General features: G+C 36.3%; 2 protein-coding genes across 4 annotated transcripts in view; both read left to right on the top strand.

The window, feature by feature from the left end:
• The window catches only part of LOC111540083 (caspase-5), a 30,117-nt gene extending 29,002 nt beyond the window's left edge, over positions 1–1,115 (top strand). Inside the window, exon 10 of the mRNA XM_031933833.1 lies at positions 1–1,115. This exon is cut by the window's left edge and continues 2,686 nt beyond it. The gene's annotated coding sequence lies outside the window, so the exon portion shown is untranslated.
• A 36,445-nt stretch (positions 1,116–37,560) lies between these two features.
• Positions 37,561–54,555, top strand: LOC111540081 (caspase-4). 3 transcript variants are annotated; one of them, XM_023208139.2, is made up of 9 exons: positions 37,561–37,709; positions 42,246–42,500; positions 45,249–45,358; positions 46,117–46,290; positions 47,439–47,673; positions 48,533–48,676; positions 50,219–50,328; positions 52,591–52,694; positions 54,452–54,555. In XM_023208139.2, the coding sequence occupies exons 1-8, from the start codon at positions 37,703–37,705 to the stop codon at positions 52,687–52,689; spliced, it is 1,134 nt and encodes a 377-aa protein (XP_023063907.2). In that variant the 5' UTR covers positions 37,561–37,702; the 3' UTR covers positions 52,690–52,694; positions 54,452–54,555. The 3 variants fall into 3 exon arrangements, with proteins under 3 accessions (XP_023063907.2, XP_023063910.2, XP_023063909.2); XM_023208141.2 differs by lacking the exon at positions 37,561–37,709 and adding an exon at positions 41,931–42,083; XM_023208142.2 differs by lacking the exons at positions 50,219–50,328; positions 52,591–52,694; positions 54,452–54,555 and adding an exon at positions 49,042–50,212.
• Positions 54,556–72,089: the final 17,534 nt, after the last annotated feature.

Below are 72,089 nucleotides of genomic sequence, written 5' to 3'. Positions count from 1 at the left end.
TAAAAATTGACAGGAAAACAGAACACAGAGACTTCTGTTTGTGTGTAAGTGTGCATGCTTTCATTGTGATCGATTTGTTATATCCAAAAGAAAATTTTATAAGGGGGAGGAAAAATCATTGAGATTTTTCTCAATTGAGAGTGCGAAATGATAAGACAAATTTGGGAAAGAAAATTGTATGGTTGCAGTGTAAAGTTAAATTATGGTTTGAAAAGATTAGATGAACTGATGAAACATATAGGAGTGATTATTTGTCCTGGGGACAGTGTAAATTATTTTATAATATTATTAAACAGGGGCATTATATATAGTCAGATTTATAATTAAGAAAGATGGCTTGCAGAATGGACAGCAGGTTGAATGGCATACAAGAAGTCAAAATTGCCTGTGTTACAATTCTTTGCCAAGATTCCTAAAACTAAGGTTGGATAGAATTAGAATTCATAACTAGGAATCAAAGTAAAAATGAATTGGGTTCAAATAATATTCGTACTTTTTTCTGTTAGTCTTTCATTTCCAAACGACTTCTCTTTCCCTCCATTCATTTATGTGGCTATCTTCCATTGGAGATAATAATAATCAGTAATGTCACCCAAAGAGAAAAGAATAATTTGACTCAAAAGGGGAACATTAGACTTAAAAATATATAATATATAAAAACTCTCTTATCTGCCTTGAAGGGCAGGCATTTTCTGAAATAAAGACAAGAATTTAGTGAAACTATTTTCCTTTACTCAGAAGAAGGATCCACCACATTCCTTGTTTCCCTAACTTCCAGTGAAAGAGAAATAAATAGTGTTGACATATACTCACATTAGCAAGTATTTACACATATTTTGAAAGTTTTAAAGACATGGTCCCTGTAATCTTTTGCCTTGTAATCTTTTGATCCGTAATCCCACCCCACCATCATTTTTAGTTGGAGAATATGTATAACAACAGAGAAAAGTATGAGATGCTTTTTAACTTTTAATTTTTGTGTTATTACAAATAATGAATGCATTTATGAGATACATGAGATATATTGATACAGGCATGCAGTGCACAATAATCACATCATGAAAAAGTAGGATATTTACACCCTCAAGCATTTATTCTTTGTGTTACAATCAAATTATCCCCTTTTAGTTATTTTTTAATGTGCAATTAAATTATTTTGACTATAGTCACTTGCTGTACTCTCAATTACTAGGTCTTATTCATTCATTCATTCTAACTTTTTGTACCTATTAACCATTCCTACCTCCTACAGCCCTCCACTACCTTTCCAGCTTCTGGAAATCAACTTTATACTCTCTACACTCATAAGTTAAATTGTTTTTATTTTTAGATTCCCCAAATACATGAAAACATGCGAGGTTTGTCTTTCTGTGGCTGGCTTATTTTACTTAATGTAATAACTTCCCATTCCACCCGTGTTGTTGCAAATGACCGAATCTCAGTCTTTCTTATGGCCGAATAGTACTGCATTGTGTATATGTACCACATTTTATTTATCCATGCATGTGTTGATGGACACTTACATTGCTTCCAAATCTTAGCTGATGTAAACAGTGCTGCAAAAAATATGGGAGTGTGGATGTCTGTTCAATATGCTGATTTTCTTTTTTTTGGCTACATACCCCAAAGTGGAATTGCTGGATTATATGGTAGCTTTATCTTTAATTTTTTTGAGGAGTCTCCAAACTGTTCTTCACAGTGGTTGCACTAATTTATATTCTCAACAGTGTATGAAAGTTTCCTTTTCTCCACGTCTTCACCAGCACTGGTTATTGCCTATCATTCGATAAAAGTCATTTTAACTGGGGTGAGATGATGTCTCATTGGAGTTTTGATTTGCATTTCTCTAATGATCAATGGTGCTGAACATCTTTTCATAAGCCAGTTTGTTATTTTTATGTTTTCTTTTGAGAAATATCTATCCAAATATTTTACACATTTTTAAATTAGATCAACAGATTTTTTTCCTATAGAGTTGTTTCAGCTCCTTATAAATTTTGGTTATGAATCCCTTTTAATTTGGAGAGTTTGCAAATATTTTCTCCCATTCTGTTGGTTGTCTTTCCCTTTGATTATTTTCTTTATTCCACATATGCTTTTTAACATGATGTGATTCTGTTTGTCTATTTTTGGTTTTGTTGCTTGTGCTTGTGGGGTATTACTCAAAAAATTTTTGCCCACACCAATGTCCTAATAGTTTCCCTAATGTTTTATTTTAGTAGTTTCATAATTTGAGGTCTTAGATTTAAATCTTTCATCTGTTTTGATTTTGTTTTTGGATGTGGCAAGAGATAAGGGTGTACTTTCATTCTTCTGCAAATGGATATCCTGTTTTCCCAGTGCCATTTATTGAAAAGGTTATATTTTCCCCAGGGTCTTGGGACCTTTGTCAAAAATGATTCACTATAGGTGTGTAAATTTGCTTCTGTGTTCTCTATTTTGTTCCATTGGTCTATGCATCTGTTTTTATGCCAGGACCATGCTGTTTTAATTACTATAGTTCTGTAGTATAATTTGAAATTATGTAATGTGATTCCTCTAGTTTTGTTCCATTTGCTCAGGATATCTCTGGCTATTCTGGGTCTTTTGCAGTTCAATATAAATCTTAGAGTTACTTTTTCTATTTCTGTAAAGAATGTTGTTGGGCATTCTTTTTATTGGACAGAGATGGCATTTGGACAAAGATGGCATTCAGTCTGTAGGTTGCTTTGGGTAGTATGGATATTTTAACAATATTAGCTCTTTCCATTCATGAGCATGGAATATCATTTTATTCTTTGTGTCCTCTTCAATGTCTTTCATCAGTGTATTATAGTTTTCATTGTACAGATCTTTCCCTTGTTTGGTGAGGGTAAATCCTAGGCATTTATTTATGGCTGCTATAAATGGGATTACTGTTTAAATTTCTTTTCCAAATTGTTTAGTGTTTGCATGTAGAAATGTTACACATTTTGTATATTGACTTTATATACTGAAACTTTACCAAATTTGTTTATCTGTTCCAATAGTTTTCTGGTTGAGTCTTTAGGATTTCCAAATAAGAAGAAAATATAATCTGCAAACAAAGATAATTTGACTTCTTTCTTTTTAATTTAAATGCCTTTTATTTTATTATCTGGTCTCATTGCTCTAGTTGGGACTTTAAGTGCTATGTTGAATAACAGCGGTGAAAGTGAGCATCTTGTCATGTTCCAGATCTGAGAGGAGAAGCTATAAGTTTTTCTCCACTCAGTAGGATATTAACTGTGGGTCTGTGATATATGGATTTTATTATGTTGTAGTATGTTCCTTCTATACCCAGTTTCTTTAGCATTTTTATCATGAAAGTAAAATAAATTGTATCAAATGCTTTTTCAGCATCAATGGTAATAATCTGATGGATCTTGTCCTTCATCTTATTGATACAATGCATCACATTTATTGATTTGACTATGTTGAGTCACCTTTGCATTCCTGGGATAAATCTGCCTTGGTCAAAATGAATGATTCTTTAACATATTGTTGAATTTAGTGTGCTAGTATTTTTTTGAGTATTTTTGCATCAATATTCATCAGATATATTGGCTTTTTGTTTTCTTTTTCTTTTTAGATATGTCTTTGTCTGGTTTTGGTATCAGGGTAATACTGCTTCATATAATGAGTGTAGAAATATTCCCTCCTCCTCTATGTTTCTGAACAGTTGGGTAGGATTGACATAATGTCTTCCTTAAATGTTTGGTAACATTCTGCAGTGAAACCAATAACTCACCAGATTTCCTTTGCTGGGATACTTTTTATTACAGCTTCAATCTTATTACTTGTCATTATCTTGTTCAGGTTTCGAATCTCTTTATGGTTCAATCTCAATTGACAGGTTGTATGTGTCTAGAAATTTATCCATTTCCTCTAGATTTTCTATTTACTGGTGTATAGTTACTCGTAGTAACCACCAAAGATCCTTTGAATTTCTGCATCATCAGTTGTAATTTATCTTCTGACCCTTGTATTTATTGGGGTCATCTCTCTTTTACTGTTAATCCAGCTAAAGGTTTGACATTGTTGTTTGTCTTTCCAAAACATCAACTTTTTATTTCATTGATTTTATTTTTTTCTTCTTCATTGATTTTATTTTTTTCTTCATTCCAAATTTATTTACGTCTGCTCTGATATTTAGTATTTCTTTTCTGTGAATTTTGAGTTTGGCTTACTCTTGCTGTTCTAGTTATTTACTATGCATTGTTAGGTTTTCAGTTCAAGTTTTTCTTCTTTTTTTGATGTAAGCACTTACAGAAATTCAAAGCACTTATAGCTCAGAATTTCCCTCTTAGTAATTCTTTTCCTTTAGCACATAGGTTTTAGTATGTTGTGTTTCTATTATCATTTGTTTCAAAAAAAATTTCCATTTCCTTTCTAATTTCTTTGTTGACCCACTGGTCCTTCAGAAACATATTGTTTGATTTCCATGTGTTTGTATAGTTTCCAAAATTCCTCTTGTTGTTGATTTCTAGTTTTATTTTACTGTGCTCAGAGGAGATGCTTGATAATATTTCAATTTTTTTGAAAACTTAAAATGTGTTTGGTTACCTAACATATGGCCTATTCTTGAAAATGATCCTTGTGCTTAGGAGAACAATATGTGTTCTGTAGCCATCGAATGAAGTGTCCTGTAGGTATACCAGTTGCTCTATAGTGCAGATGAAGTCTAATTTTTTGTTGTTGTTGAGTTTCTGTCTGAGAAATCTGTCAAATGCTGAAAATAGGATGTTGAAGTCACCAGCTATTTTCGCATTGAAGTCTATCTCTGTATTTAGCTCCAATATGACTTGCTTTATATATCCAGGTGCTACAGTGTTGTGTACATATATATTTACAATCATTATACTCCATTGCTAGGTTGACCTCTTTATTATTATATAATGACCTTCTTTGTGATTCCTTACAGTTTTTGTCTTGAAATCTATTTTGTCTGACATAAGTGTAGTTACTCCTCTTCCTTTTGATTTCCACTGGTATGAAATATATTTTTTCATCTTTTTATTTTCAGTCTATGTGAAGTACATTTCTTGTAGGCAATAGATAATTGAGTCTTATATCTTCATACATTCAGCCACTTTATGTCTTTATGGTAAGGAATGTAGTCCAGTCACACTCAGTGTTATTCTTGATAAGTAAAGAATTACTCCTGCCATTTTTTAAATTTCTTATCTGCTTGTTTCATGGTCTTATCTTCCTTTTTTCCTTTCTTCTTGTACTGCTTTTAGCAAAGTTGACCTTCTCTTGTAGTATGATTTAATTTTTTGCTTTTTATTTTTTGTGTATCCATTGTATGGATGTCATGAGGCCTGCAAATACTATCTTATAACTCATTATTTTAAATGGATAGCAGCTTAATACTAATTGCATAAACAAACAACCATGGAAAAAGAAAACTAATAAAAAGTGTATACTTCAGTCGCATCACCCCAATTTTTAACTTTTTGTTGTTTCTCTTGATGTCTTAGTGCACTGTCTAAATCTTGAAAAGTAGTTGTAGTTATTATTTTTGACTGATTTAGTCTTTCTAATTAACAGATGTTTACACATCACTTATTAATTTGGAAAAGCATTATTTTACTCCAATTTTTGACACATATTTCATCCACTGACATTGCAAGTCCCTGGAATTAATTCTGGAGCAATATTTAAACTTGGTTCTGTATCATCATCATTGTTATTCTTGTCATATATGAGATTTTCTTGATAAATCTGAAAACAGTGGAGAATACTCTTCTGAAATTTAAATATGAAATCAGCAATAAATATGATAGTGCAAAGCTGTGAAATGTGTTATTAATAAACAAGTCTGAAGCCTAAGAGACTTGGCAAACTGAAGGAACATAAGTACACATTCGAGGAAAGGCTATGTCTACACAGACATTGAAGTAAGAAAAAAGAGTCACAGAGGCAGGGGTGACAGTACCCATTCCTCTTCACCTTGTGGGAGACAGCCTTAGACAAATGATAACAAAGCATTTAGTGATGGTGAAAGTATGCAAAGGGTTGTGTAATCAATGGACTTTGAATACTTTCATCCATAAGCAGAAGTATTTCCTTTAAGTTGGAGTTATTAGCTTGATGATATTACAAGCTGATTTATCTAATTTCCCCTCATTTGACTCCATATCCACTTAGCATTCTTCTGATTATACTTTTGGCCAGGTTGCTGAAAGAAAATACCTCACTATATTAATGCAAATATTCTATTTCTTACAAAAGTTATATTTCTCAAAAATAAATTAACATTTTGGACTTATATAATGGTTTCCTAAGCATGTTAAAATCTCCACTGATAATGGACATACCTTATATTACAGACTATAGTATATTCATTATTAACCAGCAATAGCTCCAAAAGGACAGTCTACCAACCTTCTTTTAGGTAGAGATGAACACACATTGGACTAAGAAGATCAAATTTTCTCTATCTTTTGTGTTTTGTTTTTTATAGTTATTTAATTCGTACATTCTTAATTATCATTATCATCAGTAGAAAATACAAGGGATAAGGTTAACAAGAGTTAGTATTTGTTAGTACCTACTATTTTATTCCATTTGGACAGCTAGAACAAAATGCCATAAACTGAGTAGCTTATAAATGACTGAATTTTATTTCTCACAGTTCTAGAGGCTGGGAAGTCCAGGATCAAGGCATTGGAAGATCTAGATCTGGTGAGGGCCCACTTTCTAACTTCTGTCTGGCATCTTATAACTCTGTCCTCACGTGGTAGTAGTAAAGAGCTACCTCTCTGGGGTCTCTTTTATAAAAGCACTTATTCCCCATCCTGTGTCCGAGTGTTCTCATTGTTCAATTCCCACCTATGAGTGAGAACATGCGGTGTTTGGCTTTATGTCCTTGAGATAGTTTGCATCAGAACATCACACACCAGGGCCTGTGCTGGGGTGGGGGGGAGGGAGGAGGGACAGCAATAGGAGATATACCTAATGTCACTGACGAGTTAATGGGTGCAGCACATCAACATGGCACATGTATACATATGTAACAAACCTGCACGTTGTGCACGTGTACCCTAGAACTTAAAGTATACTAAATAAATAAATAAGTAAATAAATAAGTAAGTAAGTAAATAAATAAATAAAAGCACTTATTCTAGTTATGAAGGCTCTGTTCTCATAACCTAATCGCCTCCCAAAGGTCCCACCTCCAAATGCCATAACCTTGGGGGTTAGGATTTTAATATATGAATTTTAGGGGGAAAATAAAGATTCAGACAATAGCACATAACCTCTACTGGAAAGCCTGCTTCACACAAAAAGGTAAAGAAATGCTGTGCCAAGAAGCATAGGTTTTCATTCTTAGATACATTGATGTACACTCCAACTTGGGTACTTTCCAATTGTGTGATTTCACAGGTTATTCTACAGCCTGAAGTCTTATTTTCTTCTGTAAAACAGGAGAAATAAAGGTACTCATCTCATGGGTCTGCCTCTTAGAATGTGGTAGGATTGCACCCATCTCCTTTCAAGGTTTCTATAGCTACATAGCTTACTTTCACTAACGCCACATAAGCAGAGGTAATATGTGAGCCTCCATTTGAGAGAATGGGTTGACAACCAGAACACCATTTGTTAGTTACCGTTTCTCTGCCATGGTAAAGTCATGTGTCAAAATGGATCTTCCATCATTCCAGTTCCCAAAAAAACTGCAATGATCAGGGCTCCCTTTTGACTACATTAGGCAGAAAGTTAATAGTAAACCTGGTGATATTTGCAGCCTATGTATTTTGATTGATATCCTACTGATAAATAGAACTCCAACTAAAATTGTCTGATTCTTTTTTTTTAAAAAAAATGCTTTTTTAGTGTCTATATTTTGTCCATTATTAAAAACAATAACTTTTTAAATTATATAATCTGTTTGTTTAACATTTTTCAGATTCATAGCTCAGAAGTTCAATTCTTTCTCTTTTAAAAAGGCATTCAATTATAGCTCTCTCCTTCATCTTTTGTTGGCTCTTGTAACTTTTATTAATTATCTAAATTAAGTGAGATAATTCTTTTAAAAGACAGGCAAGTAAAATATCTTTCGGATCTGCCTTTTTATTCTGCATGCTTGTTATATCTCTATCTTTATATGTGTCATGTGGAAGAAATATTTCACTACTAACCACGTAAAAGAGCTCTAATAAAGTAACTTAAAGAATGTAAGTGTTTATCAGATTGGTAGAAGCTAGCTCAGATGCTTTTTAATTCACATGACCTTGGTAATCTTTGGTAAAATAAATTTGGTAAATTTAATCTCAAAACTCTCACCAGTAATTTAAAATCTCAATGTCACGTTAAAACCTCAGATTCTTTATTTCCCTGGAAATTCGAGTTACTAAAAGTTAAAGTAGTAAGAACCTGAAATATGCTTCTGGTAAAATTTTATAAAATATAAGGATGTCAATTTTCACAAAAAAAAAAGTAAGCTAATTTTTGGTTAAAAAACTAACAGTTGCTTTATAATAAAGGAAATTATACAGATAAAATAAAACGGGTTAAAAAAAAAAAAAGCTAGGGCAACAAAAGTTGATTCTGAGCCCTGTGGTTACTGCGAAAATAGTTGATGTGGGGAAGGGTAAAATGAAGTAACCATTAAAAGCCAGATGTGTAATATAAAAGAATTGTTCCTTTCTGTAGATTGGTATCATTCAGCTTTTTTAAAAAAATATTTACTATAGTGGATTATAAAACTAACCATTTTAAGGACAAAGTTCTTAATTCTAAATGATACAGAATTTAAGAGCTTGTTTGGATTAATGTAGAACTTACAGCTCATTACCGAACAATCACTAAGTATATGCATTGCAAATGCACAGGGTGTTATTCTTGAGAAAGCAACCAGTCTAGTGGGCTGCATAATGCCATCGTAAGGTCTGTTTGCCCCAAGAAGGGAATTACCCAACTCTCCCTATAAAATACCAGATGAAGTCGTTAATACATTTCATATGCAAGTCATGCTGGACTGAGTTTATGATGACTGGAATATCCTCTCATCAAATACACCTGTTACCCAGGTCACAGTAAATTTGGGGGTTAAGGGAGCCCCTTTTACAAGGATGCCCCTCTCACAGAACCATAAGACTGTTTAAGAAGCCTTATCAAAATTGCGGTCCCTCATAGGTCTTACAGATTCTACTCCCTGTGGGAATCCAAACCCTCTTCACCAGAAAAGGTAAAATGGTCTGGGGGTAAAAAGGAGTTCCTGAGATCAGAACATGAAAACATACAGGTTAACAGAATTATAAAGTTTAAAATGTTTAAAGACAGTTTATGTAAGGTAGTTATAACCCCTTTTACTTAAATGTGCTATGAAAATGGGTACAAATGTAGCAGGATGAGCCGTGGACAAAACCCCACAGACACCGAGATAGTGAAGGAAGTAGCTTTTAATCAGCTGGAAGCATCGGCAGACTGGCATCTCAAAATCCGAGCTTGTTGGATGCACAATTTCTGTCCCTTTTAAGGGCTCACAACACTAAAGATTTTACATGACAGGGCTGTGATTGATGGAGCATTCTAGGGGTTACGTGACAGGGGCTGTATGCAGCAGTAATCAGAGTGAGATAGAACAGGACTAGAAGTTTCACAATGTCCTTCCATACAATGTCAGAAATCTATGGATAACATTGGTTGCTAAGTCATGGGTTGAATTTTAACTATCAGGCTAAGGTCAGGAAGGCCGAGGCCTGGTTTGGGGTCTGGTTTTGGGTCTGGTGCCTGGCGTCAGACTGCCTGCCTTTGGTTTCACTTCCTTGTCTTTTCTTAAATCAGGTACTGAGCATAAAACAATATAGAACAATATGGGGGGGGGTCTCCTTCTCTCTTCTCTCACTATATCTACATGGGGGATGTTTTCCCCTCTCTGATACTGTAAAAATGAAGACATGTATATCTGCTTGCTGTCTTAGAAAATTGTATTTGAATACACTAAATGGGAACTGGTAAAATTGTCTAAGCCCACAAAGTGTAGGGTAGAACCCGGAGTGCTAATTTGGACAAATCCCGCACTGCCTAGCCTTTCGTGTGGAGCATTTGTTGTGGCTGAGGGCAAAAAACTGTGAGTACTTTTCAATGACAATGACTGAACTAGAGAATTTCTACTTGATGGGGCATTTACTGCCTTGCTATGACATATTAAGTGAAGCTACTCCTATGCTAATGGAAATAATGTTTCCCAAAAGACTTCCATGATAAAATAAGAACGGTTTACATAAAATCTCGATACCTAATAAGCAGAGAGCCTCTTTCCTAGTACTAATTGTGAGGAGCTGCTAAATTCAACAGTGCCTAATAGCTCTCATAAGCAGATCTGGTTTGAAAAGGGCATTTCCAAGGTAAACAAACACCTTGTTTTAAAAGCCGCTGCTCTCATTTAAGAAGGGTCAAGATAAACTATTTTAAGTTATTTGGGTAAAGTATGTTTTTGTAAGCAAATTTACTTTTCTCAGTTCTCCAACATTCAGATTGTGATTTTATCACAATATAGTTATCTGCATAAGTTCAATAAGAGTTAAAAAAAAATTGGAGAAATAGGCTATTTTACCAAGATTTAAATTAAATAACTTATTTTTAGGTAACGTTTCTGCAAAGCCGATTTAAAATAAGCCTCATATAGACTTCTCATATAACCAATAAATTATTGCTGCATTTTATACCAATAATCAGGAAAGCATAACAGGCTTAAAACTTACCTTACACACTAATTGGCCTTGCTCTAATTTTCTCTTTAATAATAATTTTTAAAAGCTGCTAGAGAAATTGTTTCAAAGAAAAAGTGTAACACTTAATACTAGATTTCAGTCCTAACTTTTTTGAGTGCAGATTAAGTCATTATTTATTGGCTACAATAATCCTCTAGAAAGTACCAGATTGTAATTTTTCCTCATATTTTCAGTTGGTGCCCTAATGGAATAGTTTCATTTTTCTGTTCTGACACATGAATTATTCTTATAATTGTGAAACTGTCAATGTTATTTATCTCTTCAGGTTTTACTTCAAAGGAAATCAAAATGATGGTATTCTGAAGGCTAGAGATAAGAACTAGTAAACTATAGTTTTCATCTGTATGCATCCAGGATTTTTCAGTCTCTTTATGTCTGTCTTTTATTGTCAAATAACATATACTGTCAGTACTCAAGATTGCGGCTTCTGTGAATTAAATGGCTGATTGGTAGATATTTGTTCTGAGGGCAAAGCTCTGATTTTTCTTTTTATCTTGCCCAAATTCCTATCTAAAGGGTCTGGGAAGTCATGCCCTACCAATCACAAATTCTCATCAAATAAGTTTTCTTTAACCCTATATATTGTGACTTATTTTTGAATCTGACTCTGGCATAACATTATGTGTCAAAGAGGAAAGTCAAAATATTTTACCCCAAAACATGTTTCTTTGCCATATGCTGAAGTGGCCCCACAAAGTTGTCCTTTGTGGGGAAAAATTTGCATCCATAAAGAATCTCTGTTAACATAGATCGTTTTCTTTCAGGCCCTCCCAATTGTAGGAGATTGACTAGGAATCTAGCACCTTTTAAAGGTCTGAATAGGGAACATTTGTCATGTATTGTCTCTTAGGCCAGCCACTATAAGACTTCCAAAGAACCTTGTTCTTCTCAATCTTTTATCTTAATCTGAACATTTCTCTTCTATCAATCCCAGGGCTTTAGACAAACTCAACCAATTGTCAAACAGAAAATTTTAAAATTTACCTATAGCCTGGAAGCTACCCACTTTGACTTGTCCCAAAGAGCTCAAACAACTCAAACAAATTTACAAGAAAAAAACAAACAACCCCATCAAAAAGTGGGCAAAGGATATGAACAGACACTTCTCAAAAGAAGACATTTGTGCAGCCAACAGACACATGAAAAAATGCTCATCATCACTAGCCATCAGAGAAATGCAGATCAAAACCACAATGAGATACCACCTCACACCAGTTAGAATGGTGATCATTAAAAAGTCAGGAAACAACAGGTGCTGGAGAGGACGTGGAGAAATAGAAACACTTTTTTACTGTTGGTGGGACTGTAAACTAGTTCAACCATTGTGGAAGACAGTGTGGCGATTCCTGAAGGATCTAGAACTAGAAATACCATTTGACCCAGACATCCCATTACTGGCTATATACCCAAAGGATTATAAAGCATGTTGCTATAAAGACACATGCACATGTATGTTTATTGCGGCACTATTCACGATAGCAAAGACTTGTAACCAACCCAAATGTCCATCAATGACAGACTAGATTAAGAAAATGTGGCACATATACACCACGGAATACTATGCAGCCTTAAAAAAGGATGAGCTCGTGTCCTTTGTAGGGACATGGATGCAGCTGGAAACCATCATTCTCAGCAAACTATCGCAAGAACAGAAAACCAAACACCGCATGTTCTCACTCATAGGTGGGAATTGAACAATGAGATCACTTGGACACAGGAAGGGGAACATCACACTCTGTGGCCTGTTGTGGGGTACGGGGAGGGGAGAGGGATACCATTAGGAGATATACCTAATGTAAATAACGAGTTAATGGGTGCAGCACACCAACACGGCACATGTATACATATGTAACAAACCTGCACATTGTGCACATGTACCCTAGAACATAAAGCATTAAAAAAAAGGTTTGTTTTTTTTTTTTTAAGGAGATCAATGGTTAAAAGTCAGTCTTATTAAAATGCTAAAATGCAATATGTGTGTGCATTTGTGTGCATGTGTGCATGTTTGTATTTAAAAGACCTTCGTGTTTCTGTTTCTGGTTGTGTTTTTATTTTTTGTTGTTTATTTTCTCTCCTAAGACCTTGTCATCTTTTTTATGCAAAAGTGTTTTTTCTTTCTTCTCAATTTACTGAATTCTGTTTTCACCTGAGTTTTTGAGTATAATAGTTATCGCAACAGAGGCTACTCTTGGGTTTTTAAAGAAGAGTGTAGTTTAGACACTCCGAAATGTCTTTTTTAGAAAAAAAAAAAAAAAAAAAAAAACAAGGGAAATATAAAAGCATCTCCCTGTAGTTCCACCAGACTTTTAATTTTCCTATATAACTTTCAACTGAGTTGTTTCCTTTAATATGCAAATTTAAGGCTATTTAGCTAATAACTGCCTAGGTTTATAAAACAGGTAATGAAGAACCTAAAATTCTAAGATAGGAAAAAAAAAGAGGTCTTTATGAATCTATAAAATGTATTTCCATCAGCATCCATAATACATCTATATATTTATGTGTTCTGTACACAATGTTTCACTTCTGAAAATATATAATTAATTGGCTTAAAGAAAAATAAAAGCATTTAAATTAAATATTTTATCAGGAAAAAAGGAAAGACTATTCAAATGCTTTTCCAAGTTTATGTAACTTAAGTAAAATCTTTAAGAAATAAGCTAGCTTTAAAATTATTGGTAAAGTAAATTAGATTTGACTTAAGAATTGCTAGCATACATTTTTCATTTGCATTTATTAATCAGGAAATTTCACATTTATCCCTACGAAATACTGGAAGGTATAAAAATTTGGCATAGGGGTTATAAAAGTCTAAACCAATCCCAAAGCAGAATAATCTTTGCTTCCATAATTTTTAATAAATAAGACTTTTATATTGGTTTAATGCAAATAACTGCATCTTAAATTTAGTAATATTGCCATAACTTCTAATCTTGTGGCTTTAGACAATCTAGTCCACAAGCAGTAGAGAGGTTTGTTTTGGGAAAGTGCTATTATCACCTTTGCTTCAAAACTAAACTATAAACTAAGTTCCTCCCAAAGTTCAGGAATGATCAAGGAAAGCTTGGAGGTTAGAAGCAAGATGGAGTTGGTTAGGTCATATCTTTTTCACTGCCTCAGTTATATTTTTGAAAATGGTGATTTTATAACTTTAAATTATGATTATTACAGTTTTCAAAAATCATCTTGGTAAACAATAATAATAAAATAATTCGGTAAATGTAATGGGATAAATACTTGTAAGCAAACTTGTCATAATTTAGAATATAAAGTTAAATTAAATAATAGATACTTCATTATTTGGGTATTTTCCAATAAATATATATTGTAAGGAAACCAAATGTGTTCCTTGAAAAAAAAAAGTTGAAAGATGGCCGAATAGGAACAGCTACAGTCTCCATCTCCCAGCGCGAGCGACACAGAAGACCGGTGATTTCTGCATTTTCAACTGAGGTACTGGGGTCATCTCACTCGGGAGTGCCGGACAATCCATGCTGGTCAGCTGCTGCAGCCTGACCAGCGACATCTGAAGCAGGGCGAGGCATCGCCTCACCTGGGAAGCGCAAGGGGGAAGGGAGTCCCTTTTCCTAGCCAGGGGAACTGAGACACACAACACCTGGAAAATCGGGTAACTCCCACCCCAATACTGCGCGGTAAGCACACCGGCACACCAGGAGAATATACCCCACACCTGGCCAGGAGGGTCCCACGCCCACGGAGCCTCCCTCCTTGCTAACACAGCAGTCTGCGGCAATCTAACCGCAAGGCAGCAGCGAGGCTGGGGGAGGGGCGCCTGCCATCGCTGAGGCTTAAGTAGGTGAACAAAGCTGCTGGGAAGCTCGAACTGGGTGGAGCTCACAGCAGCTCAAGGAAACCTGCCTGTCTCTGTAGACTCCGCCTCTGGGGACAGGACACAACAAAAATAACAGGGGAAGCAGCAGAGGCCTGTGCAGACTCGAACGACTCTGTCTGACAGCTTTGAAGAGAGCAGTGGATCTCCCAACACAGAGGTTGAGATCTGAGAAGGGGCAGGCTGCCTGCTCAAGTGGGTCCCTGACCCCTGAGTAGCCTAACTGGGAGACATCCCCCACTAGAGGCAGTCTGACACCCCACACCTCACAGGGTGGAGTACACCCCTTAGAGGAAGCTTCCAAAGCAAGAATCAGACAGGTGCACTCACTGTTCAGCAATATTCTATCTTCTGCAACCTCTGCTGCTGATACTCAGACAAACAGGGTCTGGAGTGGACCTCAAGCAATCTCCAACAGACCTATAGCTGAGGGTCCTGACTGTCAGAAGGAAAACTATCAAACAGGAAGGACATCTATACCAAAACCCCAGCAGTATGTCACCATCATCAAAGACCAGAGACAGATAAAACCACAAAGATGGGGAAAAAGCAGGGCAGAAAAGCTGGAAATTCAAAAAAATAAGAGCGCATCTCCCCCTGCAAAGGAGCACAGCCCATCGCCAGCAACGGATCAAAGCTGGTCAGAGAATGACTTTGACGAGATGAGAGAAGAAGGCTTCAATCCATCAAACCTCTCAGAGCTAAAGGAGGAATTACGTACCCAGCGCAAAGAAACTAAAAATCTTGAAAAAAGAGTGGAAGAATTGACAGCTAGACTAATTAATGCAGAGAAGGTCATAAACGAAATGACAGAGATGAAAACCATGACACGAGAAATACGTGACAAATGCACAAGCTTCAGCAACCGACTCGATCAACCGGAAGAAAGAGTATCAGCGATTGAGGATCAAATGAATGAAATGAAGCGAGAAGAGAAACCAAAAGAAAAAAGAAGAAAAAGAAATGAACAAGAAGTATGGGATTATGTAAAAAGACCAAATCTACGTGTGATTGGGGTGCCTGAAAGTGAGGGGGAAAATGGAACCAAATTGGAAAACACTCTTCAGGATATCATCCAGGAGAACTTCCCCAACCTAGCAGGGCAGGCCAACATTCAAATTCAGGAAATACAGAGAACGCCACAAAGATACTCCTCCAGAAGAGCAACTCCAAGACACATAATTGCCAGATTCACCAAAGTTGAAATGAAGGAAAAAATCTTAAGGGCAGCCACAGAGAAAGGTCGGGTTACCCACAAAGGGAAGCCCATCAGACTGACAGCAGATCTCACGGCAGAAACTCTACAAGCCAGAAGAGAGTGGGGGCCAATATTCAACGTTCTTAAAGAAAAGAATTTTAAACCCAGAATTTCATATCCAGCCAAATTAAGTTTCATAAGTGAAGGAGAAATAAAATTCTTTACAGATAAGCAAATGCTTAGAGATTTTGTCACCACCAGGCCTGTCTTACAAGAGACCCTGAAGGAAGTCCTAAACATGGAAAGGAACAACCGGTACCAGCCATTGCAAAAACATGCCAAAATGTAAAGACCATCGAGGCTAGGAAGAAACTGCATCAACTAACGAGCAAAATAACCAGTTAATATCATAATGGCAGGATCAAGTTCACACATAACAATATTAACCTTAAATGTAGATTGACTAAATGCTCCAATTAAAAGACACAGACTGGCAAACTGGATAAAGAGTCAAGACCCATCAGTCTGCTGTCTTCAGGAGACCCATCTCACATGCAGAGACATACATAGGCTCAAAATAAAGGGATGAAGGAAGATCTACCAAGCAAATGGAGAACAAAAAAAAGCAGAGGTTGCAATCCTAGTCTCTGATAAAACAGACTTTAAACCATCAAAGATCAAAAGAGACAAAGAAGGCCATTACATAATGGTAAAGGGATCAATTCAACAGGAAGAGCTAACTATCCTAAATATATATGCACCCAATACAGGAGCACCCAGATTCATAAAGCAAGTCCTCAGAGACCTACAAAGAGATGTAGACTCCCACACAATGATAATGGGAGACTTCAACACTCCACTGTCAACATTAGACAGATCATCGAGACAGAAAGTTAACAAGGATATCCAGGAATTGAACTCATCTCTGCACCAAGCGGACCTAATAGATATCTATAGAACTCTCCACCCCAAGTCAACAGAATATACATTCTTCTCAGCACCACATCACACTTATTCCAAAATTGACCACATAATTGGAAGTAAAGCACTCCTCAGCAAATGTAAAAGAACAGAAATTATATCAAACTGTCTCTCAGACCACAGTGCAATCAAACTAGAACTCAGGACTAAGAAACTCAATCAAAACCGCTCAACTACATGGAAACTGAACAACCTGCTCCTGAATGACTACTGGGTACATAACGAAATGAAAGCAGAAATAAAGATGTTCTTTGAAACCAATGAGAACAAAGACACAACATACCAGAATCTCTGGGACACATTTAAAGCAGTGTGTAGACGGAAATTTATAGCACTAAATGCCCACAAGAGAAAGCAGGAAAGATCTAAAATTGACACTCTAACATCACAATTAAAAGAACTAGAGAGGCAAGAGCAAACACATTCAAAAGCTAGCAGAAGGCAAGAAATAAGTAAGATCAGAGCAGAACTGAAGGAGATAGAGACACAAAAAACCCACCAAAAAATCAATGAATCCAGGAGTTGGTTTTTTGAAAAGATCAACAAAATTGACAGACCGCTAGCAAGACTAATAAAGAAGAAAAGAGAGAGGAATCAAATAGACGCATTAAAAAATGATAAAGGGGATATCACCACTGACCCCACAGAAATACAAACTACCATCAGAGAATACTATAAACACGTCTACGCAAATCAACTAGAAAATCTAGAAGAAATGGATAATTTCCTGGACACTTACACTCTCCCAAGACTAAACCAGGAAGAAGTTGAATCCCTGAATAGACCAATAGCAGGCTCTGAAATTGAGGCAACAATTAATAGCCTACCAACCAAAAAAAGCCCAGGACCAGATGGATTCACAGCTGAATTCTACCAGAGGTATAAGGAGGAGCTGGTACCATTCCTTCTGAAACTATTCCAATCAATAGAAAAAGAGGGAATCCTCCCTAACTCATTTTATGAGGCCAACATCATCCTGATACCAAAGCCTGGCAGAGACACAACAAAAAAAGAGAATTTTAGACCAATCTCCCTGATGAACATCGATGCAAAAATCCTCAATAAAATACTGGCAAACCGGATTCAGCAGCACATCAAAAAGCTTATCCACCCTGATCAAGTGGGCTTCATCCCTGGGATGCAAGGCTGGTTCAACATTCGCAAATCAATAAACGTAATCCAGCATATCAACAGAACCAAAGACAAGAACCACATGATTATCTCAATAGATGCAGAAAAGGCTTTTGACAAAATTCAACAGCCCTTCATGCTAAAAACGCTCAATAAATTCGGTATTGATGGAACGTACCTCAAAATAATAAGAGCTATTTATGACAAACCCACAGCTAATATCATACTGAATGGGCAAAAACTGGAAAAATTCCCTTTGAAAACTGGCACAAGACAGGGATGCCCTCTCTCACCACTCCTATTCAACATAGTGTTGGAAGTTCTGGCTAGGGCAATCAGGCAAGTGAAAGAAATCAAGGGTATTCAGTTAGGAAAAGAAGAAATCAAATTGTCCCTGTTTGCAGATGACATGATTGTATACTTAGAAAACCCCATCGTCTCAGCCCAAAACCTTTTTAAGCTGATAAGCAACTTCAGCAAAGTCTCAGGATACAAAATTAATGTGCAAAAATCACAAGCATTCTTATACACCAGTAACAGACAAGCAGAGAGCCAAATCAGGAATGAACTTCCATTCACAATTGCTTCAAAGAGAATAAAATACCTAGGAATCCAACTTACAAGGGATGTAAAGGACCTCTTCAAGGAGAACTACAAACCACTGCTCAGTGAAATCAAAGAGGACACAAACAAATGGAAGAACATACCATGCTCATGGATAGGAAGAATCAATATCGTGAAAATGGCCATACTGCCCAAGGTTATTTATAGATTCAATGCCATCCCCATCAAGCTACCAATGAGTTTCTTCACAGAATTGGAAAAAACTGCTTTAAAGTTCATATGGAACCAAAAAAGAGCCCGCATTGCCAAGACAATCCTAAGTCAAAAGGACAAAGCTGGAGGCGTCACGCTACCTGACTTCAAACTATACTACAAGGCTACAGTAACCAAAACAGCATGGTACTGGTACCAAAACAGAGATATAGACCAATGGAACAGAACAGAGTCCTCAGAAATAATACCACACATCTACAGCCATCTGATCTTTGACAAACCTGAGAGAAACAAAAATTGGGGAAAGGATTCCCTATTTAATAAATGGAGCTGGGAAAATTGGCTAGCCATAAGTAGAAAGCTGAAACTGGATCCTTTCCTTACTCCTTACACGAAGATTAATTCAAGATGGATTAGAGACTTAAATGTTAGACCTATTACCATAAAAACCCTAGAAGAAAATCTAGGTATTACCATTCCGGACATAGGCATGGGCAAGGACTTCATGTCTAAAACACCAAAAGCAATGGCAGGAAAAGCCAAAATTGACAAATGGGATCTAATTAAACTAAACAGCTTCTGCACAGCAAAAGAAACTACCATCAGAGTGAACAGGCAACCTACAGAATGGGAGAAAAATTTTGCAATCTACTCATCTGACAAAGGGCTAATTTCCAGAATCTACAAAGAACTCAAACAAATATACAAGAAAAAAACAAACAACCCTATCAAAAAGTGGGGAAAGGATATGAACAGACATTTCTCAAAAGAAGACATTCATACAGCCAACAGACACATGAAAAAATGCTCATCATCACTGGCCATCAGAGAAATGCAAATCAAAACCACAATGAGATACCATCTCACACCAGTTAGAATGGCAATCATTAAAAAATCAGGAAACAACAGGTGTTGGAGAGGATGTGGAGAAATAGGAACACTTTTACACTGTTGGTGGGATTGTAAACTAGTTCAACCATTATGGAAAACAGTATGGCAATTCCTCAAGGATCTAGAACTAGATGTACCATATGACCCAGCCATCCCACTACTGGGTATATACCCAACGGATTATAAATTATTCTACTACAAAGACACATGCACACGTATGTTTATTGCGGCACTATTCACAATAGCAAAGACTTGGAATCAACCCAAATGTCCATCAGTGACAGACTGGATTAAGAAAATGTGGCACATATACACCATGGAATACTATGGAGCCATAAAAAAGGATGAGTTTGCGTCCTTTGTAGGGACATGGACGCAGCTGGAAACCATCATTCTTAGCAAACTATCACAAGAACAGGAAACCAAACACCGCATGTTCTCACTCATAGGTGGGAACTGAACAATGAGATCACTTGGACTCTGGAAGGGGAACATCACACACTGGGTCCTATCATGGGGAGGGGGGAGGGGGGAGGGATTGCATTGGGGAGTTATACATGAGATAAATGATGAATTGATGGGTGCTGATGAGTTTATGGGTGCAGCACACCAACATGGCACAGATATACATATGTAACAAACCTGCATGTTATGCACATGTACCCTAGAACTTAAAGTATAATTAAAAAAAAAAAAACAAAAAACAAAAAACAAAAAAAAAAAGAAAAAGAAAAAAAAAAAGTTGAATAAGTTTTGTCTAATTCAAAACTTATATAAAGGTTATTTACAAAACAAGGTAAAAGGAACCAGGAAATAAAAAGGGATGTAAAGAAAGTTATGAAAATAAAGAGAGTTTTTTTTTTTTTTTTTGGTAAGAAAGCTTACTGAAGAATAATTTTATATGTGAATCTTGTATGATAAATTCAGTCCTAAAATAAAATGACTGGTTGTTTAAGAAGGAGGAGTATTGAAGACAAAATAAAAAGTACAAGTATGTCGTGAACGGCAGTGTAAGTCACAATTAAAGGCTTTACAAGAAGAAAACAAAAATGTTAATATGATCAAATTGTCATATTATTATCGTTTTGAATTTTTTTGAAAAAATCCGAGATAAATTTTTTTTAGTTAAGGTTACTTTGTTCCACTTACCCTTCTGTATGTGCTTTTTAATGTCCTTGTGACATTGAGTTACTGGGCTTTGACTCTTGGGTCCAAAAAGGACACCACATTCTGCTAAATCTTAAACACTGACAGCAATTATAGCCTCATCTGCAGGCCCTGTAAAAGATGCCAATAAATATTAACTGCATTCCTAAGTCACAGAGCCGTAAATTAAAGCCATTCAACTCCTCAAGGCCCAAGAACTCACAGAATAGGTGGATGCATAAGATTGTAAGGGATGATTTTGAAATATAAAATAAACTCAGTTTCTCTATAAGTTAATCATGAATGTCAAGGGCACACTGACACAACATCAGTATCATCAGTATATGAACCCCTGTGTAAGATGAACAAGGTTTTTTTGAAGCATTAACCAACTCCTTAATAAAGGTCATAAAGGTTATAAAAGAGTTATGAAAGTTATATTTTATGGTGGAGATTAAATTTTATAGATTGTTTACAAAATTTTGAAGAACAAACGTAATTGGCTTCATTCTGTTTTTATTAGGGCTTCTTGTTTGGAAAATTAAGTCTCCTGTCTCAAAGAATGATGGCTTTTTCTTTTTAAAAAAATCATTCAGTTATCACTTTGGTTAAATGAATGACTTTACAATGATTTGTAATCCTATTTTGTGATATTGAGTGTTTTAAGCCTTTTATATTTGCCAAACTTTTCAAAATCAAATTACAAATTATGTTTCTTTCTGACCTAATTAATCTTTTTCAGATATTAGTCACCTTAAATTCCAAAAATGACATAATTAGGCTTATTTGCTATAAAAAGTATACAGGAAGCATTGTCAAATATGAAATGCTGTTTGGTTTTCTTTGAGCAGCATTTGTATAAATATGGTATGTGTTCCAAAACTGTGGGAAACTCCTATAATTCTAATATAGCTTAGTGTATATTATCAGTAATAATCATAATTGTCATGGTAAAATTATTGTGTGCCTCAGTGGTAACAAATTTCCTTGTCATTTGTGTCTTTTGACTATGGCTGCCTTAAAATTTCTTCTCATCCATGGACCATTGTTGTCTTGTTGTGGTCCTCTTGAGAAGGCAGTTTTATAATCAGTTATAAAACTCTAACCATTGCTCTTAAATACAGTTTTCTGGTATCTTTGGAGATTATGACATGAGAATAAAGGAAAAACTTTCAGGACTCGTGGAGAGCTAAAATATTAATGAGTATCATGCAGAACAGGAATTAACTGCATGGACTTAACTAATCTTTTTAACTTTTTGCTTAAAATGTTTGCTGATTGTTTTGTTTTTCAGAGTCTTAAAATCTTTTTTTTGAGATATTGACATCTTTTAACAATTTAGTATACTCCGATGAAGAAATTTGGAGCATATTTGTTTCTCTCTGCCTGATTTCTCCAGGAATTGGAATCTATTTGTGAGTATTCTTAACTTATGGCAATACATTTATTCTCATAAGTACCATAACAATCTGTTTTTATTTGTAACAAGACACAACTGGAGGAATTGGTTAGTTTACCAAGGATTTCATTGGGAAGGTGTATTTTCCTTTAAGGAATCAAACTTGACTTCAGCAGCCAATATGCTCTTTGTTCACACTGACCCAGTATGGGGTTCCTAACCTGTGGTAAGTAAAAAATGTCACTTTCAGACAGGTCCAGGAGCCCTAAGTTTATCTTTGAATCTCAATAAAAGATGATCACCCAACTCCTAGATATATGATGGCACATATCTGTGGTTAGGATCAGCTTTAAAAATGTCTTATCTGATATTCTTTCTATGAAACAAAGTTCCATCAAAGCCAATTTGAAAACCTATGTAAAAAATAATTATTCTTGCTGCATTATATGCAAATAATTAAGCCAAATGTAATAAAGCAAATCAGTCCTACTAAGATTTGTCTTTAAGGATAATGGGAAACTGGAGAGAGAAAAATTATATTTCAAAAACTAAAGTATAACTGTTGTTAGATTCTAATCTTGCCTAATGTTTTTCAATTTTTATTATTTCTAAAGTTTGGATTGAATTCTAATTTTTTCTTGGCTACAAGTCTTCAAAATAACGTTTTCTATTTTTTTCTTTTTTTCCTTTTTTTTTTTTTTTCATTTTTGCTAATTGGAAGTCACTGGAAACTAAGGTGTGCTTTCTTAAAGCCCTGTGAACTGACACTAGACAACTTAAATTTCAGAAGAAAATAACAGTCACCTATTTACATACACAATCCACTTTCATAACTCCCTACTGATGAACAGACTTCAGAGTAATGTGAACTATATCAATTTTCCTGGAGTGTTCTTTTGTTTTTGTTGTTTTTCTCCCTTCTTACTCCTGTTTTCTGTTCACAGGACAAGAGACTTCACAACCTGCTCAAAATGAGCTTTCAGGACCTACTGTCCCGGAATGAACTATCCTAACCATAGGAGATCAGATGAATTCTAACCCAGAGACACATTTTCTTCCAAAATGCTTTATCCAAATTATTACAAAAGAGGGGTGGGGCATGTGAAAGGAACATAAATCTTTGGGCCCCCAAATCACTCAGCTAAAAGAAAAAGTCAAGCTGGGAACTGCTTAGGGCCAACTTGCCTCCCATTTTATTCGAAGTCACCCCTCTTCTCACTGAGATAGATGTATATCATCTGAGTACCTCCTTAGGAAAGGACAATCAGAAACTCAAAAGAAAGCAAATTCATCTCTCACCTATCTGTTACCAGGAAGACTCCTCCTCGCTTTAAGTCTTCCCGCATTTGCTTCACATTGTCCCACATTTCCAGACCAAATGAATGTAGTTATTACATATACTGATTGATGTCTCATGTCTCCCTAAAATGTATAAAACTAAACTGTTCCTCGACCACATTGAGCACATATCATCAGGACTTCCTGAGGCTCTGTCATGGGTATAAGCATCCTCAACCTTGGCAAAATAAACTTTCTAAATTAATTGAGACCTGTCTCAAATTTGGGGATTTCACAAAGCCAAATCTTTTCTTTCCAGATAACCATGGGGTGGTATGGTTACAAGATTCATTAGAAGCCTCTGGAAATACATGCTGACCAAATCCAAAAGACTTTCAAGATGATGCTATTAAGAAAGCCTAGATGGAGAAGCATTTTATTGATTTCTGCTCTTTCATATCAGAATATATGATTCCACACAGGATATCTTTGTTTGGGCTATCGATGCAGAACCTCACATCGACCCACTAGAGCATGGATACCTGTGTTGAACTTCAGATATGATTTTTGAAGAATGACTAAAGCTTTCCTCCAACTTATACACTCAATTCCCTTTATTAATGGAGACCACATTTACATACATATTCACTGAAGTAGTAATGATTTACCTCTTCTATGGTGCAAAATACTTTCCAGGAACTGTGAGCCATGACAGAGAATTCAGTGGAAAATGATCTATGCTGGAGTACATTAGAATCTGACTCCACACAGAAAAGGTCTGCAATGGTGGGATCATTGAGCAGTCCAATTTGCCCAGACATCAAATATTTATAGAACAGTAGGAGCAGAGGACAGAGAAGTGGAAAAGCAAGCAAGGCACATTTGGGTCCTATCTTAAAGTGGGTTTTTCCTAGAAGTGTGAAGTATATAAAACAATATGTCTGAATAATTCTAAATGTAAGGTTTGGTGTAAGAACCTTGCTTTTATAGACTACACAGCCATTTAGTATTTGGTAAATTCATTTCGCTTATTTAACTTCTCTGGGTTTTCTTTGAGTTCCTTACTAATATATGTGAATATAAATATCATTGTTCTAAGGATTGAATGAGTTAATATATGCAAAATATTTAGCATGACCCAAAGTAAAGAAGGCACTAAATAACTGCTATCATTAAAGATGTTTCTACTTTGTAACTTAACTCAGTTGCTTTCCTTATCAATATTTAAATGAAAGCCATTGGAATCTTTTCATCTACCATGTTTGGCAGTTTCCTAAGGACTTGCACTCTTATGGTCACCTTGGTCTGAAGGTCTTGGCTCTGCTTAGATAGTTAAATTACAAATTGTCTATAACGAGATGCCCTCCCTCAGGAGACAGACTGGTTCCACATTGTGCCGACCATATCCTAAGGTAGAATTAATTTTTTCCATGATAAAAAAACAATAATACCACACAAAAAACCCATACATTTCCAGCTTGAGTGAATTAGTAGGCTGTAATATTACATGGAACTGCTATTAAAATCCTTTGAGCCCGGCCTTCTATATGACATTTGTCTATGTCACTATAGCCCATTGTAGGTCACTGATTTCTCAACATCAATCTTGGTGATTTCTGTCTCTTTCACTTTCTTTCACTTTCTTTCACTTTCCTTATCCCATGTTTCCACATGACTATCAGAAACACCAATTTAGTTATCAATAACTCCCATATTACACTTAACTCCATGTTCCACTGTGTAAATTCCAAGCATATCATCATGCTCTCCTCAAGAAAAATAACCATCTATTCCCTCAGTCTCACAAAACATTTGCAGAGACACCTGTCTCTATACTATCTCTTACCTACTTCCTTTAATTGGAACAAGACTTAGTTAAAGACTTTCTTTAACTGAGATAGCTAAGGTTCTAAATATAATTTTAATTTATTATTCAATATATTTTATTACTGTCACCTTTGACTAAAAGATTGGATTAAACAAAGTGTTCATGATTATATACAGAGCTATTGCTACTGCTTTTCTCTTACACCTTCCTTTGTATAATATTTTATGTCGTCATTAAAACTGTGTTAACTATGTAATAATTAATCCTTCTTCTTTAATATTTCTCTTCTCCATAAGAACTCCTTTCTCCTAATAATATGTAATTTTTTTCCTCATCAATCTATTCTAGATTTGTACTTTCGTTCTGTTGTACCCTTTTTGTATTTAGTTAACATTTTGTGTAAATATTTTGGGTGAATATTGTTTAATTCTAAATAAAATTATTTTTGAAGTATATAAATTGAGAAGCTATTAATAGAATTACTGTATAGAGATTGAATCTTACATGTACTCTATTATTCCATGCACTTTTGGTGCTTCAGATATATTTTGTGTATAAATTGTTATCCTCCCCTGTATAGATAAGGCCATTGCATTTCAGAGACCATAATTAACTTAAATCACAGTCCTTAAATACCACTCTTGAGATGCACATTTAAGTATTTCTTTTCCAATGCCCAGTCACTCCCCCTAACCCATTTTTACCTTTCTCTTACTCTCTACTAAATTGATAACTTCTTGAACTCAAGGACTATGCCACTCTAATATCTGCACCATATATTTGCTGTGTTTGTTGCAGTTTTACTGGTTGAAGATTCTACATCAATAAAAGGTCCACAGAGTTTCCCTTTTTAGGTCTGATTTTCATTTGAGCTTCCAGATGGTAGGGCACAGAAGCTCATCATTTAGTGACATTGACAAGATGTTTCTATCTTTTCCTAGGACATTAAAAGAAGTAGGTTGTGTGAATGTCTGTGGACAAATGTGTGTATGTGTGTGTTGGGAGTTTGAAGAGGGAGAGAAGTGCTGAAGCTTCATTCTGGTCAAGGTGTCTAGTTCTAAATGTGTTATTCCTCATCCAAAATTTCAAAATCTGAAATGCTCTGAAATCTAAAATTTTCCTATTACCTCCCACTTTTTTGAATCAAAAAGAGACATTGAATAGTCCTCAATAATTGCTAGGTTCAATGCCTTCATTCCATGAAAGCAGTAAATGTATCCCTTATGGATATTGAGTTTATTTAAAAAATAATTCCAACTTTTATTTTCCATCAAGGGGTACATGTGCAGGTTTGTGACCTGGGTATATTGCATGATGCTGTGGTTTCAGTGTCAATCATTCCTGTCATTCAAGTTGTGAGCATAGTACACAATAGTCAGTTGTGCAACCCTTGACCCTCTACCTCCATCCTCCCTCTTATTCACTCCAGTGTCCATTGTTCCCATCTTTATGTCCATGTGTACCCAATGTGATTATTCTTTCCTTTTTTGTACCCATTAACCCTTCCCAAATTCCCCCAACCCCACGCTATGCTTCCAAGCGTCTGGTAACCATTCTTCAACTCTCTGTTTCATTGAGTTCAATTATTTTAATTTTTAGCTCCCACGATTAAGTGAGAACATGTGAACCTTGTTTCTGTGCCTCACTTATTTTATTTTATTTAACCTAATGACCTCCATATCTATCCATGTTGTTGCCATTGACAGAATCTCATTCTTTTCTATGGATGAATAGTACATATTCTACTATGAATAAGTACCACATTTTCTTCATTCATTTATCTGTTAAAGAACACTTGTTTTGCTTCCAAATCTTGTCTATTGTGAATAGTGCTGCAATAAACATAGGAGTGCATATATCTCTTTGATATACAGATTTCCTTTCTTTTGAGTATATACACAGCAGTGGAATTGCTAGATCATATGGTAGCTCTATTCTTAGTTTTCTGAAGAACCTCTAAAGTGTTCTTCATGGTGGTTGTACTAACTTACATTTCCACCAAGAGTATATGAGGGTTCCCTTTTACCACATCCTTGCTAGTTGTTGTTATTCCTTCGTTAATAGATAAAAGCCACTTTAGCCAGCAAGAGATGATATCTTATTGTAGTTTTGATTTGCATTTCTCTAATGATAATGTTGTGCACATTTTCACATACTTGTTTGCCATTTGCATTTCCTTTTTGTGAGAAATGTCTGTTCAGATCTTTTGCCCACATTTTAATCAGATTATTAAACTTTTTCCTATACAGTGACTTGAGCTCCTTATATATATATATATGGTTTGTAATCCCATGTCAGATGGATAGTTTGCAAATTTTTCTCCAATCTGTGAGTTGTCTCTTTGTTGATTGTTTCTTTTGCTGTGCAGAAGGCTTATAACGTGCTGTAATCTTGTTTGTACATTTTTGCTTTGGTTGCCCATGCTTCCGAAGTGTTACTCAAAAATCTTTCCTTAGTCCAAAGGACTGGAGAGTTTCTCTATATTTTGTAAGAGTTCCATAGTTTGAGGTTGTTGATTTAAGTCTTGGATTCATTTTGATTTGATTTTTGTATATGGCAGGAGGTAGAGGTCTACATTCATTATTTTGCATATGGATATCCATTTTATTTTCAGTACCATTTATTGAAGAGACTGTTCTCTCACCAATGTATGTATGTTCTTAGCACAACCATCAAAAATGAGTTCACTGTAGATGTATGGATTTATCTCTGGGTTTTGTAATCTGTTCCATTGATTTATGTGTCTCTTTTTATGCCAGTATTATGCCATTTTGATAACTACAGCTCCATAGTGTAATTTAAAGTCAGGTAATGTGATTCTTACAGTTTTGTTGTTTTGCTCAGGATAGCTTTGGCTATTTTAGATCTTTTGTGGTTCTATATACATTTTAGAATTTCTTTTTATTTTATTGTCTCTGTGAAGAATGTCAATGGTATCTTGATAAGGACTGCAATGAATGCATAGATTGCTTTAGGTAGTATAGATAGGTTAACAATGTATAAACTTTTTAAATTTTCTACTTCCAATGTATAAACTTTTTAAATTTTTTTTTGCATCCTGTTTAATATCTTACATTGATGTTTTATAGTTTTCGTTTTAAGGGTCTTCTATTTCTTTGGTTAATGTAATTCCTAGGTATTTAATTTTACTTGCAGGTATTGTATATGGAATTATTTTCTTGATTTCTTTTTTAGGTTGCTTACCATTGGCATGTAGAAATGCTACTGCATTTTATACATTAATTTTTGTTTCTTGCAATGTCACTGAATTTGTTTATCAGGTCTAAGAGTTTTTTTGGTGGAGTCTTCAGGTTTTTCCAGATATAAGATCACAAAATCTTCAAACAAGGATAATTTGACTTCTTCCTTTCCAATCCGGATGCCTTTATTTCTCCAACTTGTCTAATTGTTCTGCCTAGGGCTTCCAACACTATTTTGGAAAGCACTGTTGAAAGTGGACATCCTGATCTTAGAGGAGAGGCTTTTAGTATTTCCCCACTCGGTATAATGCTAGCACTCAGTATAGTGGATCTGTTTTATATGGCTTTTATTATGTTGAAGTATGTTCTTTCTGTACCTGGTTTTTTGAGAATTTTCATGATGAAGGTATTTTGAATTTTATTAAATGCTTTTTCAGCATCAATTGAAATGATAATAGGTTTTTTGTCCTTTCTTTTGTTGGTACAATGTATCACATTAATTAATTTGCATATGTTGAACAATTCTTGCATACTTTGGATAAATCTTACTTGGTCATAATGAATGATCTTTTTAATGGGTTGTTGAATTTGGCTTGCTAGTGTTTTGTTATGGATATTTGCAGCAATATTCATCAATCATATTGACCAATATATATACATATTTTTTGATGTGCCATTGTCTGGTTTTGGTATCAGAGTAATGTTGTCCTTGTAGAAGGAGTTTGGAGGTATTTCTTCCTCCTCTGTTAGTGCTAAGCTTTTTTTCTTCAACTTATTTTAAGTTCTAGTGTACATGTGCAGGATGTGCAGTTTATTACATAGGTAAATGTTTACCATGGTGGTTTGCTGCATGGATTAACCAATCATCTAGGTATTAAGCACAGCATGCATTAGCTATTCTTCCCGGTGCCTCTCTTCCCTGACACCCTCACAGGCCCCAGTGTGTGCTTTTCCCCTCACTATGCCAATGTGTTCTCATTGTTCAGCTCCCACTTTAAGTGAGAACATGAAGTGTTTGGTTTTTTGTTCCTGCATTAGTTTGCTGAAGATAATGGCTCCCAGCGCCATTCATGTTCCTACGAAGACATGATCTCATTTCTTTTTACAGCTGCATAGTATTCCAGCATCATATTCCATGCTGTAGCTGCACGGTATCACATGTTGTATATGTACCACATTTTCTTTATTCTTACACTGATGGACGTTTACGTTAATTCAATGTCTTTGCTATTGTGAATAGAGCTGCAATGAAGATACACTTGCGTGTTTCTTTGTAATAGAATTATTTATATTCCTTTGGGTATAAAAATCTCCAAACTACTTCCCAAAGAGGCTGAACTAATTCATGTTTCCACCAAAATTGTATAGGTGTTGCATTTTCTTCACAGTGTTGCCAGCATCTGTTATTTTTTTATTTTTATTTTCACAAAAAATAAAAGAGGAGAAAATACTTCTTAATTTATTCTATGAGACCAATATCACCTTGATATCAGAACCAGACAAAACATCACGTGTAAGGAGGTGTATGGAAGATTACTGTGTATATACCCAAAGGATTATAAATCATTCTATTATAAAGATACATTACATGCATGCATATGTTCATTGCATCACTATTCACAATAGCAAAGACATGGAATCAATCCAATATCCCATCAACAATGGACTAGATAAAGAAAATGTGGTACATATACACCATTGAATACCATGCAAACATAAAAAAGGATGAGATTATATCCTTTGCAGAGACATGAATGAAGCTGGTAGCAGTTATCCTCAGAAAAATAAAACAGAAACAGAAAACCAAAACAGAAACGGAAAACCAAACACTGCATGTTCTCACTTATAAGTGGGAGCTGAACAATGAGAACACATGGACACATGGAGGAGAGTAACACACAAGGGGGTCTGACAGGGGGTTCTGAAGGGAGGGAGAGCATTAGGAAAAATAGCTAATGCATGCTAGGCTTAATAGCTAGGTAATAGGTTGATCTGTACGGCAAACCACCATGGCACACATTTACCTATGTAACAAACCTGCACATCCTGCACATTTATCCCAGAACATAAAAAAAAACCTAATAAATTGATACATGAAAATTAGCAAAAATTCTAAGAAACTGAGTCCAGCAATATATACAAATGTTTATACATGATGACCAAATATTTTTGACATTTTATTAATAGCCATTCTGATTGGTATGATATGGTGTTTTATTGTGGTTTTGGTTCATTTTTCTCTGATGATTAGTCATGTTTAACATTTTTTTCATATTTTTTTGCTACTTGTATGTCTTCTTTTGAGAAGCGTCTGTTCATGTCTTTCACCTACTTTTTAATAGGGTTGTTTATTTGTTCCTGCTGAGTTGTTTTATTTACCTACAGATTCCCGATATTGGACCTTTGTTGGATACATTGTAAATAGTTTCTCTCATTCTGTAGATTGTCTGTTTGCTCTGTTGATAGTTTCTTTTCCTGTGCATAAACTCTTTAGTTCAATTAGGTCATACTTACCAATTTTTTGTGATGCAATTGCATTTGAGGAACTATTCATAAATTATTTCCCAAGGTTGATGTCCAGAAAGTTATTTTGTTAGATTTTCTTTTATGATTCTTATAGTTTGATGTCTTACATTTAAATAGTCCATCTTGAGGTAATTTTTATATGTGGTGAAAACTAGTAGTCAAGTTTCATTCTTCTGCATATTACTAGCCAGCTGTCTCATATATCGAATAGGGAGTCCATTCCCCATTGCTTATTTTTGTCCACTTTGTCAAAGAACCGTTGGCATACAGCTTTATTTCTATGTTTTTCTTTTCCTATATTCGTCTATGTGTCTGTTTTTGTACCAGTACCACACTGTTTTGGTTACTGTAGCTTTATAGTACAGTTTGAAGTCAGGTATGTGTGATGCCTCCAGCTTTGTTTTTGTTGCTTAGGATGGCTTTAGCTATTCAGGCTCTTCCCTTTTTCCATGTGAATATTAGAATTGTTTTTATTTTTCACTTTGTGAAAAAAGGCATTGATCATTTGACAGGAACAGCATTGAATGTATTGCCTTGGGCAGTATGGCCATTTTAATGGTATTGATTCTTTCCGTCCGTGAACATGGAATGTTTTCTTATTTGTTTGTATCATATCTGATTTTAGTGTTTTGTAGTTCTCCTTGTAGAGATCTTTTAGATGTATTCCTAGATATTTTCTTTTTATTTGTTGGCTATTGCAATTGAAAATAGTTCTTGATTTGACTCTCAGCTTCAAAGTTTTTGGTGTACAGAAATGGTACTGAAATTTGTACATTGGAGGATAGTTTGAATTCTTCTTTTCCTATTTGTATGCCTTTTATTTCCTTCTGTTGCCTGATCATTCTGGCTACGACTTCCAGGACTATGTGGAATAGCTGTATTGAGAGAGGGCATCCTTGTCTTGTGCTGATTTTCAGAGGGAATGCTTTCAGATGTTTGGCTATGAGTTTGTCATAGATGACTCTTATTATTTTGGGTCTGTTTCCTTTGTTGCCTAATTTGTTGAGGATTTTTGTCATAAAGGGATGTTGGATTTTATCAACAGGTTTCTGTGTATGCTTTTTGGTTTTAAATCCTGCTTATTTGGTGAATCACATTTATTGACTTGTGTATGTTGAATCAATCTTGCATTATGGGAATGGAGTGCACTGGATTTTTTTTTTCTTTTTGTTTTGAGACGGAGTCTTGCTCTGTTACCCAGGCTGGAGTGCAGTGGCACGGTCTCAGCTCACTGCAAGCTCTGTCTCCCGGGTTCACGCCATTCTCCTGCCTCAGCCTCCCCAGTAGCTGGGACTATAGGCACCTGCCACTATGCCTGGCTAATTTTTTATATTTTTAGTAGAGACGGGGTTTCTAGCCAGGATGGTCTCAATATCCTGACCTCATGATCCACCTGCTTCAACCTCCCAAAGTGCTGGGATTACAGGCATGAGCCACTGTGCCCGGCCTGGATTTTGAACTAAATTTTTGATGTGCTGCTTTATTCAGTTTGCTAGTATTTTATTGAACAAAATCGAAACCTTTTTGAGTATTGACATGATATTCAAAGGATGTGCTTATTGAAGTATTTCAGATTTTAGGTTTTGAGATTAGGAATGCTCAACTAGTAATTATAATGTAGATATTCCAAAATTCAGAAAAATCTGAAATCCAAAACATGTTGTGTCCCCAGCATTTTGGAAAAGAAATACTCTACCCATAGTATAATAAACAGAGGATACTGAAGGAACACCTTCCTTCTGGTCAGTGCAGAGTACATTGCTCTTCTCTCAAAGTTCTTTGCTTAAACCACTTCTTTTGAGGGTCAGTTGATGTGGATTTCTGAGGTGGTAATAAGATTACAAATGCTCACTTATAGGTGCTTCTCTCTCATTTCAGCAGGGGAATATCTAGATACAGCATGAGCTCTTTCCTTTTCAGAATGTGTATAGTTCCATTGGTGGTATGATACTATAACTTGCATATCTTTTCATGGAACTTTTCAAAGTGTTTGCTGTATTTCTTTTTCCCACAGGAAGCCAGGAATTCTCTCATTATGCACCTAATTTTTGAGTCATGTCTGTTGAAAAACATATTGTTCCTTAAGTATTCCAGTAAGTCTGATATAAAAATGAAGGACCGTCCTATGATTTTTTACTATACTGGAAAAAAAAAATCAGAAGATGAAACTGGAAAAAAAACAGAAGATGAAACTTAGAGTCTTTATACTTAGAGTCTTTATACTTGATTCATAAGACCTGAACTGGCTAATAGCACCATTTTTTCCTTCAGAAAACCATTTTCAGAGCCTTCTGCTTTAGGAATACAGATATAAATAATAGAAAGTATGTAACTTTAAAGAATTTAGAACTCAGTAGAAGAGGTGCGGAGAAGAAAAACAGTTCTGATAGTGACAGCATGATGTGAAAAGGGACTTTTTTCCAAATCCTAGAGTTTACAATTGACAAATCCATGAAGGGAATCTGCATATTTCTAACCTATGCTAAGAGTGCTGAGAAATACAAAGTAAATTTTAATTCAAGCAGTGATCCCTAATATTTCACAGCCTCCTTAAGAATGTATAACAGTCAACAACATAAACATAATAGCAGACAGAGTATGAGACTCTGAAGAAACACTACAGTGCATTGAATGCAAAATGATGCACCTGCTTTGTGCAGGAGAAATAGTTTGGGATTAAATCAGTCACTCAGTGATGTGAAGATTTTGAAGAACTGGAAGAACTACAAATTCAGTTGCAATCATGATCCTTTTCTAATCCCAAACTCATTAAAAGTGAAGGCGAATTTCTTACCTCTTGCAGTCCTTCAATGTTGAACTTCATACTGCCATTTTAATTAAATTTTTTTTTTTTAAGTTCTGGAATACATGTGCAGGATGTACGGGTTTGTTACATAGGTAAACATGTGCCATGGTGGTTTGCTGCACAGACCAACCCATCACCTAGTTATTAAGCCAAGCATGCATTGTCTCTTTTCCCTAATGCTCTCCGCCATCCCCCATCCTCGTATCTGGCCCCCATGTGTATTGTTCCCATCCCTGAGTCCATGTGTTCTTATCGCTCAGCTCCCACTTGTAAGTGAGAACATGCAGGGTTTGGTTTTCTGTTCCTGCATTAGTCTGCTGAGGATAATGGTTTCCAGTTTCATCCTTGTCCTTGCAAAGGACATGATCTCATTCGTTTTTATGGCTGCATTGTATTCCACGGTGTATATATGTCACATTTTCTCTATCCAACATGTCATTGATGGGCATTTTGGTTGATTTCATGTCTTTGCTATTGTGAATAGTGCTGTAATGAACATATGCATACATGTAATGTATCTTTATAATAGAATGATTTATACTCCTCTGTTTATATACCCAGTAATGGTATTTCTTGTTCAAATGGTATTTCTGTTCTAAATCTTTGATGAATCACCACACACTCTTCCACAATCATTGACCTAATTTACATTCTCACCAACAGTGTCTATTAAATACAGCAAACTGATGAGTCCTGTCTTTTTGTCCAGCTTGCCATTCTGTGTCTTTTAATTGGGGCATTTAGCCCATTTATTTTAAGGTTAATATTGGTATGTGTGAATTTGATCCTGTCATCATGATGTTGCCTGGTTAATTTTGCAGACTTTTTAATGTAGTTGCTTCATAGTATCATTGGCCTGTGTATTTTAGTGTGTTTTTATAGTGGCTGCTAACAGATTTTCCTTTTCATGACTATTGTTTCCTACAGGACCTCTTTCAAAGAAAGCCTAGTGGTGACAAAATCCCTCAGCATTTGCTTGTCTGAAAAGGATTTTATTTCTCCTTCACTTATGAAACTTAGTTTGACCAGGTATGAAATTCTGGGTTGGAAATTATTTGCTTTATGAATGTTGAATATCGGTCCCTAGTCTTTTCTGGCTTGTAGGGTTTCTGCTGAGAAGTCCACTGCTAGTCTGATGGTCTTCCCTCTGTAGGTGACCTGGCCTCTCTCTCTGGATGCCCTTAACATTTTTTCCCTTCATTTCAACCTTGGTGAATCTGATGATTATGTGTCTTGGGATTGATCTTGTGGAGTATCTTATTGTGGTTTTCTAAAATTCCTGAATTTGAATGTTGACCTGTCTTGCTAGGTTGGGGATGCTCTTCTGGATGATATCCTGAAGTGTGTTTTTTGATTTGGTTCCATTCTCCCCATCTCTTTCAGGTACTTCAATCAGTCATAGGTTTGGTCTTTTTACACAGTCCCATAGTTCTTGAAGGTTTTGTTCACGCTTTTTATTTTTTTTTTCTAATCTTTTCTACCTGCCTTATTTTAGCAAGATAGTCTTCAAGCTCTTATACTCTTTCTTCTGCCTGGTTGATTTGGCTATTGGTACTTGTGTTTGCGTCATGAAGCTCTCATGCTGTGTTTCTCAGCTCCATCAGGTCAATTGCATTCCTCTTTAAATTGGTTATTCTAATTAATAGTAATTCTTTAGCTCTGCAGAGTTCGTTATTGCCCACTTTCTGATGTCTACTTCTGTGAGTTCACCCATCTCAGCTTCAGTCCTGTTCTGTGCCCTTGCTGGAGAAGTGTTGAAATCATTTGAGGAGAAAAGACATTCCAGCTTTTGCAATTTTCAGTGGTTTTGCATTGATTTTTCATCATCTCTGTGGATTTATCTACCTTTAATCTTTGAAGCTGTTGACCTTTGGATGGGACTTTTGTAGGGTCTTTTTTGTTGATGTGTTATTGTTGCTTTCTGATTTTTGTTTTTCCTCTAATATTCAGGCCCCTCTTCTGCAGGTCTGCTGCAGTGTGCTGAGGGTCCACTCCAGACACTGTTCACCTGGGTATCACCAATGGAGGCTGCAGAACAGCAAAGAGTGCTGCCTGCTCCTTCCTCTGGAAGCTTCTTCCCAGAGGGGCACTAACCTGATGCCAGTTGGAACTCTCCTGTATGAGGTGCCTGGTGACCCCTGTTGAAAGGTCTAACCCAGTCAGGAGGCCCGGGATCAGGAACCCACTTAAGGAAGCAGTCTGGCTATCCCTTAGCAGAGCTAGTGCACTGGGCTGGGGGAGTCCCCCTTGTCTGGATCGCTGATACTCTTCAGAGCCAGCTGGCAGGAAGACTGAGTTGGCTGAACCTGAGACCACAGTAACCCCTATCCGCAGGTGCTCTGTCTGAGGGAAATGAGAGCTCTGTCTGTAAACTCCTGGCTGGAGTTCCTGGAATTCCTGCAAGGATTTCTTGCCGGGCGAGGAGGGATGGATCTCGGTCCCATGTAAAGAAGCAGTCTGGCCATGATCTGCCACAGTGACTGTGCTGCACTGTGAAGACTTCTGCCCAGTCCAATCTGCCCAGCCTCCATAGCACTGGTAGGGGAAAACCGCTGACAAGAGCTGCAGTAATGGCAGTCGCCCCTCCCCTGGGGAACTCCGTCATCTTTGGCCTACTCCAGGCTGCTATGCTGGCTAGAGGGCATGCTAATCCAGTGGATCTAAGCTTGCAGGCTTCTGTGAGAGTGGATCTGCTGAGCGAGGCCATTTTGCTCCCTGGCTTCAGCCCCCTTTCCATGGGAGTGGATGGGACTCCTGCCTCACTAGAGTTCTGGGAGCTGCTGGACTATGTAAAAACTCCTGCAGCTCAGTCAGTGCCTGCCCAAACAGCCGCCAACCAGAAGAGCAGCCGTGGGTCTGCCCAGTTTTGTGTTGAGACAGAAGGCCCTGATAGTGTACACTCACGAGGGGAACTCCTGAACCCTGATTGCAAAATCCTGGAAAACATAGTAGCCCGGGAGGGCAACACCGTCCCTCACTATCTCCCTTGCCAGAGGGAAGGAGGTCCCTTTGTCCCATGTAGCTCCTGGGTGAACTGTCACTCCACCCTGCTTTTCTTTGCTTTCTGTGGGTTGCACTAACTGCCTAGATAGTCCCAGTGAGAGGACTTGGGTACCTCAGTTTAAAATGCAAACATCACTCGCCTTGTGTGTTTTTCTCTGTGGGAGCTGCAGACTGGAGCTGTTTCTACTTGGCCATCCTCGCCTTTTTCTTTCTCCTTTTACTAACTGTTCTTCTGGACATACCACCTTTGCAAAATCAAACATTAATTCTACTATGGCCTGAGCCTCCTTCTACAATCAGCTTTCATTGAGGGGATATTAAAAAGCAAAGGTGAACTTTCACCCTCAGTAAAAATTAAATGTTATGGCCATCCTAGGTAGTAAAAGGAAAGCATGCCAGGGAGTAGACCACAGGGTTCTCGCAGCACTATCTCCGATAAAATGTTAAGACCACAGGGAGACAGAGAGGGGAAGACATCGTGACAATTCATCAACACAGTTTAAGCAGGAAATATGAACTATTTGGTTAATCCTTATGAGGAAATGAAAGGAGACCTGTTATATCAAACTCCTTCAGGATTTGTAGTTTTATGTGATCAGAGAAAGAAAAACTGACAGATCAGGAAAAGAAGAGACAGTTGGATAGAAGAAGTTAGAGTGGCCACAGGAAACAAGAAAAGAAACAGGCTGAGGTGTCAAACCACAGGACAATGTTTTATCATTTTCATTTTTTTTTTCACCACGTCAGAAACTAAATTCCAGTAATTGCATGCCAATTTGCTGATGACAAGGCACTTCCTGATAATGAGCCTGGAAGTCTGAACGGCACTTTCACAATCTGTAATTACATGTTTCCGCCCTTTGCAATAAGGAAAGACATAGTTTACTTTCATTTTTGAGTCTGAGGCTCTTTTCAACGCTGTAGAAAAGGACAGAGGCTGTTACCTATGGCAGGTGAGTCCTTTTCTGACTAGGAACTTGGGAGTAGGATCTTAGAAAACACTTGATTTATTGCTCTGTAATAAACACAAGAAAGGAAGTGAGTCAATAGCACACATTCTGAATTCCTTTTCTTACTGATTGTGTGTAGTTTGAATCATGGGAACTGTTGTTAGAGATATTGAAGGAGATCATATGTTTTCCAGATGTCTTCTAGCCAGAAAGAAGTTAATTATTTTCTTTTAGCTTCTGGTAATCAAAAGGAGGGCAAAGAAAGCCAGAGGAAGTTATTTGTGTGTTCTAGAAGTTTCAAAATGCATTCTGAAATATTTCTTTTGATTCCAAATTAAGTGCCCAGATCATAAACCTTTCTCCCAGAATCAGATCTGAGAGCCCTTGAAGTGTTACCCTCTTTGACATCTCTTATTGTGAATTACATTTTTTGTCTGTTTAAAGTGATTCCATTTTTTCCCCTTTCTCTTTGTTCCTGGTCTCCTTGAGACACTTATTTTCAAATTTTTGATATATACTAAATAGTGAGATTTCTTGATCATATCTTTAGCTCTATTTTTGACTTTCAGAGGTGTCTCCATATAGGTTTCCATAAAGACTATGCTAATTTACTTTTTCCTTTTTTCTTTTTTGAGACAGAGTCTCACTCTGTTGCTCAGGCTGGAGGGCAGTCGTGGAATCTCGGTTCACTGCAACCTCCGCCTCTAGGGTTCCAGCCATTCTACTGCCTCTGCCTCCTGAGTAGCTAAGATTACAGGTGCCCACCACCACGCTCAGCTAATTTTTGTATTTTTACTAGAAGCAGGGTTTCATCATGTTGCCCAGCCTGGTCTAGAACTCCTGACCTCAGGTGATCCGCCAGCCTTGGCCTCACAAAGTGCTGGGATTACAGTCGTGAGCCACCACGCAGGGCCTAATTTACGTTTTTACCAACAGTGTACAAGAGTTTCTTTTTTTCTACATCCTCTCCACCATTTGTTATCTTTTGTCTTTTTGGTAATAGCCATTCCAACAGGTGGGAAGTGATATTTCATTGTGGCTTCAATTTCCCTGATGGTTAGAGAGGTTGATCATTTTTCATATACATATTATCTGTATGTCTTTTGAAAAATGTTTATTCTGGTCCTTCGCTTATTTTTAAATCAGTTTATTTTCTTTCTATTGAATTGTTTATGTTCTTTGTATTTTGCATATTAATTCCTTATCAGATTTGCAAATCTTTTCTCCCATACTGTTGATTATCTCTTTAATCTTTTGATTGTTTCTTTGACTGTGTAAAAGCTTTTTAGTTTTTTATGTAATTTCATTTGCACATGTTAGCTTTTGTTTCCTGTCCTTTTGTGTCATATCCAAAAATCATTGTCTAGACCAATGTCATGAAGCTGTTCCCCTCTGTTTTCCTCCAGTAGTTTCACAGTTTGGGTCCTTACATTTACATATTTAACTCATTTTGAGTTTATTTTTGTATATGTTTAGAGATTTTTATTCTTCTGCATGTGGTTATCCAATTTTCCCAATACCATTTATTGAAGAATTTGTTCTTTCCTGATTGTGTGTTCATGAAACCTTTGTTGAAAAGTCAAATTAATGTAAATAGTTGGGTTTATTTCTGGGTTTTCTGTCCTGTTCATTTGCTCTCTGTTTCTATTTGTATGCCACTATCGTGTTATTTGGATGACTGTATCTTTGTAGTCTATTTTGAACTCAGGTAGTGTGATGCCTGCAGCTTTGTTCCCTTTACTCAAAATAGCTTTGCGTATTCAGGATTTTTTTTGTGATTCCATATAAATTTTAGGATTTGTTTCTGTTTTTGTAAAAGCTGCCGTTAGAATTTTGATAGGAATTGCATTGTATCTTTAGATTTCTTTGGGTATTATGGACATTTTAATAATAGTAATTCTCCCATCCATCAACTCAAAATATATTTCTACTTATTTTTGTCTTCTTCAATTTCCTCTATCAATATTTTATAGTTTTGAGATTTGTTATTATTGTTGTTATTTTTGAGACAAGATCTTGTTCTGTAGCCAAGACTAGCGTGTAGTGTCACAATTATTGCTCACTATAGTCTCAAATTCCTGGGCTTAAGCAATCCTCCCACCTCAGACTTCCAAGAAGCAAGTACTATAGGCACATTGCTACGATGGCCAGCCAACTTTTTAAATTTTTTGTACAGACAGAGTCTCAGCATGTTGATCAGGTTGGAGTTTTATACTTTTATGTGTATGTGGGTTTTTTTTACCCACTTGGTTAAATTCATTTCTAAGTATTTTTGTAGCAATTTTAAATAGAAATTTATTTATTTTTAAAGATGGTTTATTGTTATACAGAAATACTACAGATTTTTATATGTTGATTTCTTTATCCTGCAATTTTCTTGAATTTGTTTATTTGTTCCAAAATATTTTTGTGGATCCTTTAGGGTTTTCTGTATATAAGACCATTTCATTTTTAAACAGGCACAATTAAACTTCTTCCTTTCCAATTTTGATGCCTTTTATTTATTTTTGTTGTCAAATTGCTCTGGCCAGAACTACGTTGAATAGAAGTGGTGAATGTGAGTATCTTTGTCTTCTTCCCCATCTTAGAGAAAGGGTTTTCAACTTTTCACCATTGAGTATGATGTTAGCTGTGTGTTTGTCATATGTGGCATTTTTTGTGAAAAACTCTTCAATTTTATTGCTTATTATATTTCTTCACATATCATTTATTCAGTCAATACTATATTAGTTTACTGAGCACACAAATAAATAAAACAAAAGCCCAGAACTCAGGCAGATTGGATATCCCACAAACTAATCTGTGTACTGTTTGCAAATCACACTGTGTTCCAACATCTGTACATGATGTTGCAAGACTAATATTTTTGCTACCTGTTCTCAGAAGCCTTTGTGATCTCACCTGTTGGAATGTACTAATGTTTTCTGAGCCCCTTAAACATCTTGTCTACATTCTCTTAAGAAGCTCTTCACCAACTGTCAGGCAATGTAGTTTGATTCTGAACCCCTAGATTTCAATTCTTATTCCCAGTTACTATATACTCGATGTTCTTTCACATTATTTGAGTTAATTACTTATTACCTTTCATTTTCCATATAAGAGAGGTTAATATATGTTTTACATGGAATTTTTGTGAAGTTTCAGTAATGCACTTGGCATGATGGGGACTCAATGAATATTAACTATTTTAATTGAACCGTATCATGATTAACTTATAGAATCTGGTAGAAAAACAAGATTTGAATCCTAATTCACATGATATGAAGCAAATTATTATTTAAATGATAAATATAAAATACGGAATGTAATAACTACCCCACTGGCTTACTGTGAGGGTCCAGTATACTAACATTTGTAAAACCCTTGGTACAGTGATTTGTAAATAATAATGATAATTATAATGATGATTTATATTGCTTTATATGCATTCCTTTTTTATTTATAATAAGTACATGGGAGATGTTACCCTTTATTAAGTTAGTTTATGTTAGGTAACTTTTTTTCCTGATTTGCAATGTCTAATGTCTTTCTCATAATAGCTGTCCAATAAACATTTATGAAAATATTAATTCAAGATAACCCAGACAATGAGGCTGGTGCTTCTGTGCCAAAGCTTTTGTGCAATGTCCTGACATGATTTCTTTAGATGTCATTTTGTGTCAACACTATCCTTACATCTACACGGATTGTATAATTGTCTTCATAGCATTGATTGAGAATTGATAAGATATCCAGCATTTCTCTGTACAATCTGCCAAAATCATATCTGTTGTATTGAAATAAAGGATGTATTACTTTGATATCTATATTTCCTCATAAATATTCAAATTACTGTAAGGAGTAATACATTAACATGGTGTCAAATTAAATTAATCGACTGCACTGGAAGATTAGTAATCAGGTTACTTTCAATTTTAAATTTTCATTGAGAACAAGATTTGAAAGAATTATAAGTATGGATGCACTCATCCATTTATTCTTTAATTTATGTATTTAGCAAGCATATTAAGTACTTTTAAACACTTTGAATACAAAGATGGGGTATAGGATGTATGTTAAAAAATGCAAATTCAAAGATATAGTTCTTTCCCAAGAAAACTAAATACAGAAAAGAGTAAAAATCATATAGCCTAGTAGGAAGAATTTATATTCTAGACAAGAACATTGACTTTCCTGGGAATATATATTTTAGGCAGATCATTATCGCTAGGGGTCGTGAACCAGTAAAAGAGAAAAATGAATACAGTGGATGACCAGGAAGTTAGCAGGAGGTCCAATGCCACAGAAGGAAGACGAGAAGCTGAAAGAAAAGAAAAGAAAAAGGAACAAAAAAGAAAATAAAAAGTATTAAGTGGCAATAAATTGTTAAACAACCAGGTAGGAATTTGATGAATGACAGAAATCTATGGGTACAGGAAGACAGATGGTGAAGTAGGACATACTTTCAGAACTATTTCACATTGTAGAACTATATCTAAAGTGACGGTGAAACTCTTTAAGCTGTGCCCATAGTTAAAGGAGTCTTTCTATTTCTAACAGAGGGCAACCAGAGAAAAAAACCACTTAAGATGCTGGAATCCCTGGGCAAAGATTTCCTCACTGGCGTTTTGGATAACTTGGTGGAACAAAATGTGCTGAACTGGAAGGAAGAGGAAAAAAAGAAATATTATGATGCAAAAACTGAAGATAAAGTTCGGGTCATGGCAGACTCTATCCAAGAGAAACAACGTATGGCAGGTCAAATGCTTCTTCAAACCTTTTTTAACATAGACCAAATATCCCCCAGTAAAAAAGGTAAGACTGGGTCTTTTATAATGAATGTCTCAACTTTCCCTGAATCTATTTAACTCCAAGGCCTAAGCAGTGTCTTCTGTGATTCCCTTATCTTTCCCTTCCTAAACTATCATTTTCACTAAACCTATCATTGTCCTTTTAGAGACCACTTCACCTTTTGTGGGGTGGAATCCAGTTTACAATCAGATAAAAGGCTGAGTCCTTGTGTTTAGATTTTGTACAAAAATAGTTAATAGTTCATATCTTGTAGTAAGGGATACATAGAACTAAACCTAGATTCTGTCACCTGTGACCTATGCGACTTCCTGCAAGTTGCTTAACTTCCCGAGCTCCCTATTTATTAGTCTTACCATCTGTGAAATGAAGACAATTCCAGTACTTTCTCATAAGATCGTTTAGGCCTAGAAACATTATAATGACAGGCACCACATGCGAACAACTCCCAAGATACTAGCTCTCATCTGGAACTCTCTCCTCTGAACTCCAGACTCATTTAACTCTAGCAGCATATTCAACAGGTCTGCTTGAGTATTTTGCTGGCATCATAAAACAAATACAGCTAAAACTATGCACTTTGTTCTCCAGAATAAAACTGTTGCATTTTTATTCCCTTTTCATCTCAGTAAACAGAAACAACATCTACCAAGTTTCTCCCACCAGAACACAACTGGTTTCTTCACCAATTAATAACAGTAATCAGTAGTTTTCTTGGCACATAGTGGATGCCTAAATAACGTAGGATGAATAAATAAATAAAGTGTATGCATTCAATAAATATTAGTTTTCATAATTATTATGTGGATGCTATGAACTAGACTTTTCCAGTGCTTAGTTATTTCTGCGAGTTACCAAATATGATAAGGAGAATCTCTATAAAGTGTCTAAAATTTTAAAACTTCTTTTCGGAACTTTTGACCCAGATTGAATTATGTATTATTAGAGGTTAAATATTCTCATATTGAAGTTCACCAGAGACAGACTCAATTCCCCCCCAGAATTTAAGCTTAAAGATTGAGCCATGAAGTATTACAGATTACCAATAATGATAAATAGTAATAAACAAAAGGAAATATAAATTGTTGAGACCTCACCATATCAAATGAGCTTCTTCAATCAGCACTCCTCTGTGAAGAAGGGGTGTTCCTACCAACAGGGAGCACATGATAGCATGACAGTTGTTCAAGATTATAAGAAGGTAGCATTCTCACTGATATTTAAACTGGTCCCTTCGCAGGGTTTTTCGTTTGTTTGTTTTGTTTTTTTCTCAAACCTGGGATGGCATGGAAACAATCTCCGTTTTCAAAAAGTCAGTGATAGTGCAACTAATCGGAATTAGAGTAGAAGTAATAGAGGCTTCAGAATGGTTTTAGCAAACCCAGATATCACAATGAGCATTCGATTCTAAACTGAAGTAACCTATCTGATTAGCAGAGGCTGTGGCAGGAATAAGGCAGCTGCAGCCCCTCACAGGCGGGGTCTAAAGTAGCTCCCTGGGCTCTATCTTCAGATGGAGTCTCCAGAGTGATCCCAGAAAAATTTAGGTTTACCTATAGTGTACCCAGCTGTCTTTGGGCAGCAGTCTGCACGATAATATGTATCATCCTGTAATGAAATGATTTGCTTTCATGCTAATTTTACTATTGGATATAAGATAGAAATTTTATCTAATTTTTAATTTTACCTGAAAACACTGTATCTACACATACACACATAATTATCATTAGGAGATGATTAAGTTAGGAAGTTCTCCAAACCTGTAAGTGAACTGGAAACAGAAAACGTTGGATTAGAAAACATACCCTCTAACCAGGGAATATCCAAGGATCCAGCATGTCTTTACATGGGCAGAATTTTCTGAAATAGGATGAAGGTCATATATCACTGTGTAATCTATGACAAAAAGATGCTCAGAAGGTTTGATATTCATACACACTCTTACAACCTGTTACATCTCCAGAGTTCAGACTGGCTGGCTTTACAAATAGCTGGCTTTACAATTTGCACAGGGATAATAGAAGTTCATTTGTTCTAGAATCACTAAAAATTAACAGCAAAGTTGCTAAAAAATAATGCCTTGAAAGTACAAGATTCAATATTCTGCGGTTTGGTGTATGTATGTATCGGTATGTGTAGTGGGGATTAGAAGGGGACGATTACACCAAAATGGGACTTTGTTCCATCCTGTATGGGATAACTATTAAGCATTTGGCTTGTGGCTAAAGACACATGTTAAAATAATGCTTTTTATGTTATATTAAATAAATGTTATTAGAATTAATGTTACCTGTTTAATTTTACTTTCACATGTGATAGTAGAAATTAAATATTGGACATGGAACACACATTAAATTTGTAGTAGATAGCACTCTGACAACTCTTTACTCAGTATACTCTTGCACGGACACAATAGAAAGTCCACACAGATAAATTAGTATCCTGGAGTAAAACCTTTGGAAAAATCAAATTCTTTTGACTGTATAAAGAAAGGCCAAATTTAGCCCCAATATCATCGAAATGTTTTCCCCAGAATGATCAGAATCTATGATTACATGTTTGGGTGGATCTTCTTTTCTATCTTTTCGAGTAACAGTACATCTCCTGATGTAGAATACTAGATATGAGATACCACTAAAACCCCTGTATGTGAAGAAATCTTCTTCCCAGGATGTCTTCTCTCTCGAGCTTCTTAGGTGACAAATTGGGTCACAGAGGCAGAAATCACAATTTATGTTATGTGATATTCTGCAGCTCATCCGAATACGGAGGCTGGACCACCTGAGTCAGGAGAATCTATAGATGCCCTCAAGCTTTGCCCTCATGAAGAGTTCCTGAGACTATGTAAAGAAAGAGCTGAAGAGGTGCTGTGCTATCCGCATTAAACAGTAAAAAAGAAGAGAAATTGCTTTCCTTCAGTGCACCTTTTCTTACAGCACTAAATGATTGGGGGTGGGGATGGCAGTAACTATTTGCAATAATACTTTTAGTAAGGGAAAGATTAGAAAAAATTGAGAAATTAGAGAAAATTGGTATTTCTATGGCTCATGTATTTATTCTTGTAATTATTTGGATTTTATGAAAATTATAGCATTAGTCATGGAATAAACATATTTACAAGATAAGATAGCTGACTAGTAATAAGATAGCTGACTAGCACTCTAGTTGAAAAGTCTAGACATGAAGGATACTTGGGAAATATAATTAAAGCTTGAAAAACAGTATACATTTATGTGTTAAAAATAGTAACAAAATAGCTATGCTTCCAAAGGCAAAGAGTTTTGCTGTATTCATTTTTCAATGGAGCCAATGACAACATCTCTTGTTTTGTATGAAATTTGACCTGAACTTTGAATGCTAAGAAAGATTGGAGTAGTTGAAGAAGAATAGAGAAAAGAAAAGGGCTAGAAATTATCTAGTTTCCTCAAGATTCTTGAATAACCATTTCAGATATGTCCTGGTTCTTTCCCTGGGTTCTTCAGAGAGAGAAAGTCAGTGTCTTTGATGCAAGTTAGAGCAGAGAGCAGCTGCATGAAGACTAAAAAAGGCAACATTGACAGGCATAAGGGGGCTGAAAGAAGACTTGAGTAAATTAAATGTACCGCGTCTCCATATCCTGCAGATCTATCCAATAAAGGAGAGAAATGACCGCACACGCCTGGCTCTCATCATATGCAATACAGAGTTTGACCATCTGCCTCCAAGGAATGGAGCTGACTTTGACATCACAGGGATGAAGGAGCTGCTTGAGGGTCTGGACTATAGTGTGGATGTAGAAGAGAATCTGACAGCCAGGGTAAGAACCCCTCAGCTGCCACAAACACATACATATTCAACACACATCCTTCTAATAACTACTTAGCTTCAAGAAGCTCAACAAGGTTTAACAGCCTGTGTGTGTATGTGTGTGTGTGTGTGTGTGTATGCAAAATGAGAGTACTAGATTGGTAAATCTACATCTCTTTGGTCCTCCAAATATCCTCAATTCTGGAAAACTAGACTAAACATGATTGGCACACATTTTTACGTTTCTTATTGAAGTCCAAAATCATGTGATTGGGATGCAGCCCCAAGAATCCCCAGAAAATTATAGACCAATGAATGCTAAATGGGAGCACACTTGTAAAATAAATATTGAGTCCTAAACCTGGTGCCAAGAGCTATTCTTAACATTGGGAATAGGTCTGTAAATGAGACGGGAAGTTCCCAGCCGGCATTCATCTAGGTTACAGTGGAGAGAAACAGTGAAAGTTTAAGAAAACAGACAACTTCAAGCACCAGGTGTGCATGTGTGTGCCTATAAAACAGTGACAAGACAGCCAAAAGTAAGCAAAAAGAAAAGGAAAAGGAAACATGAGACAGAATTGCAGGGTGGGGAGCAATGTTTTTGGGTTGGTTGGAGACGGCTCTGGAAAGACACAAATGCAGTGCCTTCAAAGTAGGAGACGCGAATGTGAAAGAGCTGAGCTGAAAATGAACCTGGCACATGAGAAGCACAAAGAGAAGACCAGTGTGACTAGAGGTTGAAGGAGAATGGACACAGTATGAGGGTGGAGTATGGTCAGGCCAGAAGTTTGATTCTATTCTAAGCATAGTGGGATGGATTTTACAAAGAAGGTGCTGTGTTGCATTTATAACACATGACTCTTGGTAGGTAGGGAGAGAAAAGATTGAGATGGAAAAGAAAAAGTAACACGAGTAACACATAACAATATACAATATACTAAGAAGACAGTATGTCAGTAGGAAGAGAAAATGGGAACCCACAGCCCCATAGAGAAGGAAAAATAAAACCATAAAACAGCTGTCGTGACTGAGTAGGCAATATGTGAAGCACCATGATCCGGATGTCACATATGTTTCTTGTTTCACTCATGGTAAATCTAGGACGTCCTATTAATTGTGATGCTTCTCTGACTGAAGTTAGACATTGCTCTTTTACAGGATATGGAGTCAGCGCTGAGGGCATTTGCTGCCCGACCAGAGCACAAGTCCTCCGACAGCACATTCCTGGTGCTCATGTCTCATGGCATCCTGGAGGGAATCTGCGGAACTGCACATGATGAGAAAAACCCAGATGTGCTGCTTTATGACACCGTCTTCCAGATATTCAACAACCGAAACTGCCTCAGTCTAAAGGACAAACCCAAGGTCATCATTGTCCAGGCCTGCAGAAGCGGTGAGTGCTGGGACTGAACATCTAACAGTTACGAAGGTGTATGCAGAGGATTGTGATGTTTGGTTTATATTTAGGGACAACAGTCTTAGACCCCATCCAGTGCAAATAAAGTACAATGAATTCTAAAGAAACTCTACCTAAGGGTCTGGTATAATGAGAAATTGTCTCATCAGCGGAGAAATTTCTGTACAATTTTATCCACAGTAAGCGGTCAAGGAGATCATCAGAATCCCTAAATCAAAGTTAAACAGAAATACTGAAACTTTGGAATGGAATCATTTTCATGATAGCTTGATTTGTAAATGTTTTACAGACATTTGGACATTGTGTGGTTTGAGAAGAATTTCATTTGAAACTGGGGCCATTATGTAAAACAGCATCCCTTTTTCTTATAATTATTGAGAGGGAAATTAGTAAACAGATCAGGAAACTTTAGAATGTTGCAGTTCAATTTTGCTCCAGAGATTCAATTGTCTTATGGCTGGCTGAGGATGGTGGTGGTTCATGCCTATAATCCCAACACTTTGGGAGGCCAAGACAGGAGGATGGCTTGAGGTCAGGAATTTGAGACCAATTGTCTCATAGCTCTTGGAAGCTATTTTTCGAAAGAAAACGATTTTTTTTTTCTAAAAATGGTAAATTCAAGATGATTTCACTATCAGTAGGCACACTGTTGAATGACACTGGAGAGAAAGCAAAGTGGTGTGTGTGTGTGTGTGTGTGTGTGTGTATTTGTGTCTGTGTGGCTCTGTATGTATGAAACTAGTGAGAATGAATATTCAAAAAGAACAAGGTGGGCAATTGTGATAGCTATTCTGTGGGAGGCACAGCAGTGTGCAGAAAGTTAATGTCTCTACAGCAAACCGTGGGGAACTGTGGGTCAGAGACTCTCCAGCATCCTTGGAAGTGGCCTCTTCACAGTCACCTGAGAACCTGGAGGAAGACGCTGTTTACAAGACCCATGTGGAGAAGGACTTCATTGCTTTCTGCTCTTCAACCCCACGTATGTATCTTTCAGTGGCAGTAAGAGATTTGTGGGCCTGAGGCTACCTTTTGAATGAATCTACAAAATCAAGAATCCTTATGAAACAATGATCTGATAGAATGTTGTGTGCTCTCCACATATTTTACATGATCTTATGTGTGATATGAAAATAGATTCCTACCCCCTCCAAAACACACATTTTTGAAAATTGTACTTTTATTATAAGTGTTACACTTTACAGTCAGAGGCATACCAAATATTAAAGCAACGCAATACATGGAAACCCATTCACCACTCACCATATAAACATATGATGAATTCTGTTTTTTTTTTTTTAAATTAAGCCCATTTAACATTTTACATAGTGTTTTTATGGATTCCAGGAATGACTTCTCTTTCTCAAATGATCAACTTCAAGTCTTCTTCTCCATATTTCCCATGTGATTCTACAATGACCAGTGCCATTGCATGCCCTACTAGAACTGTGGATACCCTTTAAAACAAGTAGAAGAATTAAGTGGAATTATCCCACTTTACAGAGGAAGGAATAGAAGCTCAGAAAGATGAAGGAACTCCCCAATGTTCGCAGTGAGTAAGCAACAAAAAATTGCTACCAGGCTCCAAAGTTGTGGGGTTGATTAGGTCTAATCTCAGAGAACATTGGTTAGTATTTCACTTCTAGGTAATTATCTTAAGGAGCGTACATTTAACTGTTTTGGATTTGTATATTTTTTAAATCTTATTTTTTAAAACCACTTTATTGAGGTATGATTGACATAAATAATGGTACATATTTAATGTGTACCACTTAATGAGTTTGGAGATATGTATGTACTCCTGAAATCACCACCACTATCTATGCCATGAACATATCTCTCTTCTCCAAAAGATTCTTCCACTTCTCTGTTAATTATTATCATCATTCCGTGATTGTGTGTGAGAAGTATACTTAGCATAGAATCTACTCTTTTAGCAAATTTCAAGTACATAAAACAGTATTGGTTACTATTGGCACCATCCTGTACAGTAGATTTTTATCACCTTTTTCTTCTTCTATAACTGAAACTTGTCATGTGTTCATCATTTTGTTTATTATATGGTGAAAGACAGTGTGGCATAATCTGCAAACAACCACAGATCCTGGTAGCAATTTTTTGTTGGTTACTCAATATGTGAACATGGGGAAGTTGCTTCATCTTTCTGAGCTTCTATTCCTTCCTCTGTAAAGTGGGATAATTCCAGTTGTTTCTCAAGCCCCTATAAAAGCCAAGAGAATGAGCGTGAGTTTTGTAGTAGAAAGTCAATCCCAAGAATCAAAATTCATTCACTACACAATCTCCTGCAATGCTTACGAACTGCAACTTTTGGTCACCTTTTGCTAGGTTTTCTGTTTACTTTCTGTGGAAAGTGGGTAAATGTCAGGTTGTAAGTGCTTCCTACAAATCTGTAAAGATAATTCCCAAGCTACGCTTTTCTTTTTAAAAAATTCTCAAAATGAAAATATAAACAAAAACATAGTGAAAGTCATAGCCCAAGGCATATCCATCTGTATCATCATAGATAATGTGTCCTGGAGAGATAGCACAATGGGCTCCGTCTTCATCACACAGCTCATCACATGCTTCCAGAAATATTCTTGGTGCTGCCACCTAGAGGAAGTATTTCGGAAGGTAAGTGTCTCTTTCTTTTCTAGTTATTCATTTATTTCTTCAGGAAGAATTTGTCATGATTCGCCTTTCACTTCACAATGACAATCTTTGTCAGGGAAGTGAAAGTAAAGAGGTACCTAGTTTCTGTCGTTCGGCTGTATGAAATATGGCTAAGGAAAAGACAATTCCAATATATCCCAGCAGAAGATCAAAGTAAAATAAAAAAATGTCAACCATAAGCTTTATGCTCTGGACTATAAGTTCTTAAGTTCTACAGAAGGAAAAATATTTTGAAATAATTTTTATTACTTAGTTTATTAAATGAATGAAATCTGAATGGTCTGCTAGGTCATGGAGTTCCTCCTAGTGACAGAGGGGTAAATGAGGCCTACATGATGTAAGCCTATCTTCTAGGACTCACATTTTCGTGGGAGATATGGATATTGAAAATGTGGGTTAACCAACAAATATGCGCATACAGATTGTGATAGTATCCATAAAGACATGTGAGAGGGAACAAAATGAAGTCATTCTTTCAATAAAATGTGTAGAAGGAAAGGTTTGCTATTACTTGCCCAACTTGGGACATTCCTTATTCCCACTACTTCCTATATTATTTTTCTCCATAGCTCGTACCTCCACCCACTCAGCATAGTTTATTTATGTGTCTGTTTTTTAACCTGTATTTACTCACTAGCATGCAAACTTCATTATGGCAGAGATTTGCTCAGTAATTCAATAAACCGGGCATGTAGCAGATATTCAACTAATAATTATTGAATAAATATATGCATAAATCCATAGATAAATGTTGCCTCTTGTTTAAAGAGAAAATGCGATTGGCATTAACATAGAATAGTATAATTATTAGTAAAGTAAAAATTGTAGAAAACAGTAAAACTCCCATGGGAAAATAAAGATACACCTTGGCATTTAAAGAAGAAACCATCCAGGACTAGCACAGTCACTCATTCCTGTAATCACAGCACTTTAGGAGTCCGAAAGAGGGTGGAGTGGCTTGAATCCAGGAATTTGAAGTCAGCCTAGGCAACATGGCGAAACCCTTCTCTACAAAAAATACAAAAATTAGCCAGGCATATTGAATAGAGTCTGTAATCTGAGCTACCTGAGAGCTGAGGTGGAAGAATCACTGGAGCCCAGGAAGCAGAAGTTGCAATGAGCTGAGATTGCACCACTACCCTCTAGCCTGGGCAACAGAGTAAGACCCTGTCTTAAAAAAAAAAAAAAGGTAATGAAAGGAGGAGGATGACGAGGAGAATGAGAAGGAGGAGGAGGAGGAGGAGAAGAAGGAGGAGGAGGAGGAAATGCAGCTTAAATTGAGACAGAGTTCCTGTGAATAGAGATCTAGGAAGTTAAATCTTTTAAATCTTTTTGGATAATTAGGAGTTAGACATTGTACTTTCAAGGATATTCATAGAAAAAGGAACTGAAAATTCTGGTTTTAGGATAAGTAGACTCTTACCAATTAGTTGATGCAAAAAAACTTCAAGATCAGCTTGGTGGTGGAGATACGAAAGTTGTTCAGTGTTTGGGTCTTAAAGATAAGATACTGGGGCTGGGTGCGGTGGCTTACCCCTGTAAGCCCAGCACTTTGGGAGGCCGAGGTGGGTGGATCACAAGGTCAGGAGTTTGAGACCAGCCTGGCCAACATAGTGAAACCACGTCTCTACTATAAATACAAAAAAACACAATTAGCTAGGCTTGGTGGCGGGCACTTGTAATCCCAGCTACTTGGGAGAGTGAGGCAGAAGAATTGCTTGAACTCGGGAGGCAGAGGTTGCAGTGAGCTGAGGTCGCACCATTGCACTCCAGCCCAGGAGACAGTGCAAGACTTCTTCTCAAAAAAAAAAAAAAAAAAAAGATAAGATAAGATACTCGGATTTAATTCTCCTTTAGTTGAGGAATCAGCTTTGGTGGGCATTGAAAGTACAGAGTCCTTCCTTATGCAGTTTTCATGAACAATTTCCAAGGAATAACTTATTGTCAGATCTCTAGGTCAGAAATGGAAAATAGAGAAAATGAATGTTGAAAGACGTTGGATTAGACACAAGGTGTTTATTCTGATGTAAAGAGTGCAGTCTGACATGCAGTGTTAATTCTAAGAGGCAGGGGGCAATGTTGAGGAGTTAGAATGTCCATGGGCTTGGTTCTATGAAACCTGCAAGCTCTTTTCATTCCAGGTGTTGTCTGGTTCATGGTGCAAGATGCTTTCTGAGACCTCAAAAGAGTCTTATCTCATCTATAGCCTATTTTATTTTTCAGGTACAGCAATCATTTGAAACTCCAAGGGCTAAAGCCCAAATGCCCACCATAGAACGACTGTCCATGACAAGATATTTCTACCTCTTTCCCGGCAATTGAAAATGGTTAAGTATTGAGAGTTGGTGGTGGTGTGTGAAATAAATGAGAGAGTGATATTGGTGGTTAGGTCCAATGACAAAGGACAGCTGAGTACTTGGATGGTCAAGTTGGTGTTTTTGTTGATGTAGTCTGGTGATTATGTGCTACTTTTTTTCTGACTTATATGCATTTGGATTCCTCCAACTCTACAATTAATCAGGCAATCAATCAATCAAGGAAGTAAGAAAAGCTGCAGCAGAATGTGATAATGAATAACTCAGGATAACAATTATTAAAATGGAAACATGCTCAGGCTTCCATTACTATTTATATTCATTTATCTCTCATAGTCTTTCTCTTTTAGTCTCCCTTTCTTACATACACACACACACATACAGAGAGAGAGAGAGAGAGAGAGAGAGAGAGACTAAGTAACCAAACACTGCATCAAACCCCGAACAAAACAGAGTAAACAAAGGAGCTAACTCTGGAGAAAGCAACATTTTGATCCTCTAAGTGAGGATGTCACAGCAAATATCACATTACCGACATACCAGATAGTAGAAAATACATCCTACACTGTAGAGTTTGTGTTGATCTAGGCTCTGGTTCTCAGACTATTCTCACAATGCAGATCGCCAATCACTCAGAGTTGGCTTTTGAATCCTCAATCACAGTCCAGAAGTTCCTTCAAGCTCCCGTGTAACTTTTGTTATTATTTTGATCACAATGTTATAGAATGGGTACATTGAGTCTGTACCAAATGATTACTTTCTTCACTCATAACAGCTTTATTTCACACTAGATTATAAGACTATTATCAATTTCCCTCCAACATGCATACTTAAAATTATATTTTATAGTGAAATGTATAAAGTTGTTCTCAATACTTCCAACATTTACCACATAATTTTTTACTCTTGGTTTCTGATACTTCAATCACAATATTGCATCATTTCAGCATAACAGCTTTCAGTGCCTAATCCATCCAATGGGGTGACATTTGGACACTGAACTGTTTGTTGACCAATATTTGCCAACACTAACTGTGCACCAGGTTCTGTTCTAGATGCTTGGAATATGCCAATTAACAAAGTAAATAGATTTCTTACACTCAGACAGCTTATATTCTAGTGAGTAGAAACAGACTCTGAAAACATAAAGTGGTAAATACATCACAGGCCAGAAAGCAAAGAAAGATAAAAGGAAAAATAAAGGAAGAGAAAGGAAAACACAGATTGATGGATGTTGTACTCCTATAGATATTTCACTCAAAAGCTTTTCTTGAAATAATGAAATCAGAACAAAGAATGGAGAGAGTTGGGGAGTAAATAATGTGGTTCTTATGCAGGAAAAGTGTTCCAGCACAGAATACAGCCAGTGCAAATGCCCTGGAGTAGCAATGCACTAAATATATTTAAATAACTGCAATGAGACAGTGTGACCAAAAGAGAACGTTACTGGGGAAAACGGCAGAGACAAATTAGGAGAAGCAGTGAGAAGTCAGATCTCATGGTTCTATGTTGGCACGTGGTAAACCTTTAAAAATTGTTACCTGAGTGATACAGGAAGCCTTTCTAGTGCTTTAGAAAAAAGAAGTGATATGCTTTAAATTAGGTTTTACAAAGATCACATTTTGGTGAATAGACTAAGATGTCACAAATGGAAATCAAGGGAAGTGGCAAGAGCACATGGAAGAGGATGCAAGAAGAATCATGATGAGGGATGGGATGAAGGCAACAAGGGTGACCATCTTGACATTCTGTCTTTCTCTCCCCTGCAGGAAGCCACAAGCAACCCAGTCCTCCTTTATCAACTTCAAGGAGCACCTTCATTAGTACAGTTAGCATATTTAACATTTTGTATTTCAATAAAAGTGAAGACCAATGAACGGTGTCTTTTTCTAATAGTGAATATAATTTCAATGAAAATGATGGGTGAGTGGAAATGGAGGAAGCTAACTGGATTTTCGAGTTTTATGGCTCATGAAATATCTATACTTGGCTGATGAAGAAAACTGACTGCGACTTACCCCCAACAATAGGATGAAAGAAGATGTTACCGAAAACTATAGTGAGATACTGCCTTATACCCATTTGAATGACTCCCATCAAAGAAAACCCCCAACAAACAGAAAATAACAAGGGTTTTCAGGGATGTAGAATAATTGGAATCCTGTGCTCTGTTGGTGAGAATTTCAAATGGTACAGCCACCATGGAAACCTGTATGGTAGTGCCTCATAAAATTAGAAGTAGAGTTACCATATGCTCCAGAAATTCCACCTATAGGTACATAACTAAAGTAATTGAAAGCAGGGTCTCAAAGATATATTTATACACCCACATTTATAGCAGCATTGTTCACAATATCTAAAATGTGGAACTATCCCATAACCGATAAATGAATAAGCAATATGTGGTATATAAACATAATGGAATTTTATTCAGCCTTAAAAGAGAAGGAAGTTCTGACATTTGTTACAATATGAATGAACCTTGACATTATGCTACGTGAAATAAGGCAGCAATAGAAAACTCATATGGTATGATTTCCCTTACATGAGGTACCTAGGGTATTCAAATTCATAAAGACAGAAAGTAGAAGGGTGACGGCCAGGGACTGTGGGGAGGAGGAAATGGGGGTTATTATTTAATGATATAGAATTTGAGCTTTGCCAGATAAAGAGGAATTCTGCAGGAAAATGGGGGTGACTGTTTTATGACATTATGAATGGATTTAGCATCAAATACTACATTTAAAAATGTTAAGATGGTCAATTTTGTGGTATGTATTTTTAAGACAATAAGACATTGGGGAAAAAGGGGATAATTGGAGGTGAGAAAAGATGGAATAAATTGCACCTAGGAAATTCTGATCAACTTACACATAAGAGAATTAAGCTACTATGCAAAACTGATGAAAGAAGACATGAGAGTATAGTATTTATTATTTCAAAATGAATCACGGAAATAATTGGAAATCACACCACCATCAAATAGTATGTAGAACAGGAGAGAAATTTGGCAGTGGAATGAGCTACATTTCATTTTTCATATGAGACCGTTAACCACTTTCTGCTGTGATAAATCTTAGCAAAACTAGGAGTCCAAGCATATATGTCTTTTTTTCCCCCAGAGTGTTCATCAAACTGAGTTAGGCAACTTTACTTTCACACACCTGTGACGCCTCAGGAGCCACCTCGACATACACATGTCAAGAGAATTACTAATTCTATATCTGACGATGTCTCAATTCCACTTTCACCATACAAAGCAGAGGTCAAAGGTGTCACTCACAGATACTCATCTATTCTGCCTTAGCTGTTAAATAACTGTCCAGTCATTCAGTGAAGACCCTCTTGTTTCCCAAGTGATGTACGTGGTTTCAAGTGACTTACATCTTGATCAGGATTTATTATCAATCAGTCAAGGAAGTGGAAAAAAAATTAGTAGAGAGTATGCTATTTCAATGTCCATCTTTCTTTAGGTACACTAGGAAGTTACCTTAACACACAAGACTCTCAAGCAGTGTTTTCTCCTTCCTAGTTAATGGTGCTTCTAAGGAAATAGCGTTCTTTGAATCTCATATAGGATAATCCCAGGGTAAGAGGGTTATGGGTAATTCTTATGGATTGACCATATTATTTTTTCTCTTCTTAATCTATTCTGCTTCCACAGAGGCTATTCCGATAGTTTCACTACTCCTGTGTACACATTTATATGAACAAAATTTGAATTTGTGTATTAAATTCTGATTCCCACTTAAGTGTCAGACTTTAAAATTCAAGTGTCTACTGAACATATTCACTCACATCTCCCAGAGACGCCTTTGTCTGAACATTCCCACAGGTGAATGTGCCATTTTTCCCCCCTGCTGCTTCTCTTTCAGTTTCTCCTATCTTGGTTAATGATGTCCCCATTACCAGTTATTCAATCCAGAAACCCGAAACTCATCTTGAGCTCTTTCTTCTCACTCTCATCCAACATTCAAACTTCTGCCAAGTTTATGGATTTATTGTTCGAATTGGGATCTCTCTCTCCATTTCTACTTCTACTACTATATTTCAGAGCCCCTATTCCTGAAATGCCATATAATTCCTTAGCCATAACTTTTACTACATGTTTTGGTAATTTAAAAAATAAATTCAGTTTCCCCCATTAGACTTTAAGCTTTAAGATAAAAGTTGTAAATGTCTGACTTATTCATAAGTATGGTTTCATCTAACAGTTGGTTGCCCATAGTGTGCATTCAGTAAATACTTGTTAAAAGAACACTTCACTAAATAATTTCATTAGAATTAATATTACTTACTAGGCCACTAGAAAAATAATTATTCACATGCCAACTGTATTCTGTACCCTGTTCTATGGACTAGATAGAGAAAAATGAACATGACAAACAATGTTCCCATTTTTATTGCACTCACGTGAATACATAAATCATTAATGAATAGGTAATTTAAAATATCTATCCTGAAATTAAAGCATTCCAATAATTTAAGGATATAAATGAGACTACACACCCCTATAACCATTAATGCAGGATGTTTTAAAAAGGTGAAACACTTATAATGGCTCAGATATGGTGGAAACTTATTTCTCATTCATGAAAATTCTAAAATCGTCATTCTTTTCTAATAGGCAGCTCTTCTCAACCCAGAAGCTTAGACCTCTTTTATTCTATGGTTCTGATAATCTGCAACATGACACTGTTAAAATAACTGATGTGTACTAAGAAGAAATCCTAAAGGTTGGCACGAAGGCTCATTAAAACAATGTCTAATGATTGCTATCATGACTAATAAGTAAATAAATAGGCAAGCATATATTTTTTAAAGAAACATTTAATTAAGACTACTTCCATTAAATTGTATCTTAGTGTTTTCTGGGTGTTTAATTATGCATGGCCTTGAAAAGCTCTCTTTTTCTCTAAAATATTCGTAAAAATGCTGATTCTAAGATATGAAAGTAGATGCCTGTATTGCACCACTGGAAATCTCCTCTGGCTTGGAATGTGTTCCATTAGCAGTGAATTGACTCAATGGTGTTAATGACTAGATCAAGATTGTCCTCCTAAGAATGTACCTCTTTCTTTATGGCTTCACACATAGATGATGATGTAAGAAACACAAAGTGGGACAGAGAAGAATGCCATTATCCATGAGGAATGCCATTCTTCCCGGGAGGGTCAGAGCTGAAGTTGATGTCAGAGATATAAAGATGCTGGTGGAAACTCTGGGGTACAGCATGGACATGAAAGAAAATGTCACTGTTTCAGTAAGTTTTATCACACATAGAGACAATGGTAATGGCTTTCATATTCCTAAATAATCTTAGAAAGCTTAGTTGTATGACCAGGAAATGTAACCTCTTGATAATCTAAAATCCAAACTTGCCAATGGAGGGCTCTGGATGCTACATGTTCTCTTTTAACACAAGAGTCATTCAGTAAAGCCTGGTAAAACTTAATTGGGAAATGTTTTATTAACTCAATAATGCCACCTTGTCTCCATAAGAAATCTCAGGATGATTTCTGTAACACTCTCTTTACTTTTCTCTAAATTAAGACTAGAATTTTCCTTGCCACTCACTGTTTGTCATGAAATTCCTTAAGAAATCCCTTAGGTATTTATTTATTTGATTTCTAAGGTGCCATAACAGTGAATCACATAGTGCAAAATCAGTAGTATGGATCTCTTTCAGGACATGACTACAGAACTGAAGACATTTGTTCATTGCCCAGAGCACAAGACCTTTGACAGTACCTTCCTGGTGTTCATGTCTCATGGTATTCAGGAAGGATTTGTGGGAAGAAGTAGTCTGAGCAAGTCCCAGATCTATTAGAAGTCAAAGAAGTCTTTCAAATGTTGAGTATCAGGAACTGTCCAAGTTTGAAGGACAAACCCAAGGTGATCATCATCCAGGCCTGCCGTGGTGGTGAGTGCTGATGCCTTTGAGAACAGCAGACATTCAAATACTGACTTCATCCGTATGCATCCAGGATTTTTCCCTTTCTTTATGTTTACTGCTTAATGTGAAAGAACACATACCGTCAGTACACAATAATGTGGCTTCTGTGAATTGTATTGCTGGTTGGGAGACATTTGTTCTGTATTTGTATTAGTAAGGGTTCTCTAGAGGGGAAGAACTAATAGGATATATATATATATGTGTGTGTGTGTGTGTGTGTGTGTATATATGATTTTATGGGATAATTAACTCATGTGATCACAAAGTGAAGTCCCACAATAAGTCGTCAGCAAGCTGAGGAGCAAGGAAATCAGTCTGAGTCCCAAAACTTCAAAAGTAGGGAAGTCAACAGTGCAGCCTTCTGTCCATGGCCAAAGGCCCAAAAGTCCCTGGCAAGTCTCTGGTGTAACTCCAAGAGACCAAACACTGAAGAACTTGGAGTCTGATGTTTGAGGGCAGGAGACATGCAGCATGGAAGAAAGATGGAGACTGGAAGACTCAGCAAGTCAAGTCCTTCCAACTTCTGCCTCCTTTATTCTAGCTGTGTTGGCAGCTGAGTAGATGGTGCCCATCCAGATTTAAGATGTGTCTGCCTCTCCCAGTTCACTGACTCAAATGGTAATCTCCTTGGGCAGCACCCTCACAGACACACCCAGGAACAATTGTTTGCATCCTTCAATCCAATCAAGTTGACATTCAATACTAACCATCACAGTATTTAAATTTGAGACTCTGATGTTTGAATGTTGTTAAAATTTGAGGATTAGAAAAGGTAAAATTTGTTGAAAAGATTGTTACTGGGATGTATGTGTTTAGGGGCATGTGAATAAATGATAGAGTCAACACATTAATAAATACGATTGCACACAGGTTAAGAGGAGAATGTGGTTCTCTTCGCAGTTGCTACTTGCAGAAGACAAATCTTGTATTTCCTGAGAACCGTGGGGTTGTGTGGTTAAAAGATTCAATAGAAGCCTCTGGAAACACAAGCTGACTGAATCTAGAAGACTTTCAGGATGATGCTATTAAAAAAGCCCACAAAGAGGAGGATTTTATTTCTTTCTACTCTTTTACACCAGATAATGAGTTTCTACACAGGATATCTTTTGTTGGGGTTATCAATACAGAAACATACACTCACCCGCTAGAGCACAGACACTGGTGTTGACTTTAGATAAGATTTTTGAAGACCAACTCAAACTTGGCTCCAAGTTATAAACTCAATTCCCTTTATCCAAGGAGATTATATATATATTCACTGAATTAGTAATCATTGAATTTCTCTGAGGTGCAAAATATTTTCCTTAAACTGTGAGCAACAATAGAGAATTTGGCGGAAAAATGATCTATGCTGGAGTACATTAGAATCTGACTCCACATAGAAAAGGTCTGCAATGTTGGGATCATTCAGCAGTCCAATTTGCCCAGACTTCAAGTATTTATTGAATAGTGGGAGCAGAGGGTAGAGAAGCAGAAAAGCAAAAGAAGCACATTGGAACCCTACCTTAAAGTGGGTTTTACCTAGAAGTATGAAGTACATAAAACATAATATATCTGAATAATTCTAAATGTGAGCTTTGGTGTGATAACTTTGCTTTTATAGACTGACACAACCATCTAGTACTTGGTAAATTAATTTCATTTTTTTTTTTAGCTTCTCTGGGCTTTCTTTGAGTTCCTTACTAATAGATGTGAATATAGATATCATTATTCTAAGGATTGAATGAGTTAATGTATGCAAAATTTTTAGTGTGGTCCAGAGTAAAGAAGGTATTAAACAACTGCTATCATTGAAGATGTTTCTACTTTGTAACTTAACTCAGTTAACTTCCTTATCAAGGTTTAAATAAAAGTCATTTGAATCTTTTCATTCACTATATTTGGCAGTTTCCTGGGACTTGCATTCTCCTGGCCATCTATAGCCTGAAGGTCTTGGCTCTGCTCATATAGTTAAATTACATATTGTCTATAATGAGATGCCCTCCCTCAGGAGACAGACTGGTTCCACATTGTGCTGACCTTATCCTAAGTTAGAATTAATTTTTTCCATGATCAAAAACAATGATACCACACAAAAGACCCAGACATTTCTAGCTTGAGCATAATTAGTAGACTTTAATATTACATGGAACTGTTCTTTAAAATCATTTGATCCCAGCTTTCCACATGACATTTGCCTCTGTCTTTGAAGCCCTTTGTTGGTCCACTGTTTTCTCAACATCAATCTTGCTGATTTCTGTGTCTTTCTTTTCTTTCACGTTTTTTTACTTCTCCTTTCCAGATGACTCTCAGAAACTCCAATTTAGTTATCTATAACTCCCATATTACACCTAGCTTCACATTCCACTGTGTAAATTCCAACCATATCACGGTGCTCTCCTGAAGAAAAATAACCATCTACTTCCTTAATTTCACAAAACATTTGCAGAGACACCTGTCTCCATCCTATCTCTTACCTACTTCACTTAACTGAAACAAGACTTAGTTAAAACTTTCCTCTAACTGTGACAGACATAGTTCTATATAAAATTTCAATTTATTATTCAATACATTTCATTACCATTACCATTGAATAAAAGATTAGACTAAAGAAAGTGTCCACGATTATATACAGAGCTATTGCCATTACTTTTCCCTTACACCTTCTTTTGTATAATATTTATGTCTTCATTACTTCTGTGTCAACTATGTAATAAATTATTAATTCTTCTTTACTATTTCTGTTGTCCATAAGAACTTTTTTCCTCCAATATTATGTATTTCTTCCCTAGTCAACCTTTTCTAGATTTTCACTTTTGTTCTGTTGCACCATTTTTGTATTTAGTTAAAATTTTGTGTAAATATTTTTTGTGAATATTGTTTAATCCTAATTAAAATAATTTTAAGTTGGTAAATTGAGAAGCTATTAATAGAATTATACTGTAGAGATTGAGTATATTATCCCATATACTTTGATGTTTCAGATATCTTTTGTGTATGAATTATTATCCTCCCCTTTATAGATGAGGCAATTGCATTTCAGAGCTCATAATTAACTTAAATCACAGTTGGTAAATATCACTCTTGAAATGCACATTTAAGTATATCTTTTCCATGGACCACTTTCCTCTGCCCCATTTTACCTTTCTCTTACTCTCTACTAAATTGATGACTTCTTCAACTCAGGGAATATGCTACTCTAATATCTGCACCACATACAGCATGCTTGTCAAATATCAGTAACAATATATTCACTGAACTTTGAATATATTCACTAGAAATATAATCCAGTGTCTAGAAAACAAAGTGAATTCCATTGCATGCCTTAGCTGACTTAGAAAAAAAGCAATATTTCTTCTTTTTCTTCAGGCAAGAGCCAGTCTTGGGATTTGTGATGTGGTTTATTCACAGATAATGTTTCTTGCCAACATTCCACAAGTGACTTTTTACTCTGACACTTATCAAACATTGGCAAGAACATCCCTTACCCAGTGACAAGGAGGACATTTTCTGAACAGTGGGCTAAAGATGCTTCTACCACTTGACTACCCTGGATGCTAGACTATTGCAGTTGGAAACATAGAAAGCAGATCTGGCCTTCCCTGAAGAGATGGAAAGAATGGACTAATTTGCCTGTATCCTTCATGGTTATCAGATCCAGAGCAGATTTTAAAAACCCTGAGGAGGGTCATTCAATGTGTAGATATTCCTATTGCTATACTTGTTGCAGGTGCACGTACTTTTTTATTTTTGTTATTTATTTTGTTGTATTTGTTGCAGTTTTTCTGGCTAAAGATTCTACATCAGAGCAAAGGTCTACAGACTTTTCTCTTTTTAGGTCTGATTTTCATTTGAGCTTCCAGATTGTAGGGCACAGATGCTCATCACTGAATGACATTGACAAGATGTTTCTAAATCTTCCTAGGACATTAAAAGAAGTAGGCTGTATGAATGTCTGTGGGCAGATGTGTATGTGTGTTCAGGAGTTGAAGCGGCTGGAGAGGGGTACTGAAACTCCATTCTGGTCAAGGTATCTAGCCCTAAATGTGGTTATTCCTCATCCAAAAATTCAAAATCCAAAATTCTCCAAAATCTAATTTTTTTCCCATTACCTCCCACATTTTTTAATTGAAAAGTTACATTAAGAGGTACATGTGCACTTCTGTGACCTGAGAATACTGCATGGTGCTGGGGTTTTGGTGACAATTGGTCCTGTCATCCAAGTCGTGAGCACAGTACACAAGAGGTAGCTTTTCGACCCTTGTCTTTCTATCTCCCTCCTTCCTCTAGTAGACCCCAGTGTCCATTGTTTCCCCTCTTTCTATCTATGTGTACCCAGTGTTCAGTTCTCACTTATGACTGAGAACACACAGTATTTGGTTTTCTGTTTCTGAGTAAATATGCTTAGGATAATGTCCTCCAGAAGCATTCACGTCACTCCAAAGGATATGATTTCATTCTTTGTATAACTGTGTAGTATTCCATGTTGTATGTGCACCACATTTTCTTATCCAATCTACCCTTGATAACACCTAGGTTGATTCCCTGTCTTTGCCATTATGAATAGTGCTATGATGAGTATATGATTGCATGTGTCATTTCGGAAGAATGAGATATTTTCTTTTGAATATATACTGCGTAAGAGGATTCCTATATTAAATTATAGTCCAGTTTTTTTTCTCTATCTCTTTAATTTTCCATTTTAGGTATATATTTATGTGTATACACGTAGCATATTTGAGGCTTACATGAGACATTTTGATACAGGCATGCAATACATAATAGTTACATCATGAAAAGTGAGGCATCCATATCCTCAAGTATTTGTCTTTTGTATTATATATAATTCAGTTATACTCTTTTAGTTATTTTTAAATGTACAATTAAATTATTATTGACTTTAGTCACCCTGTTTTGCCAGCAAATACTAGGTCTTAATCCTTCTTTCTAACAGTTTTTGGAGGAATTAACCGTCCCCAATTCCCCTGCACCCCACACTACACTTCCTAGCCTCTGGTAACCATTCTTCTTCTCTGTATTTCACTGAGTTCAATTATTTTAATGTTTAGTTCCTACAAATAAGTAAGAACATACGATCTTGTCTTTCTGTGCCTCACATATTTTACTTAACCGAATGACTTCCAGTTCTATCCATGTTGTTGCCAATGACAGAATCTCATTCTTTTTTGTGGCTGAATAGCATTCCACTATTTCTTTATTTTAGGTACCACATTTTCTTTATTCATTTATCTGTTCATGAACACTTAGTTGGCTTCCAAATCTCGGCTATTGTGAATAGTGCTGCAATATTCATAGGAATGCAGACATCTCTTTGATATACTGATTTATTTTGAGTATATGCCCAGCAATGGAATTTCTAGATCATATGGTAGCTCTATTTTTAGTTTTCTGAAGAACCTCCAAACTGTTCTTTATAGCGGTTGTACTAACTTACATTACCTCCAACAGTGTATGAGGCTTTCCTTTTTCCAAATCCTAGCTAGCACTTGTTATTCCCTATTAGATAAAAGCCATTTTAGTTAACATGAGATAGTACCTTATTGTAGTTTCGATTTGCATTTCTCTAATGTTGTGCACCTTTTCATATACCTGTTTGCCATTTATATGTATTCTTTTGAGAAATGTCTATTCAGATCTTTTGCCCATTTTTAAATCAGATTATTAAAATTTTATCCTATAGAGTTGTTTGAGCTCCTTATATATTCTGGTTTTTAATCCCTTCTCAGATGAATAGTTTGCAAATTTTTCTGCCCATTCTGTGGGTTTTGTCTTTACTTTGTTGATTGTTTCCTTTGCTGTGCAGAAGGTATTTAACTTGATATAATTCCATTTGTCCATTTTTGCTTTGGTTGCCCATGCTTCCTGAGTGTTACTCCAAAACTCTTTGCCCAGTCCAAAGGACTGGATAGTTTCTCCATTTTTTGTTATAGTTCCGTAGTTTGAGGTCTTTGATTTAAGCCTTTGATTCATTTTGATTTGATTTTTGTATATGGCAAGAGTTGGGGGTCTGCATTCATTCTGTTTCATATGCATATCTAGTTTTATTTTCCAGCACCGTTTATTGAAGAGACTGTCCTCTCACCAATGTATGAATGTTCTTGGCACCATTGTCAAAAATGAGTTCACTGTGAGTGTATGAATTTATCTCCGCGTTTCGTAACCTGTTCTATTTACGTGTCTGTTTTTACAACAGTACTATGACATTTTGAAAACTACAGCTCTGTAGTGTAATTTAAAGTCAGGTATTGTGATTCCTACAGTTTTGTTCCTTTTGCTCAGGATGGCTTTGGCTATTTCAGGTCTTTTGTGGTTTCATATACATTTTTTAAAAATTATTCTGTGAAGAATGTCAATGGTATCTTGGTAAGGGATGCATTGAATCTGGAGATTGCTTTGGGTAGTATGAACAAGTTAACAATATTGATTCTTCCAACCCACAAACAAGGAATTTAAAATTTTTTTTCACATCCTTTTTAATTTCTTGCATTGATGTTTTATAGTTTTCGTTGTAAGGGTCTTCTACTTCTTTGGTTAATGTAATTCCTAGGTATTTATTTTATTTGTAGCTATTGTAAATGAAAATTTTAAATTTCTTTTTCAGATTGTTTACCACTAGCCGATAGAAATGTTACCAATTTTTGTAGATTGATTTTTGTATCCTGCAATCTTACTGAATTTGTCTATTGGCTATAATAGATTTTTTGGTGGAGTCCTCAGGTTTTTCCAAATATAAGAACATATAATATGGAAACAAGGATAATTTTACTTTTTCCCCTCCAATCTGGATGCGCTTTATTTCTTTATCTTGTCTAATTGCTCTGCCTAGAACTTCCAACACTATGTTGAATAACAGTGTTGAAAGTGGGCCCCCTTGCCATGTTTTTGATCTTAGAGAAGAGGCTTTCAGTTTTTCCCGCTCAGTATAATACTATGTTTGGGTCTGTTGTATACAGTAGTTTTTATTATTCTGAAGTATTTCTTCTCTACCTGGTTTTTTGAGAATTTTCATGATGAGGGCATTTTTAATCTTGTCAAATGATTTTTCAGGATCAATTGAAATGATTATATGTTTTTTGTTCTTTCTTCTGTTGATACAATGTATTACAATAAATTGATTTACATATGTTGAAGCATTTTTGCATCCCTAGGATAAATCTTACTTGATCATGAGGAATAATTTTTTAATGTGTTGTTGAATTTGCTAGTATTTGCATCAATATTCATCAATCATATTGGCCAATAATTTTCTTTCTTTTTTTATGTATCTTGGTTTGGTTTTGGTATCAGAGTAATATTGTACTTGTAGAGTGAGTTTGGAAGTGTTTTTTGCTTCCCTGGCAGTTCTGTTTTAAGTTCTTTTTCCTTTTTTCAAGCTATTTTAAGTTCTGAGATACATGTGCAGGATGTTCACATTTGTTACAAAGGAAATGGTGGTTTCCTGCTGAGATCAACCCATCACCTAGGTATTAAGTCTAGCATCCACTAGCTATTCTTCCTGATGCTCTCCCTTCCCCTGAGCCCCTCACAAGCCTCAATGTGTCTTGTTTCCCTCCCTGTTGTCCATGTGTTCTTATTGTTCATATTCCACTTATAAGTGAGAAGATGCACTTTTTGGTTGGTTGTTTCTGTGTTAGTTTTCTGAGGATAATGGCTTCCAGCTCCATCTATGTCCATGTCCCTGCAAAGAACATGATCTCATTCCTGTTTAGGGCTGAATAGTATTCCATGGTGTATATGTACCACCTTTTCTTTATCCATTCTATTATTGATGGGCATTTGGGTTGATTCCATGTGTTTTCTAGTATGAATAGTGCTGCAATGAACATTGCTTGCATGTATCTTTATAATAGAATGATTTATATTTCTTTGGATACAAAAATCTCCAAACTACTTTCCACAGTGGCTGAACTAATTTATGTTCCCATCAACAATGTATAGGCATTCCTCATCTATCTATCTATCTATCTATCTATCTATCTATCTATCTATCTGTCTATCTATCTATCTATCTATTTTTGAGATGGAGTCTTACTCTCTCTCACAGGCTGTAATGCAGTGGTACAATCTTGGCTCACTGCAATCTCTGTCTCCCAGGTTCACGTGATTATCCTGCCTCAGCCTCCCAAGCAGCTGGGGCTACAGGCATGTGTCACCACTCCTGGCTACATTTTATATTTTTAGTAGAGATGGGGTTTCACCATGTTGGCCAGGCTGGTCTCGAACTCCTGACTTCAAGTGATCCACCTGCCTCAGCCTCTCAAAGTGCTGGGATTACAGGCATGAGCCATCGTGCTGGATAGCATTCCTTTTTCTTCACAACCTTGCCACCCTTCACTCTGTTTTGACTTTTATTTTCACAAAAATTATGAGAGGAGTAAACACTTCTCAGTTTACTTTACGAGACTAATATTACCTTGATATCAGAACCAGATGAAAATATCACACGTAGAGAATAGTATGTATGATTACTGGGTATATATACCCAGAGGAATATAAATCATTCTATTATAAAGATACATTACATGCATGCTACCAAATTTTGTATATTGGAGGATATACTTCTTTTCCTATTTGGACGCCTTTTATTTCCTTCTGTTGCTTGATCACTCTGCTAGAACTTCCAGTTCTAAGTGGAATAGTTATAGTGAGAGAAGCCATCCTTGTCTTGTGCTGGTTTTCAAGAGGAATGCTTCCACTTTTTGCCCATTCACTACAATTGGCTATGAATTTGGTTATGAGTTTGTCATAGAGGGCTCTTTCTTAATCTTACTTTAAGTTTTGGGGTACATGTGCAATACGTGCAGTTTTTTTTACATAGGTATACATGTACCATGGTGGTTTGCTGCACCTATTGACTTGTCTTCTATGTTCCCTCCCTTTCCCCTCCACCCCGCAAAAGGCCTTGGTGTGTGTTGTTACCCACCCTGTGTTCATGTGTTCTCATTGTTCCACTTCCACTTTTGATTGAGAACATGAAGTGTTTGGTTTTCTGTTTCTGTTTTTGTTTGCTGAGGGTAATGACCTTCAGCTTCTTCCATGTAAAGGGCATGATCTCATTCCTTTTAATGACTGCATAGTATTCCATGGTGTATATGTACCACATTTTCTTTATCCACTCTATCATTGCTGAACACTTGGGCTGGTTCCATGACTTTGCTATCATAAATAGTGCTACAATAAACATATGTGCGCATATGTCTTTATAGTGGATTGATTTATATTCATTTGGGTATATACCCAGTAATGGGATTGCCTGGTTGAATGGTATTTCTGGCTCCAGATCCTTGAGGAATTACCACGCTGTCCTCTACAATTATTGAACTAATTTACATTCCCACTGGAAAAGCATTCCTATTTCTCCACAGCCTCACCAGCATCTATTGTTTCTTGGCTTTTTAATAATCGCCTTTCTGACTGGCATGAGATTGTATCTCATTGTGGTTTTGATTTGCATTTCTCTAATGATCAGTGATGTTGAGATTTTTTTTCATGTTTGTTGTCTGTATAAATGTCTTCTTTTGAGAAGTGTCTGTTTATATTTTTTTGCTCACTTTTTACTGGGGTTGTTTGTTGGTTTCCTTGTAAATTCATGTAAGTGCCTTGTAAATTCTGGATATTAGACCTTTGTCAGGTGGGTAGATTGCAAAAATTTTCTCCAATTCTGTAGTTTGCCTGCTCATTCTGATGATAGTTTCTGTTGCTGTGCAGAAACTCTTCAGTGTAATTAGATCCCATTTGTCAATTCTGGCTTCTGTTGCAAATGTTTTCGGCTTTTTCACCATGAAGTCTTTGCCCATGTCTATGTCCTGAATGGCATTGCCTAGGTTTTCTTCTAAGGTTTTTATTGTTTTGGGTTTTACATTTAAGCCTTTAATCCATATTGAGTTAATTTTTGTATGAAGGGTAAGGGACAGGTCCAATTTCAGTTTTCTGCATATGGCTAGCCAGTTTTCCCAGCACCATTTAGTGAACAGGAGATCTTTTCCCCATTCCTTGTGTTTGTCAGGTTTGTAGAAGGTCAGATTGTTGTAGATGTGTGGGGTTATTTCTGAGGTCTCTGTTCTGTTACATTGGTTTATATATCTTTATGGTATGAGTATCATGCTGTTTCGGTTACTGTAGTCTTGATGCTTCCAGCTTTGTTCTTTTGCTTAAGATTGTCTTGGCTAGCCGGGGTCTTCTTTGATTCCACATGAAATTAAAGTAGTTTTTTTCTAATTCTGTGAAGAATGTCAATGGTAGTTTGATGGAAATTGCACTGAATGTATAAATTACATTTTTGTTGTTGTTTTTTACCCCCTGGAAAAACAGGAGCTGAAACGTAGAACGGGTTATGGATTTAGAGTCTTTAGAGTTGATTCCTAAGACCTGAACTGGCTAATAGCACCATTTTTTCCCTTAATAAACCATTTTCTAGGTTTTCTCCTTTAGGAACACAGATATAAATTATAGCAGGTACCTGACTTCAAAGAATTTAGAACTCAGCAGGAGAGATGGGGAGAAGAAAGACAGTTATGACAGTGGCAGCATGATGTGAAAAAGGGATCTTTTTTTCCCAAATCCTAGAGTTTACTATTGAAAAATCCATGAAGAGAATCTGCATATTTGTACCTTTAGCAAAGGGAATTGAGAAATACTAAGTAAATTTTTATTAAACCCTTGATCCCTAATAGCTCACAGTCTCCTTGAGAAGGTATGACAGTCAACAAACATAGAAGTATTAGCAGACAGAACATACAACTCTGAGGAAACACTACAGTGCACTGAATGCAAAATTATGCACCTGCATCACCGGCATTGTGCAAGGAAAAAGAGTTTAGGGTCAAATCAGTCACTCAGTGCTGTGAAGATTTTGAAGGACTGGAAGAACAACCAGTTCGGTCGCAATCATGAGCCTTTACTAATCCTAAACTCAAAAAGTTAAGGTGAATTTCTGACCTCTTGAAACTTTCAGATTTCAACACCTCACTGTCTTTTACTTTCTCCTTTTACTAATTATTCTTCTGGGCATATCTCTTTTGTACAATCACACATTAATTCTACTACAGCTTGAGATTGCTTCTACAATCAGCATTTTTTCAGGGAATATCAAAATGCAGAGGTAAAGTTTCACTCTTTGTAAAAATTAAATATTACGGCCATATTAGGTAGCTAAAGGAAAGCATGCCACGGAGTAGAGAAGAGGGTTTCTTCAGCACTATCTCCACCAAAGGTTAAGACAACAATGAGACAGAAAGGGGAAGACACTGTCAGGATCCAATAACACAGTTTAAACAGGAAATACAAACTATCAGGTTAATTCTTATGAGGAAATAAAAGGAGGCTTGTTAGATTAAACTCCTTTCAGAATTTGTGATTTTACGTGAGTAGAGGAACAAAAACTGAGTGATCAAAAAGAGAAGAGACAGATGGATAGAAGAAGGTATGGGGACCACAGAGCAGGAAAAGGAAAAGGAGGGAAAAAACAATCTTTGTCAGTCAAGGGAAAGTAGAGGGATACCTAGTTTCTGTCATTCAAGTGTTTAAAATATGGTTTAGGGAAAAAAAAAAAAATTCCAGGAGATCAAAGTAAAACAAAATAATGCCAACCATAATCTTTACGTATTAGGCTACAAGTTCTTAAGTTTTAGAGAATGAAAAATATTTTGAAATAATTTTAATTACTTCATTTATGAAATGAATAAAAACTGAGAGTGGTCTGCTAGGTCATTGGGTCCATCCTGGTGACAGAAGGGTACATGAGGCATGCATGACATCAGCCTATCTAGGACTCACATTTTGGTGGGAGATACAGATACTGAAAATGTGGGTTAATGAACAAATATGTGTTTACAGACTGTGCTATGATCCATAAAGGCATGTGAAAAGGAATAAAAAAGTCAATCTTTCAATGGAGAACTGCAGAAGGAAAGGCTTGCTCCTCCTTTCCCAATGTGGGGCATTCCTTATTCCCACTGCTTCCTATGTTATTTTCTCTATAACTCTTACCTGCCCCCACTTAACATAAATAAATAAATAAAATAAAATAAGAGGAAAAATAAATGAAGACAAAGAAACATACAAAATGATGGATGCTGTACTCCTATAGATATTTCACTCAGGAAAGCCTTCCTTGAAATAATGAAATGAGAACAAAGAATGGACAGAGTTGGAAAGTGAACCATATGGTTCTTATTCAGGAAAAGTGTCCCAGCACAGAATATAGCCAGTGCAAAGGCCCTAGGGTAGCAATGCACTAAACATGTTTAAAGAACTGCAAGGACACAGTGTGACCAAAAGAGAATGTGAGTGGGGAAAATGGCAGAGACAAATTAGGAGAAGCAGTGAGAAGCCAGATCTCATGGTTCTTGGTTATCACATGGTAACCCTTTAAAAATTACTATCTCAGTGAGACAAGAAGCCTTTCTAGTGCTTTAGAAGAAAGAAGTAACATAATTTTACTTAGATTTTATGAAGATCACGTTTTAGTGAAAAGATTAACAGGTCACAGACGGAAGTCAAGGGAAGTGTCAAGAGCACATGGAAGAGGATGGAAGAAGAATCATGATGAGGAATGGGAAGAAGGCAGCAAGGGGTGACCATCTTGACCTTTTCTTTCTCTCTCCAGCAGGAAACTATAAGCAGCCCAACCCTCCTTTATCAACTTCAAGAAACACCTTTACTGGTACAGATTGCATGCTTAACATTTTGTATTTCAATAAAGGTGAAGACAAATGAACTGTGTCTTTTTCTTTTTCTAATAGAGAATATAATTTCACTGAAAACGGTGGGTGAGTCTAAATGAAGTGGAAGAAGCTAACCGGATTTTTGATCTTTATGGCTTGTGTAATATCCAATTAAGAAAACCGACTGCGACTTAGTCCCAACAATAGGATGAAAGCAGATGATGCTGAAAACTATAGTGACATAGCGCCTCATACGCATTAGAATGACTCCCATCAAAACAAACAAACAGAAAATAACAAGTGTTTGTAGGGATGTAGAATAATTAGAACCCTGTGATCTGTTGGTGAGAATTTCAATTGGTACAGCTATTGTGGAAAGCTGTATGACAGTTCTGCACAAATCAGAAGTGGAGTTACCCTATGATCCAGAAATTCCATCTATGGGTACGTACCTAAAATAATTGAATGCAGGATCTCAAAGATGTATTTATACACCCACAATCACAGCAGCATTGTTCACAATATCCAAAATGTGGAAGCCACCCAACTAACCAATAAATGATAAATGGATAAGCAAAATGTGGTATACACTCATAACGGAATTTTAGCCTTGAAAATGAAGTTCTGACATTTGTTGCAATATGAATGAACCCTGAGAACACTAGGCTATGTGAAATAAGGCAGCAACAGAAAAACAAGCACTGTATGATTTCACTTACATGTAAGGTACCTAGGGTATCCTATTCATAAGGAGAGAAAGTACAATGGTGATGGTCAGGGACAGCG

Source organism: Piliocolobus tephrosceles, chromosome 13 (genome assembly GCF_002776525.5).
Source record: "Piliocolobus tephrosceles isolate RC106 chromosome 13, ASM277652v3, whole genome shotgun sequence".
In the NCBI taxonomy this organism is placed as follows: Eukaryota; Metazoa; Chordata; class Mammalia; order Primates; family Cercopithecidae; genus Piliocolobus; species Piliocolobus tephrosceles.
Note: the sequence above shows the minus strand (reverse complement) of the source record. Positions and strands in the feature narration are given on the sequence as shown.

Coding starts and splice junctions, on each gene's coding strand:
- LOC111540081 (XM_023208139.2), top strand. Junction 47,674..48,532: donor TGTCCAGGCCTGCAGAAGCG/GTGAGTGCTGGG, acceptor ATGTCTCTACAG/CAAACCGTGGGGAACTGTGG. Junction 50,329..52,590: donor TAGAGGAAGTATTTCGGAAG/GTAAGTGTCTCT, acceptor TTTATTTTTCAG/GTACAGCAATCATTTGAAAC.